This window comes from Erinaceus europaeus, chromosome 13, assembly GCF_950295315.1.
Source record: "Erinaceus europaeus chromosome 13, mEriEur2.1, whole genome shotgun sequence".
In the NCBI taxonomy this organism is placed as follows: domain Eukaryota; kingdom Metazoa; phylum Chordata; class Mammalia; order Eulipotyphla; family Erinaceidae; genus Erinaceus; species Erinaceus europaeus.
The window spans coordinates 58,599,343-58,670,688 of NC_080174.1; the positions used below are offsets into that span (position 1 = coordinate 58,599,343).

General features: G+C 46.4%; 3 protein-coding genes and 1 non-coding gene across 4 annotated transcripts; 1 reads left to right on the forward strand and 3 right to left on the reverse strand.

Annotated features, from left to right (window-relative positions):
* Window positions 1-26,330: 26,330 nt before the first annotated feature.
* On the reverse strand, window positions 26,331-29,341 carry FOXD2 (forkhead box D2). Its single transcript, XM_060205939.1, has one exon. It carries the CDS (start codon window positions 28,948-28,950, stop codon window positions 27,484-27,486), a length of 1,467 nt encoding a protein of 488 aa, XP_060061922.1. The 5' UTR covers window positions 28,951-29,341; the 3' UTR covers window positions 26,331-27,483.
* On the forward strand, window positions 28,949-49,180 carry LOC132542378 (uncharacterized). Its single transcript, XM_060204951.1, has 6 exons — window positions 28,949-29,021; window positions 29,348-29,776; window positions 32,181-32,360; window positions 41,591-41,709; window positions 42,590-42,671; window positions 48,789-49,180. Exons 1-4 carry the CDS (start codon window positions 28,949-28,951, stop codon window positions 41,608-41,610), a joined length of 702 nt encoding a protein of 233 aa, XP_060060934.1. The 3' UTR covers window positions 41,611-41,709; window positions 42,590-42,671; window positions 48,789-49,180.
* A 1,922-nt stretch (window positions 49,181-51,102) lies between these two features.
* FOXE3 (forkhead box E3) lies at window positions 51,103-54,036 on the reverse strand. Its single transcript, XM_060205075.1, has 2 exons — window positions 51,316-54,036; window positions 51,103-51,227 (listed from the first exon to the last, which is right to left on the reverse strand). Exon 1 carries the CDS (start codon window positions 53,863-53,865, stop codon window positions 52,801-52,803), a length of 1,065 nt encoding a protein of 354 aa, XP_060061058.1. The 5' UTR covers window positions 53,866-54,036; the 3' UTR covers window positions 51,103-51,227; window positions 51,316-52,800.
* A 15,120-nt stretch (window positions 54,037-69,156) lies between these two features.
* Window positions 69,157-69,285, reverse strand: LOC132532590 (small nucleolar RNA ACA64). The gene has a single exon (XR_009544526.1). It is a non-coding gene; the product is annotated as a small nucleolar RNA ACA64 (small nucleolar RNA).
* Window positions 69,286-71,346: the final 2,061 nt, after the last annotated feature.

The window sequence follows — 71,346 nt, forward strand, 5'->3', positions numbered from 1 at the left end:
AAGAGATTCTGAAAACAACAACAGAGTCCTATGGGATGACTTCAAAAGAAACAATATACACATTATTGGCTTACCAGAGGAAGAAAGAGAGGGAGAAGAAGAAAGCATTCTTCAGGCCATAATAGCTGAAAACTTCTCTAGTCAAGACAACATCAAAGACATAAAGATTCATGAAGCCCAGGTCCCAAACAGAATTAACCCAGACCTAAAGATACCAAGACACATCATATTTAGAATGGAAAGGAATAAGGATAAAGAAAGGATCCTGAAGGCTGCAAGAGAAAAACAAAGACTCATCTACAGAGGAAAACCCATAAGATTAGCAGCAGACTTCTCCACACAAACACTACAGGCCAGAAGAGAATGGCAAGATATCTATCCAGTGCTCAATGAGAAAGGCTTTCAACCAAGAATACTATATCCTGCTAGACTGTCATTCAGACTACATGGAGGCATCAAAACCTTCTCAGACAAGCAACAGTTGAAGGAATCAACTATTACCAAACCTGCCCTGAAAGAAGTTCTGAATGGTCTTCTATAAACAGTCAGACCATCATAAATAGGACATATATCAGAACAGTCTAAAACTCTACAAGAATGGCATTAAAATATCTTCAATCTTTGATATCAATAAATGTCAATGGCCTGAATTCACCTATTAAAAGACACAGAGTAGGAAGATGGATCAGAAAACACAACCCAACAATATTCTATCAACAGGAAACCCACCTAACTCAACAAGACAAACACAGACTCAAAGTGAAAGGATGGAAAACTATCATACAAGCCAATGGCCCACACAAAAGGACAGGAACAGCTATTCTCATATATGACATGATAGACTTTAAAACAGATAAGATTTAAAAAGATAGGAATGGACACTACTTAATGCTCAGAGGATCAGTCAATCAAGAGGACTTAACAATTATTAACATCTATGCACCCAATGAGAAGCCATCTAAATACATCAAACATCTACTGAAAGAGCTACAGCAATATATTAACAGCAACACAGTCATAGTAGGGGACTTCAACACCCCACTCTCTCAACTTGACAGATCATCCAGGCAGAAAAATCAATAAAGACATAAGGGAGCTAAATGAAGAGATAGATAAACTAGAACTATTGGACATTTTCAGAGTCATTCATCCCAAGAAACTAGAATACATATTTTACTCAAATCCACATGGGTCATTCTCCTGTGAGAATGTCACACATCATAAAAGGTAACAGCAGCAAATTCTGGAGAGGGTGTGGGGTCAAAGGAACCCTCCTACACTGCTGATGGGAATGTCAATTGGTCCAACCTCTGTGGAGAACAGTCTGGAGAACTCTCAGAAGGCTAGAAATGGACCTACCCTATGATCCTGCAGTTCCTCTCCTGGGGATATATCTTAAAGAACCCAACATATCCATCCAAAAAGATCTATGTACACATATGTTCTTGTCAGCACAATTTGTAATAGCCAAAACCTGGAAGCAACCCAGGTGTCCAACAAGAGATGAGTGGCTGAGCAAGTTGTGGTCTATATACACAATGGAATACTACTCAGCTGTAAAAAATGGTGACTTCACCGTTTTCAGCCAATCTTGGATGGACCTTGAAAAAATCATGTTGAGTGAAATAAGTCAGAAACAGAAGGATGAATATGGGATTCTGTCACTCTCAGGCAGAAGTTGAAAAACAAGATCAGAAAGAAAACACAAGTAGAACCTTAAATGGAATTGGCATATCGCACTAAAGTAAAAGACTCTTGGGTGGGTCGGTGGGGAAAATACAGGTCCAATAAGGATTCAGAGGACCTAGTGGGGGTTGTATTGTTAAATGGGAAACTGGGGAATGTTATGCATGTACAAACTATTGTACTTACTGTTGAATGTAAAAGATTAATTCCCCAATAAAAAAAAAATCAGGAAAAAAAAAAGGAAAATAAAGAGAGACAGAAAGATAGACATTTTTAGATCTGCTTCACCACTGGTGAAGTGCCCCACACCACCCTACAGGCAGGGAGCAGGGGCTCGAACCTGGGTCTTTGCAAATAGCAATGTGTACTTAACCGAGTGTCATTCTGCCTGGCCCCTGTAGGTATTATTATTACTAATACCCTCATTGATTATGGATTTTTACTCTGTTTTTGTTGGAAAATTGTGCAGATGTGGTTGAGTTAGGCAGGGCCCACAAACCACCCTATGCTAGTATGGCCAGTCCCTTTATCTACATACCAATCTTCTGCTTTGTCTTATAAATGACTAAAGGTCTCCTCCCCACCAGTTATCCCCTCAGGGTATTGCTAATTCCCACAAGCTAAAACCATAGCAGCGGTAGCTAAGGAAGTTCCCAGCATGCCTTTTTCTTTTCTCCATCCCCTTTCCTAGCTATCTCTGTTCCCAACTTGCCACTTTGGTTTTATCCCGTAAAACCCACTTCTGTTCCTGGTTTCGCTCTCTTCTTCTTCTCTCTCTTTTCTCTCTGGCATCCCAACCTGGAGAAGGGCTGGTGTGCAGAGTGGGAGGCGGCCATTGTGGTTTGGCACCATATGGCTTAACCTGCTGTGCTCACACCCAACTCTGGAGCGTCCGCACAAATAAAGATTTGTATTGCTACTGCCACGAACTTGGTTCCTAGCCTCTCTCCCACCCACGACGCAAGCCCGGCATGTTTTCAGATGAAAAAACACAAAACTAGGGAAGACTATGTAATTTGCCCAAAGACGACCAGTAAAAATCTTTTCTTCTCCCAGTCTAGTGGTCTTTATGCTATAGAACAACACACTTTTTGTACAACATCTACTTGATGTCAACTGAACTTATATTCAATTGTAATTATTATGTGTTTCCATCATCACATATATAAATATATATTCAATGCAATTGTAGTTATTTAGGAACTTTGATTAATTCCAGATACCTGAGCATTTCGGGTAATTATAAACTTAAGCATCAACAATTAAATTAAATCTTACGGGTCTTAGAAATTGTGAGTTAAAAACTCAACTCTTCTTTGAATGTCTCAAACCTTTTATATCACATACTGAGTCTTTTTAATACATAGGCTGATTCTTTGATACGTTGACTCTCTTAAAAGCTTAGAGCAGGGAGTCGGGCAGTAGCGCAGTGGGTTAAGCGCACATGGCGCAAAGCACAAGGACCAGTGTAAGGATCCCAGTTCGAGCCCCTGGCTCCCCACCTGCAGGAGAGTCACTTCACAGGCGGTGAAGCAGGTCTGCAGGTGTCTATCTCTCCCCCTCTCTGTCTTCCCCTTCTCTCTCCATTTCTCTCTGTCCTATCCAACAACGATGACATCGATAATAACTACAACAATAAAACAACAAGGACAACAAAAGAGAATAAATAAATAAATAAATATTAAAAAAAAGTTTAGACCAGGGAGAACAGAAGCAACCGGTGGCACAGCTATGTGCAAGTAATGTCAAAGCACATAAATTATGGTGATGTTATGTATGATACAGCAAATCCTAACAAAGGGACATTTAAAAGTTAACCCAAATGCCAAATAATGTGATTATAGCAATAACTATCTATTGTCTTCTTAAACCCTAAGACAGCAGGAACCTCCTACTTCCTCTTTAGAGCCTATATTTTCCCCAGTCTTGGAACCTCTAGGGTGGGGCTCACTTTCCTGCATACTTCTCTCAATTCATACCAAATGATACTGCATCTGCCAACCCCAACCTAATCAATGCAATGAGTACCACCTCAGCATGTTTCACTTCAGACTGTGTCCAGAGGTGCCAGGCATGGAATGTCAACCCTTCGCCCTCATTACTTGGGTGAGACCTTTCCTTTCACAGTATTCTCAAATTCTATTCCAGAAGATTCACTTCCTAACAAAATCCCAAAACCTAGATATAGACCAGGTCCCGTAAGATAGAGCATATTTTCACATGTATTCATAAATTAGGGCAAAATATATACCTGAAAGTAAAAATACACAATAGTCTATAGTGAGTCAGTATCAAGTTCACAATGAAATAGTGTCTACTTAGACTTAGACACCCTCCTCACTTACTTCCTATTACAATTCTCTCACTCACTTTAATTTAAAAAAAAAAAAATCCAACTATTCCCAGACTTCCTAGTCAGGATATGAAAAATAATTCAATTTCTTTAAATAACTAAAAGCAGCCATTCTAATCCTAGCTCCACCTTAATGTATATAACATTATCTTGTCTTTTCTCCTCTGATCTGCATATTTTCAATAATAATAACTGTTTTTTCCCCATCATCACCAGGGCTTCACTGTTCTGAATGAATTTATTCAGACAGAAAGGAAGAGAAGGGGGCAAGTTGCAGAGGTTGGGGCAGGATATGCTGCAGCACCAGATTTCCCAGTGTGTGGGACTGGGCTAAAACCTGGATCACATTAATGGCAAAGCAGGCACCCTCCCAAGCCACCTAGCTTGTCAACCTGACTAATTTTTATTTGCGTCATTTGCACTTCTGTATCAATTGATGTGATTGTCCTAATGTGGGGAGGTGGGTGCTATTATTCCTGTTTTACCAAGAAATAAGGAAGCAAGAGTCCAAGCTGGTGGGACATGGGTTTGAACCCAGTCAGAGTGGCTCCAGTGCTCCCAACTCTAGCACCTAGGATGTCATCCTCCAAGTCCAAAGAGATGTTTGATGGGCACAGATGCCTCCCCCACTGCAGCGAAGGTGCTGGAGAGAGCGTCTCCCCCGTTTCCCCACAGTTCCACAGGCCTTCTCCGCAGAGGCTTCACGGAAATTCCTCTTTCCACAGCTCTTGTTTTCTCCAGTTCCCAACTGTTGCTACAGCTTATGAAAACTCAAAGATCCTCAACCTTTCTTCTGTCAGCCCTCCAGCCCTGCTAGTTTTGAACTTTAAACCTTCAGATTTTTTTCTGGCTCTTGACAAATGGAAAAAAAAAAAATCCTTTTCAGGATTGGTGTGTGTGTGTGTGTGTGTGTGTGTGTGTGTGTGTGTGTGTGTGTGCGCGCGCGCGCGCGCGCACGCACCCATACAAGGGGGGAATGACACTTTTGGCCCTTCCCTCAACTCCTGGTTGCATAACTCCGGAAGAATGAGGGGCTGAACAGCAGTGGAAGGAGGTGGCCATAGCTTCTTGCCTACGCACCCCCATCCCACCACGGGCCACACAGCAAACTCCTCTGCCTGCCCAGTCCTTTCCCCTTCCCTTCTGCAGGGGATTACTGTTGTGGCCTCAAACCCAACCTGGAAAATATAGCATTCCTGCCCACCTTCCAACCTCATCGCCCACAACTCCCTGGCACAAACCCTTTTTTCCAGACAGACCAGGCTCCTCATTGACCTCAACACATGTTTCATGCTTTCCTACCCCGGTGCCTTTGCCCACACTACTTCCCCTCCAGGAATGCTCTCCTTTCTCTTTCTCTTTCTCTGTCCAAATCCACTGTCCCTCAAGGTTCTGCTGAAGACAAGCACCTGACCACCACCTAATCTGTGCTGTGATGCTGAGCATACAGTGACAAATAAGGCAGTAGGGACTGCTGCCTATTCAGGTAGTCATTAAATAAATGGTTAAATCCAGGACTGGGGAGACAGCATAATAGTTATGCAAGAGACTTCGAAGTCTGAGGCTTCTGGGTTCCAGATTCAATCCCCAGCACTACCATAAGCCAGAAATGAGCAGCATTCTAGTCTGTCTCTCCCCCTCCCCATATTTAAGTAAAACATTTTTATAAGTTAAGTCCACTGTAACAAATGGGAAGAAAAAAAAAAAACTTCCCTATGTGCTCTGGGAGGTGGAGCAGTGGCTAAGGCACTAGACTCTCAAACATGAGGTCCTGAGTTCAATACCCGGCAGCACATGTACCACCATGATGTCTGGTTCTTTCTCTCTCTCTCCTATCTTTCTCATTAATAAATAAATTTAAAATATTTTTTAAAAAACTTCACTATACTTATATTCCCTCTGCCTGGGGTACTCTCACCAGTACCTGGAAGTGCTCAGTAATAATGTCAATCGGTCTCACTTACGGAGATATTCATAAATCTTTTTATTTTTTTCAGCATGGGGTCCCATATATGTGCAATTCCACTGCTCCTGGGACACCTCTTTCCTCCTTTTTATCTCAGTTCTAAGCATGGAAAAAGATGCCTACCAAAATATTATCCCACCCTCCTCAGAGTTTCCCCTGTGCCACGATGCTCCTATGGGGCCATGATTCAAATCCGTGGCCCCATTCAAGGTAGTGATACCACTCTACCAAGAAAGGTATCACTGCCTATAAATCATTAATCCCTTCATCCAAAGCCCACTTCCTCCAGGGAAATTTCTAGAACCCTGTTGTCCAAGTGCAATCACCCCCTCTTCTGGACTTTGCCCTGCTGACCCCTCTCTGCGGGTGAATCTCATCACTAATCTTACACAGTGTGTGTGTGTGTGTGTATGAGAGAGAGAGAGAGAGAGAGAGATTGAGAGAAGAAAACATCCTTTGTAACCACAACTCCAGGACCTCTAACCACAGTGTCCTTCCACTTACTCCCATGTGCCATCCAAAGATTATGTTTGGGCCAGGCAGTAATGCACCTGGTTAAGTGCACAATAGTACAAAATACAAGGACATCCGGGTTTAAGACCCTTAGTCCCCCAACTGCAGGGGGGACACTTCACAAGCAGTGAAGCAGGTCTGCAGATGTCTGTCTTTTCTCTTGCCCTCTCCACCTCCCCCTCCTCTCTCAATTTCTCTGTCCTATCCAGTAAAATGGGGGGGGGGGGGGATGGTCACCAGGAGCAATGGATTCATAGTGCTGTCACCAAGCCCCAGCAATAACCCTGAAGACAAAAAAAAAAAAAAGATTATGATCTTTTTTATGTTTTATGTGTGCCCTGCCATGGCAACATTTGAACCATGTCAGTGAAGTGCCATGGTATCTAGAGTGCCTGTATAACAATCAAGTTTTAAATTTATTTATTTTTTTGCCAGCTCATGTCATTTTATTGGGGTAGGGGAGATAATAGTTACCAGTACAATTGTTGGAAGTTGGAGAGTTAACATAATGGTTATCCAAAAAGACTTTTGTGCCTGAGGTTCCAATGTCCCAGGTTCAGTCCTCAGCACCACCATCAGTCAGAGCCCTTATCTTAAAAAAGTAATAATACAGTTTTCAACACTTGAGTACAATGTCTCATCTCCCTGTGGTAGGTGTCTGCAAAACACTTTCAACCACAACTCATGTCCTTTACTACCATCAAGCACTAGAAGCTTCATACTTCCTGATGCTAATTATATAGATGTAGAAGTGTTCATTGTGAAAAAAAAAAGGGGGGGGGGAGAAGCTTATTCAAACTCTGTGATTATAGAACTCCCCAAGGTAGAGACCATATCTCACAAAATAATGAAGATATAGTCCAAGATGCAAGCAAATGTGTCTCAATACCCTTGGAAAAACTGTCCAGTTTTCCTGGGACATTAACTCCTCAAGGGAGGATACTGCTGGCACTGGTTAAAACAGGACGGATGAGTATCTAAGCTGGTGGGAAGGAGGGGAGGCTTTGCTGCTTGAGTGAAGTGGTGGTATAGTGTTGCTGCCAGCCTACATTACTCTCCTACATGGATCCCACGAGATGACCACCCAGGCAGCTGCAAGCAGCCATCTGCCATACAGAAGATGATCTGCTCTAGTCAGCCAATTGCTTTAAAAACCACTTCCCAGGTGGTAAATCACTGCATGCCACATCAGAAGGATAACTCTCCCATCCTAAGGTTCACCTCCTTCCATAGACTTCTACTTGGAACCTCCCACATCCATAGCTACAGAAAGTGTTCTAGACTTGGCTAATAGACCTGCCACCCATCCAGATGTCATGAAACTGCAGGACATCCAGAAGCTAAGCCTTGCTCTCAGGTGGGAGAAATCTCTCCTGCTGCTTCCATCCAAGCAGCTGCCCCCCTGGCCCCATCACCACAAGCAGGGCTTTTACAGGTGAGGTCAGTACACAAGAATCAATAACTGATAGTAGTGCAGGACCATCCACCAAAAGCAACAAGAAGGAGGTCCATGTAGAGAGAAAACTGCAGAGATTATAGTTACCATGATTACTATTTTCACAATCATTATCTGGAGGAGGAGGAACAGACAAATACACTACTTCCTTCTATCAGAAGGAAGTAAGTATCCTCCTCATGACCATTAAGTTATTTGGGTCACAGGGAATGATGATGCTGGAAAACATGGAAACCTCCTTCTTCAAGGGTCTGGTCAAGAAACATTTAACATGATGCAAGAAGAAACCAACAGTGAAAGCAAGGCAATCACATGACGGAGAAGGATCATTTAATAGCTTTTATAAATATGTAAGAAGATACTTGATGACTATATGTGATAACATAGGAAGTTTCCTGAATAAAAACAAAATCCTCCAAATATACCTGTTGCTCACTGGGTGATCATAATATCTCTACAGATGTTTTAACAACCCCTCTCTGCAAAAATTAAAACACAGGGACAGGCAGTGGCATACCTGGATAAGCACACATATCACCAAGTGCAAGAGTCTGGATTCAAGCCCCTGACTCCCCACCCAAAGGGGGGGTCCACTTCACAAGTGGTGAAGCACATCTGTAGGTGTCTATCTTTCTCTCTCACTCTCTATCTCCCTATACTCACTCAATTACTCTTTGTCCTATCTAAAAAAAAAAAAAATGGCCACCAGGAGCAGTGGATTTGTAGTGCCAGCACTGAGCCCCAATGATAACCCTAGTGGCAATTAAAAAAAAAAATTAGGGCAGAGGGTAGATAGCATAATGGTTATGCAAACAGACTCTTGTGCCTGAGGCTCCAAAGTCCCAGGTTCAATCCCCTGCACCACCATAAGTCAGAGTTGAACAGTATTCTGGTTAAAAAAAAAAGAAGAAGAAAAAAAAATTAAAACAGGACTTCAAAAAAAAGTAAAGGATAGAGGAAACAAAAGCATGATAATTACTGGCACTAAGTGGTGAGCATAAGGGGGATTCATTATACTGTTCTCTCTGCTTCCGCTGATGTTTGAAAATGTTCACAAGAAAATGTCTAACATATGATTTTAAAAGTCAAAGACTTTTCACAGCCACTATTCTGATTTTTTAAACACTGTTGAAGTTGTTGCAGTTTATTGATCACATTCCGCTTAAGAGTATAGAGATTCTACTCCCTGCCAGCTTCTATGAAGCCAACATCACCCTGATACCAAAAGCAGACAGGGACACAACCAAAAAAAGAAAACTACAGACCAATATCTCTGATGAACATAGATGCGAAAATACTGAACAAAATTCTAGCTAACCGGATACAGCAGTATATCAAAAAGATTGTCCATCATGACCAAGTGGGGTTTATCCCAGACATGCAAGGTTGGTTTAATATACGTAAATCAATCAATGTGATCCACCACATCAACAAAAACAAAACCACAAACCACATGGTCATATCAATAGATGCAGAGAAAGCCTTTGACAAAATAAAACATCGCTTTATGATCAAAACACTACAAAAAGTGGGAATAGATGGAAAATTCCTGAAGATAGTGGAGTCTATATATAGCAAACCTACAGCCAACATCATACTCAATGGTGAAAAACTGGAAGCATTTCCACTCAGATCAGGTACTAGACAGGGCTGCCCACTATCACCATTACCATTCAACTAGTGTAAGTTCTTGCCATAGCAATCAGGCAGGAGCAAGGAATTAAAGGCATACAGATTGGAAGAGAAGAAGTCAAACTCTCCTTATTTGCAGATGACATGATAGTATACATGGAAAAACCTAAGGAATCCAGCAAGAAGCTTTTGGAAATCATCAGGCAATACAGTAAGGTGCCAGGCTACAAAATTAACATTCAAAAGTCAGTGGCATTCCTCTATGCAAACACTAAGTTAGAAGAAATTGAAATCCAGAAACCAATTCCTTTTACTATAGCAACAAAAACAATAAAATATCTAGGAGTAAATCTAACCAAGGAAGTGAAAGACTTGTATACTGAAAATTATGAGTCACTACTCAAAGAAATTGAAAAAGACACAAAGAAGTGGAAAGATATTCCATGTTCATGGGTTGGAAGAATTAACATCATCAAAATGAATATATTACCCAGAGCCATCTACAAATTTAATGCTATCCCCATCAAGATCCCAAGCACATTTTTTAGGAGAATAGAACAAATGCTACCAATGTTTATCTGGAACCAGAAAAGACCTAGAATTGCCAAAACAATCTTGAGAAAAAAGAACAGAACCGGAGGCATCACACTCCCAGATCTCATATTATAGGGCCATTGTCATCAAAACTGCTTGGTACTGGAACATGAATAGACACACTGACCAGTGGAATAGAATTGAGAGTCCAGAAATGAGCCCCCACACCTATGGGCATCTAATCTTTGACAAAGGGGCCCAGACTATTACATGGGGAAAGCAGAGTCTCTTCAACAAATGGTGTTGGAAACAATGGGTTGAAACATGCAGAAGAATGAAACCGAACCACTGTATTTCACCAAATACAAAAGTAAATTCCAAGTGGATCAAGGACTTGGATGTTAGACCACAAACTATCAAATACTTAGAGGAAAATATTGGCAGAACTCTTTTCCGCATAAATTTTAAAGACATTTTCAATGAAACGAATCCAATTACAAAGAAGACTAAAGCAAGTATAAACCTATGGGACTACATCAAATTAAAAAGCTTCTTCACAGCAAAAGAAACCACTACCCAAACCAAGAGACCCCTCACAGAATGGGAGAAATTCTTTATATGCCATACATTAGACAAGAGTTTAATAATCAACATATATAAAGAGCTTGCCAGACTCAACAACAAGAAAACAAATAACCCCATCCAAAAATGGGGGGAGGACTTGGACAGAATATTCACCACAGAAGAGATCCAAAAGGCCGAGAAACACATGAAAAAATGCTCCAAGTCTCTGATTGTCAGAGAAATACAAATAAAGACAACAATGAGATATCACTTCACTCCTGTGAGAATGTCATACATCAGAAAAGGTAACAGCAGCAAATGCTGGAGAGGTTGTGGAGTCAAAGGAACCCTCCTACACTGCTGGTAGGAATGTAAATGGGTCCAGCCTCTGTGGAGAACAGTCTGGAGAACTCTCAGAAGGCTAGAAATGGACCTACCCTATGACCCTGCAATTCCTCTCCTGGGGATATATCCTAAGGAACCCAACACATCCATCCAAAAAGATCTGTGTACACATATGTTCTTGGCAGCACAATTTGTAATAGCCAAAACCTGGAAGCAACCCAAGTGCCCAACAACAGATGAGTGGCTGAGCAAGTTGTGGTATATATACACAATGGAATACTACTCAGCTGTAAAAAATGGTGACTTCACCGTTTTCAGCCAATCTTGGATGGACCTTGAAAAAATCATTTTGAGTGAAATAAGTCAGAAACAGAAGGATGAACATGGGATGATCTCACTCTCAGGCAGAAGTTGAAAAACAAGATCAGAAAAGAAAACACAAGTAGAACCTGAAATGGAATTGGTGTATTGCACCAAAGTAAAAGACTCTTGGGTGGGTGGGTGGGGAGAATACAGGTCCATGAAGGATGATAAATGACATTGTGGGGGTTGTATTGTTATATGGGAAACTGGGGAATGTTATGCATGTACAAACTATTGTATTTACTGTTGAATGTAAAACATTAATTCCTCAATAAATAATTTTTTAAAAAGAGTATAGAGATTCTTGTGTGACTGCAGAAGAGAGAGAGAGAGGGAGGGAGAGGGAGAGAGAGAGAAGAAGAAGAAGAAGGAGAAGGAGGAGGAGGAGGAGTAATGGGGAGGAATGAAGGAGGCAGAGGTCAGGCAAAGCAAAAGAGGGTAAGTCAGAAAGAACATTAGCACCTATGTGTCAGCAATGCTCTGTAAACCATCATTCTCCCAATAAAATAGAAATAAAAGAAGAAATAACATTGCTTTTCATGTGATCCAAGTTCCCATTACAGCTTCATCAGGCTCTAGTTGTATAAGAGAAGCTATGTACATGGTATTATCTGCACACCTGTTTCTTCTGGAAAATTAGAATACTGTCTCACACACACACACACACACACACACACACAGACACACACACACTTGTTGTGAGGCTGTAATTAAGTAATATATGCTGGCTACTTAGCACATAGTAGACACTCAAGAAATCCTCGTTAGTACTATTTTATAAATATATAACTTCATAAACATTTTTAAAAATCCAAAATAGACACATTTAAGAGACTTCATGCTTTACAAAAGAATTCACCACAGGGTCCTTTTAAGCCTCTCAACCCTGTTAGTGCATTTTAAATGGGATTGAGTTTGCAGAAATCCATTTACATATGACTTTTCAAGAACACAGCAGCCAGGCACTAATGAAGGCAGGTCTACAGAGAGCTTCCCTGGGCAGACTCTCTCAGATCCTATCCAGCAGGATTCTCTGAAAAACTGGAAGCTGAAAAACATCTTCTCTGAAAACCCACAAAGAGCTCCTGGCTGCCCTCTGGGAAGCCTTTTTTCCATGCATATTTGGAAGGGCTGTGGTATCTCCAGCTAGTGGTCCAGACTGAGAAAGACAATAGCAACAGGCTAACAACTTCAGCTAATGTTTATTGAGGGCTTTCCATACGAGAGGCACTGTGCTAATTCCTGTGCATTATCCCACAGAAGGTAATAAAAGCTAATGTCTGTATAGCCACAAGTGCTTTCAGATGAAAGAAGTCCCTCTAAATCCTCATAAAGATCTCACAGGGTAGTCTGTTCTCTGTTAGCTGGGTCTTTTTTTTTTTTTTTTTAACAAGGAGATGCACAGAGTAGGTGAGATATTTGCCCAAAGTTACCAGCAAGATGTGATGGATTATAAGAGCCAGACTAAATCTGAAGCCTACTCCATTGTAGGCCCACTGCTCCTCTCCCCACCAGCCCCTCACCAGTTCCAGATCCAGCAGAGACAGAACTATAAGGCAGAGGGTCCCTGTGGGAGGCACCACCCCTCCCCATCTCACTTAGCCCTCCACAAGCTGTTGTCAATTGCATTGAAGTATTTACAGCAACCAGAAACCGCTGACACCTCTGTCCACGTGGGCTATATAATTTGATGCTCAAGTTGTTAAACAGCCGCTTTCGAGCACTAAGCTCTTCATACACAAGTGTCTTTCCCAAGAGCCAGGCTGGCTGCTTCTCGATCACTCCTGCTGCTTGCACACCTCCTCTGTCAGCCCCTGGTATGCACACAATGTATCCCCATGCCAAAGACACCATCACACACAGGCACCTCCTCACACACACTCACCCTCACAAATTGACCACAGTTTGCTATGCAGGACACATGCACCAGCCCATCCGCAGTCAACAACACATAAGGCACTACACAGATAACAGCTGTGGATATTTGTGTAAAACAAAGAACACCAGTGAGTGACTTCTAGTAATGGCCATCTCATGTACAGTCACAGGAAGTGTGCTCACCTCACACACTTATTTACCAGAACATTAGCTGCACCCTCAAATCTGCATTAATACAACCAAAAAACTAAATAGACTTATTCATTTGTGTGCAGTAAATTCAACCATCCCTTGAATTTGTCTGTATCTGAGCAACTGTTTTTTATCTATCAATTGGTGCTCAATGTTTAAGGAGTTCATTGACCTCTTCTCTCCACTTCAGCATATGCTTGGAGATGTTCACCCCAGCAGGCACTGACACCCTGATTCTACATCTGTGCCAGTGTCTGTGTGTGTTACTTTGGCGGGGGGGGGGGGGGCTGGGGGTCTACAGGCATTTACTCATCAGCACTAAGTGTCTGCTTGTACACAGCAGGCCCAGGACTCTAAGTTCTGTTGCTGCCTTCTCCGCCAGGGAGTCTGCTGAGAAGGGCTGCCCTCAGCATAATTCTCCAATAGCAAATACTTAAGAAACCAGCTCCCCAACACTGTCTCTCTCTTTCTCTCTCTCTCTCTCTCTCTCTCTCCCCCCCCCCCTTTCTCTTCTCTTTTCTCTTCCCTTCCCTTCCCTTCTCCTTCCTCTCTCTCTCTCTCTCTCTCTCTCTCTCTCTCTCTCCCCATTAATATAGCAATGGTGAGGGGGGAAGGGAGCCTGAAACACATGAGAGAAGGTGAGGTCCACGAAGGGAGAGAAAGAAATGGAGGTCCGGCTGTAGTGCAGCAGGTTAAGTGCACATGGAATGAAACTCGAGGACCAGTGTAAGGATCCTGGTCCGAGCCCCCAGCTCCCCACCTGCAGGGGGGTTGCTTCATAAGCGGTGAAGCTTACATGTCCTATTTGATTCTGCAATTGATTTGAGTTAGTTGAAAGGGAAGTCAATGACCATCCAAATGAGGGACAGATAGATGAACAGAGGAATGAAGAAAGGGGAAATAAAAAGGCAAAAACGTCCAGGGAAAGCTCACTCAACTAGATCTTCAATTCAACAGTTATTTACTAGAGATGAAAAACAACTACCAGATGGTTTCACTCATAGGTGGAAACTAGAGATCCGATACACCTGACCTTGGGCAAAAAAAAAAAAAAAGCAAGAAGCAAGAAAACTGTTCCCAAAACTTGTGAGAACTATGGTGTTTATTTTGGGGAGGTGGAATGATGGAGATGCAAAACTTTGGCAGCAGGTGTTCGTGGAAACAACCACTGTAATCTTACAATCTTGTAACCTACTATTAGTCACAAATGAAAACAAAAATTATTTACTAATTATCTACTACTCTTGGTTTCTTGATTTCCTCTGCACTTTCCAACTAAGACTCTCACCTGGGTTTTTATAACACTTCTGGGCCACAGAAGATTCCAGGAGCAGGCCTGGCAAAAATCATATTGTATGTTCACTAAATCACACTCCTCCTCCTAATCATATGGCTAAATGATATTTCCAAGTCTCCCCTGCAGTTAGGTAGAGCCTTATAAATGAGTGCTGGCCAAGAAAAGTGGTCAGAAGTACATGTGCCAACCTACAGGCAGAGCCCTTTTAAAACAATGCCCAGAATGCTCTGTTCTCTCTGTTATTCTACTGTGTTCAGAAGATTCACTGGAGGATGCCAAAAGTGTAGATCTAGGACCCACTATCCTCATGACGACATGATAAAATTTATTAGGTGGGAAGAGCCCATATATTTGGATAGAATATTTTTTTAACTATAGTTCAGCTCTAAATTATGATGGTGCCAGGGAGTGAACCTGGGACCTCAGAGCCTCAGACATAAAAGTCTTTTTTTGTCCAATCATTATGCCAACTCCCCAGCAGATATTTTTTTTTCTAATTTTTATTTCACAAAACTCTAAACTGAAATTCACTATCTTATTCAAGTATGGAGATAACAAACCACTATACTTATTATTTTGCCACACACAGAAAACACAGGGTTTGTTTGTTTGTTTGTTTGTTTGCCTCCAGGGTTATCGCTGGGGCTCAGTGTCAGTGTGACAATACACAGCTCCTGGCAGTCATTTTTTTTTCTATTTTATTTGATAGGACAGAAAGAAATTAAGAGGAAAGTGGGGGAGAGAGAGAAAGACACCTGCACACCTGCTTCCCTGCTTGTGAAGTGTCCTCCTGCAGATGGGGAGTGGGGCTCAAATCCAACTCTTTATTTGGGTTCTTGTACTTTATACTGTGTGCTCTTAACCAAGTGTACCACTGCCCAGCTCCCACACAGGAATTTTTGTATGTGATGTTAAGTTGTAGCATAAATATCCAAAGGTTACTTATGTTGAATACATTTTAAAGTTATATGGTTATTCCTGTTGCTAATTTTTTTTTTTGCCTCCAGGGTTATTGCTGGGGCTCAGTGCCTGCACTAGGAATCCACTGCTCCTGGAGGCCATTTTGCCCATTTAACCCACTACACTACCTCCCCACCCCCTGACACATCTTATTTTTAATCCTTTCCTGACAAAGGTGGTTGAGCATCTTTGGATTAGATGCATTACAGGGGTGGGCTAGATGCATTACAGGGTGACAAACAAGCTGGGAGTGAACCAGGCAGAATGGGAGAATGAGTTATTACATGAATCATTGAGTCTTGTGTTCATCAATAGATTCCTAGAATCATTTTTATAATGGAGTTATCCTGCCATATACCATTCTGGGTAAAGATTTCTCTTATAGGGGTGTCAATTGGGGGATAGGAAGGGAGTTTAACTCACATATTCTGGGGAAGCTCACATTCTGATGTTGCTAGGTCTAGTGCTTTGTATTAGGGCATGACACTCTGTGAGGTGGGAGGATCATAAAGAGAATTCCTGGAGGAAGTGGCATTGAACTAAGCTTTGGAGATTTAGGATTTGTACAAGAGAAGGTCCTGTGTTATGGGAGGGCATCCAGGATATTCTATCCTTTATGAGTAAGGGCATTTAAGAGAGCAAATGGCAGATCCAAAGTTAAGGCAGAGACCAAGCACAAAAAAAGGCAATAACAGATTTGTTGTAATGTACTGAGTGGTGGGTGGCTATGGAAGGATATTCTGACCAATAAGAAGTAGTCAGGTGATATGCTCATCTAATTTTACAGAGACAGCAACTTGGAGAATGGGGGTCCAGGAAGGTAAAGTTCCAATGGGAAAGAGGGAGAGGTGCAGCCAGACATGTCACTGGGGGCTCAAGAGCACTGAAACAGAAAGACATTCATAGCCCTGACCCCAAGAGACTTTTAGAAGCCCACCTCCCCACCCTCAACCACCTTCTTAACCAAGAAAATTTGTGATCCTGAATTGCAAGGCTCAACCAGTCTTCTCTCCAAGCACAGTAGCTGGTTTTTAGGACTAAAGGAAAGAGGGATGGAGCATCAACCACTGTGGGGGTGGGGTGAGGTCCGAGCAGGGGGACCACCAAGGAGCAGGTAGCCTGGGCAGCTCAACAAGTATGACTTGAGCCTGCCAGCACAGAGCCAACAGGTGAGTCCACACACACCTACAAGCATGAGCCCCTTTTGGGGTGGTTTAGGGTCATGCTAGTTAGTGCAAAGTCAACCCATGCTAGGAAGCAGTTCGTCCTGGTTTACAGAGGCAGACTTTAACAGAGGGTCTGAGCCACACTGGAAGGGGAGGGTTGAACTCCTTTAGCACAGGCTGAGTTCTAGGAACTTTGATGACAGTGGCGCCCTCAGGTGGCTCAGCCCCCAAGAACCTGCACTCGGGATGCAGGTAGGAGAGGGTTACCCCAATGTCTCTTCCTCACACTAGGGCAGACTCTTGCCAACTCAAATGTCTCATCTCTTCTTTCAGCAATTGTTTCTGCTTTGAAATAATCTTTGCACCTATCTTTGGAGCCTGGTCTGCTCACAGAATACAACTCAAGAAGAAGTGTGCACCTAAGAGCAAGAATACTGGATTCCTTTGGAAAGAAGACAAGTCACAGGGAAGCTTCTGCCCCAGGCCTAGTGAAAGGGATATTCCAACCATGTACCACCCCACCAGCCCTTCCCCATTCCAAGTGGGTCTCTGTCACACTCTGAGCCACCCTAACCCTGTGCCAGGACAGCCACACAGTAGTAGATCTGTGAACATTGCAGACTTCCAGCTGGTAACTCACCTTCACACTCAGCCACATCCCCCATCCACACAGAGAGGGATAGTCCCTGGCTCCATGTAGAACCCAGGGACCAAAGCATCCAGCAACACTTGGCCTCCCCTCTATAGCCCTACCAAGAGAGCAGAAATTCCAACATCAATGGTGGATACTCCTTGGCTGGAAAATGGAGAGGGCATGCTCCCTTCCTTCCTTCCCCCTGAAGTGGGGACCCTAAGTGTGCCACCAGGGCCTCAACCCCTGTCCTGCAGAGGATGAGTAGAGTCTTCAGCAGACTAGAGGGCAGAGCTGAATGAAGTCACTAGCCCCAGACCTGGAAGGCAAGTCCAAGTTGACATATGTCAGTTCTGTTGTTCAGAGAAATTAAAGTCCAGAGAGTGCAGGAATCACAGGTCCAAAATCACAGTTGTCGGGACCAGGCGGTGGCGACCTGGTTAAATGCACATACTACAGTGCTCAAGGACCTGGGTTCAAGCCCCTGGTCCCCACCTGCAGGGGGAAAGCTTCAAGAGTGGTGAAGCAGGGCTGCAGGTGTCTCTCTATCTCTCTCCATCTCTACCTCCCCTCCCCCTCAATTTCACTCTGTCTCTATCTAATAAAAAATAAAGTTAAAAAAAAAATCACAGTTGTTCCTCACTAGATTCAGGAATCCTCTCTTTCCCTACCCACCCACTCCCCAATATTAAACTATTGTACTCAGTGTAGGTGCCAAAATAAAAACATAGACAGTGAGAGGTACTAAATTTAGTACCTTCCTGAGAGTAAATATAACTCATTTTCCCTGTGTTGCAAGCTGATCACATACACACACACACACACACACACACACACACACACACACACCTGTACCTCACCACTCCAACTCCCTCCCTAAAGCCTATCTGATCTAGGAAAGTAAGGTTCCAACCAGAATAGACACACTGGGAGTGAGATTTTGAGTATCCAAGTGGGTAAGGTAGCTCACAGATTCTCAACAAGCTCATAGAAGAATGGAAAAAGAGATGCCTGACTGAGGGAAAGAAACTATTTATTCAAATGCTGATTCTCCCCCCACACTTCCCGGAAACTAAGTTTGTCCCCAACCTTCTACATGGCTTGAGCCGAAGGAAGGATTCCCCAGCTGGGGAAGCAGAGCAGAGTATAGCAGAAGAGGTTACTGCCCACCCACACTCCCTCTAACTGCTGCCAAACCTTCCTCCCCCTCAGGGTGACTATCACACTCCTGCCTCAGCAAAGGCAAGGAGATTCAAAAGTATTCACAGTACAGGCAACAATGGAGAGATGCTGGACTTTCCTTTCCTCAGATGAACTAACCCAGTGCTTTGATTATTAGTGTTGGTGCATTAAGTCTGCTGGGCCCAACATTCAGCATCCTACTGAGCAAGTTAGAGCTAACTCCACTCCTATCCTTCCTCTAATTTCCTCCCCAGAGTCATTCTGTGTTAGCCTTGAATATTTCTTAAGCAAGCCCTGGTGCTTCTGACTCTACAAACTGAACTCAGCCCGGGATGTAGAAGGATCCTTTCCTGGTAATGAAAGGGAAGGAAATTAAGTCACTATGACTCCCAACTAAATGGTTCTGTGCAACCTAGAGGGGAGGAGGCTCAAGCACTTGGCAGGTGAGCAGGTCAGAGATCATTCCATGGAGTCTGGCTCCTATTAAACAGCCTAGATCCATCCTGAACCCAAGGCAGGCTAACAGGGGCTGGCCACCAACAGGTAAGGGGCAGAAGCAGGAGCTGGGGAGGGGAAAACAATCCAGTCTGCTCCACAATTGGCCAAATCAAATCAATATACCTCTCAGCTGGGTGAATAACTAGGGGCTTCTAGTTCCCAGCATTGTCTGCAGTTGGGGGGGGGGGGGTGGAAGGTAGAATCAGAAGAAGGTATAGATTTTCCTATATAAATCAAGGAAGAAGTTTAGAACTTGGGCATGGGACATAGGAGATAGGATAATAATTATACAAAAGGACTTTTATGTCTGAAGCTCTGAGGTCTCGAATTCAATCCCTAGCTCCATCTTAAACTTGAGCTGAGCAGTACTCTGAAAAAAAGAAAAAAAAATCCCAGAACTCAGGCATCCTTCTTCTTTACCCCTACACAGAACCATTCCTAATCCTTCCACCCCCATCTTCCACACCCATATGCATTGTCCAAGGAGGCGTGGCCACACTCAAACTCACACAGATACAGTCACAATTCTACATGTTAGTAGACAGAGTTACTCACAAATACTCACCCCTAAGCAGTCATCCATGCACATGGCTGCATACTTGCCCTTCTCACACATAAACTGATACAGACACAGATGCCCAAAATCACAGATACACCTGTGGGCTGGGATACCTGGGACCATCATCATAAAATGGAAATGTGTATCTATTACCCCCTTAGAACAGCAAAGATGGGGCCAGGACGGCAGCGCAGTGGGTTAAGCACACTTGGAGCAAAGCGCAAAGACCTGTATAAGGATCCTGGTTCGAGCATCTGGCTCCCCATCTGCAGGGGGGTTGCTTCACAAGTGGTGAAGCAGGTCTGCAGGTGTCTGTCTTTCTCTCCACCTCTCTGTCTTCCCCTCCTATCTGTCCTATCTAACAATGACAGCAACAAGAACAATAATAATAACAACAATAACGATAAACAAGGGCAACAAAAATGGAAAAAAATAGCCTCCAGGAGCAGTGGATTCATAGTGCAGGCACTGAGCCCCAGTGATAACCCTGGAGGGGGAAAAAAAAAAACAGCAAACTATGTTCTTTTTGGGTGGGTGTGTGTGCGTTACTTCAAATGTGATGATAACCACTTGTTCTGTCTTTCCTTCCATTCTCAACTACTGGAATTAGACTGCTTATAATCAATCACACTACTTGTACCTCCAATAGACAGTGTGTGCTTGATAATGTTTTCGGAAGAAAGGAGATAAAGAGGAAAGAGATCTCTGCAGCTGGAAGCAAATTAACTTGTTTGATCCTTAGCAGGTGACTCCTCAGCTGGGAAGACTGTTGGACACAGACTGAGCCCTGGCATCAGCTTTAAACTTTAGATACCTTCAGTCTGGTCCTATATACAGTGAGGCATTGTAGTCATCCATGTTGCATGTTGCTCCTCCTGTGGTCATCTAAGGCACAAGGTGCAAGCCGTATAGATCAAAGGCCAGAGTGATTGCCTACGGGCACATCAGAAAGCAAAAGCAGTCTGGCATGCAGTCAACTGGCATTTTTATCCTGGAAACCATGGATTTGCAAAAGAACAATTAAAATTGCCCTCAATCTCCCCAGCTGCCTGGAGTTCCACAGCTTGTGGATGGCTGAGGTGCTAGCATGCCCAGAACTGGATGCAAAGCCCACCCAATGATGTATAGATCTGACTCCCTATGCCCAGAGTCCAAGCACTGGGGTCCACTTCCTGCCTACAAATCTGACCTATTGTGTGTCCTTGCCCTGCTACCCTCCTCTCCAAAAGAGAAAGTGGAGTCCTCTGGTCTTTGGGACTGTCTAACTTATGATTAGTTTATGATTCAAAACTGATTTAAGCAATTGCATCACTAGCTGCCCTCTGTGAAAGCGGCTACTCTGGGGCAAGCAAGAGCTATGCCCAAAAGATAAGACACTTTACTTAACTCATAGTTGAGCTCTGAGCCCAAAAGGCCTAGAAGAAGAGAGCAGAGGGCTTGACCAGGTTGGTGGTTGAGAGGCTGCCTCCCCCACACCACACCCACACCCCGCCAGGAGAGGACCGGGCACATCTGCATCTGAATGGGATGGGCCTTGGCATCTAACAGCTAACAGAGCCGGCACCTGCTGGGGTTGGGGGTGAGGGGATGCGAAACAAAGACCTCTCTCAGTAAGCGGCAGGAATTAACTTAGACAATTAGCCCCACTCCTGGCCTCTCAGTCCTCATACACACACACACACACACACACACACACACACACACACACACACACACGGGGGGGGGGGGCAGTATCTATGCATACCTTTAGGAATATGTTTTTTCAGTGATTTTTTTTATAGCAATGAAAGGGACAGGCTTAAATGTTTTGTTCTCCCCCACCCCGCAATAATTCGTCCTTTCCAATTCTAAAACCCGTGCAACCGCAGTTCCAAAGATACTCTTTCCTACGTAGACAGTAATGTCCGGAGGAGAGAACAATACGAGAGTTTTTCAGCATCGGGGAAGAGGACTGACCTCTGGGATCCGGGCTGCATTGGGCACAGCCTATGGGACCCCGGTCCCCCACTCTCTGCATCCCGCGTGCTGGCCCAGATGTACCCCACCTGGGGTGGGGTGGGGGCAACTACGCGTCTCGGAAGAGCCAGGTGCGCGGTGAATTGTAGACTGGGGGTCCTACCGAGGCCCTCCCATAGGAAAGTATTGGGGTGCGAAGGTTGGAGCAAGCCGGAAGGAGGGGGCCCGGCACACACCCCACCCTCTCGAGAAAAGGAAAGTCAAGGCCCACGAGCGACTACCGCACGGAGTCCGTGTGGAGCGAAAGGAGCGCGCAGAGCGGATGCCCGGGACTCCGAGCCCGGGCATCGGAAACCATTCCAAGGGCGGTGGTGCCCAAGCCCGCTGGGCGCAGGCACCCGAGGACACCGCCTTCCTTCCGCCGCAGCCACAAGCCTCGGACTCCCTGGCGGCGCCCGTCGTCTTCAGCAGCGCTAACTCAGTCATGAAAGGAAGCGGTGCCCACCCAAAACTGCGCTGCGCCGCGCCCGCCAGCTCTTCCCCAAAGTCAGAGCTGGGCACCTCTACCTGCCCCGCAACTATCTGTGTCGATGTGTCATGCCAACCTTTAAAAAATAATTTTTAAGCACAGAAATAATCCTGCTCAAAAGCGTTTTCAAACACCCAAGCAGAGGAAAGTTTAAGAGGTTGGCTTCTTGCATTTGGCCGGCCTCTGCCCAGCGTTAGCTGTCTTTCAGCATGTCTCCAGAAACATCAGCACACCGGGCCCACCCGCGGGTGTCAGCCTGAGCTCATCCTGCAGGTTGGTCTTTCACCCTGCACGCGACTCCAGACCCCAACCTCAACAACCTCGTGAACCGCGTATCGGAATAATTGGGGCGCCACCTCCCCCCAAACTCTCTTCACTTCTCTTTCCGGGAAAGCGCGGGGTTCGCGTTAGACCCCAAATCTGGTGGGTAAAGACCCTGTGCGCGATGCCTCCTCCCACCGCCCCCTGAGCACGAAATCTTGGGAGGCACGCTCCGCACTCAAAACCTTTTCTCTTTCTCTTGCAAGGTCCCTCTTTTCAATGCCTCGTCGGTGCCTTTATTCGCCTGACCCTGTGCGAAGGGAAAACCCGCCTGATCAGTCATTGTCTGATCCGCCACCGCCCCCCAACTCCCGCCCCAATCAGTGTCACAAAACGCCCCTTTCAACAGATTCCAAACCCTCTTCACCCGGGCTCACCGAGCCTTCAACTTCATTAAGTGCACGCTACGGCGGCGCTGGAGGAGGCGAAGTTTAAATAAACCAGAAGGGAGAGGGAGGGCTTCTAGTTGAAGGCGGGAATGAGAGAGAGAGAGAGGTGTCTTTGAAAAGGGGAAAAAAGTTTTTGGGGGGGAAGCCCTTTGTCACCACGAAGACGCGCCCGCTGTGGCGAGAACAAATTGGATCTGGAGGGAAGTGTCTGTCCCTCACCTCAACTCCGGCTCCTGGGTGGTCCCGGGAGCCCCCCGGATAAAGAAAGATGGAGAGGAATCGGAGGTTGTGGCAAAAAGAATTAACCACTTTAATTGGACTGAGAGAAATAAAGTGGGAAGAGACTCACCGGTGTGCCGTGATCACCCACACCAAATACCTCTCACAAAATAAAATAAAAGGTTTACTCTGAGATGAGGCATTTGTCAAAGTTTTGAGAATCAAGGCTGTTCTTCTCAACCATCGAAAGTAAATTCACAAGATGGGGAGGAATTCTGTCCGGAAAGACCCTCCCTCCCTCCCTCTCCTTGTGGCCTGGGGCCTCTAGGCGCTGGATGAAAAGGAATGAAATTGAACGAAATTGAACGAAATGAAGTGAAATTGACCAGTGCAATTCTCCAATTTTCTTCCCCTTTAAACTGCCCACTCTCAGCAGCCCTCTCTGAACTCCAAGCCGATTGTGTGTGTGTGTGTGTGTGTGTGTGTGTGTGTGTGTGTGTGTGTGTGTGTTTTCCTCTCTCACCTCAAAAGATGAAGGTGTGCCCTGGATATTTTCTTATTATTGCCACCGATTGTTGAGGGCAGAGACTCAATTGTTTCCACCAGATATGAGAGATCCCACGGGAGTAGTTTTAGCTGGGGTGGGCTATTTCTCCTGCAAGGATATTGGCCTCCTTAAACTGATTTTTCACTCTATGTGCCCACAAGGTGGGGTTAAGACACCTACTAACTCCAATTCCCTCTGGGGAAGAAAACAGAGTACAAAAAAAAGAAGAAGAAGAAGAAGAAAAGAAAAGAAAGAAAGAAAACAGAGTACCACACAAAACTGCAATGCCCTCATTTTTCTCGTTGTCCCTCCCTACAGTCAGGGGCCCTGGTAGATTCTTGCCACATCCTGCTGAATAGATTTCTGGCTCCTGGAACTGAAGAGCTCAGCATTCTCAACATCTTCCTTTCTCCCCTGCTTTCAACTGCAAAGTTCTCTCAAACCACTCTTTTTCTGTGTATTTTCCTCAGTAACACCTTTCTGACCCTCTCCCCCCCCCCCCAACTTCAGTCATAATTTTGTCTGACTCATATCTTGACCTACTGGGAAACTGGGGTATGGATCCTAGGGGCCACTGAACTTTCTAGAAGTCCTTGGAAGGGAACATCTCACATTTCTCCAGTCCATTTATTTCTGCTTTCTCCTTATACTGACTTCGACCCAGACATCAAGCAGTATTTTCAGAAATACCCCCACCCATCCACACAAAGACACACTGAGGAGTCTATAGAAGAATTTGTTCTTCCTCCTGGAAGTGCCAGTTGTATAGTATCTTGTATACTACCCACCATCAGATATGAGTTCTGCATAGTAATTATCTTCCATAAAGGAAAAGCTAACTGGTAAGTATTTTACTCAAAGCCCCAACTTAATATCCAGAAGTGACCATCTTCCCGATAAATAAGATTACATAAATTACAAAAGGCTTTATTGGGGGGGGGGGCAAGCACACACAAGATCATGTTCAACCTTTCCTACAAGGAAGAAAAATTTTAAAAAGCTCAGCAACGGAAATCAACTAAGCAGCTATCCAGTAACTATTACCCCAAGAACAGCAGTCTTTTTTTTTTTTTCTTCCTCTTGACTCTAACCTTACTTCTCTTAGCCAGCTGACAAGATTATGGGAAGGTGGCCACTGCATACAACCCCTCTCCACTACCAGTCTTTCAGCAAGATGCAGAAGACAGTGCCTCAACTTTGGTATAGGGGCTGCATTTACCATGTGCACGTATTACCTCCATATGCATCGTGTATTCCCTCCATCTGGGAAAGAGCTGAGAAGCTCAGAAGTCCCAACCACTTTTCCTCAGCTGTGGTGTATTTTTTTTTCCCCACACTGAGTCTGACCCTCTTCCCTTAGGGCACTCTGTTCTCCACCTCCTCCACCACTCCTCCTCCTACCCAAGAATCTGACAAAAGAGACCTGTATGGCTTCTCTCTGCCTGTCACTCTCAAGTTCTCAACATCTGGTTCCCTAAATTCACACACCACCACCCTTGCTTTTCTCCCAGTGCTCATCCTCTTCATGTGCCTATTCTCTGTGAAGTCTGAAATGCTTCTTTCTGTACCTTCACATTTCCTACTTTTCTTCTATGATCTCAATTGAATGTACAGAGGAAAATGCCTAGTAATGAATTTTGTTGTTGTTTTCACTGAAAGCATCACTTCTATCCCATTTTGGGGGGAAAAATTGCAAATCTGGCCACTGGAAGTCCCAGGTACAGGCAGCAAAATGGGAGGCTCAGCGGGCTGGTGGAGGACTTCACAATCAAGCAATAGGTCTTGGATATGAGCATGGCTAGAGAACTGGGGGGGGGGGGGGCGGTAAGTGTAAAGTGGCAATGACTCTTTCCTTTTCTCATAGTAACTTCCAGCCCTCTCAGTGGAAGAGAGAAAGAGGTTCCACCACTCCCAACTCAGTTTTGTTACCACTATCCAAAAGGACAGTGAATTCCAATGAAGGTCTTGCAGTGGCCAAAGAGGAATCTCACTCCTCATAAAGAGACAGTGGCACAAACTCACAGATGTATCACAAAGGCATGCATTCATGGACACACGTAGAAATAAAAACACAGATATCCTGAAATACAACTCACCATCTTCAATAAAGAACAAAAAAGTGAGGATAATGAGGATGCAGAGGCAGGCACAGATACAAATCATAAGCTCCACAAAAAGCCACACCACACAAAGACAGGCATACTGAACATCTTTAGAAGGACATTCACCTTGGATGATATCTCATGGGTAGTGTCTGTGGGGACTGGGCACCCAGTTCCACCCAGGTCAAGTTAAAGCCTAAAAGAGACAGACCTAAGAATCGCCAGGTGCATAAGAAACTAAACCTCTGTGCAGCACCCCACACAGACTTTTGCAGGACCAGAGTGAAAATGAAAGTGCTGGAAGGGGTCACAAGCTTCCCAGAATCCCTCCCTGTTAGCAGCTGAGGTCAGTGCCTCAGTGTCCGCAGTACCAGTTAAACCCAAACCCCCCTCTGCCTGCATAGACTCCCCAGGGTCCTTCTTCAGTCTACCTCTGCCTGGGAGCTGGGGTTCTTCTGTGAAGCTCCCACTGGTGAAAGGGAAAGGGATGTGCAGGCGAGCCGACAGAGCTCACACACATTTATTACTGCTGGAATTCACATACATTTATTCGATTGACACCATTGGGGACTGGGAATGCGGGGTGGGGGTGGGGGACAGATTTGTCTTTTCTTCCACACAAACCATCAGACAATTTCATGGTCTCCCCAAAGTGAAGTCTAAATCGACGCACACCCAGTGGACAGAGAACTCAGATAGCAGCCCGCTGTACAGATATTTACACGTAATTACAGGACTCCTGCCACAGGATGTGCCCTGACCCACCCACCAGCACTTCTCCAGACCCAGACCCTCCTCTCCCACCCCAACCTCATTGCCTTTCACTACAATAAATACCCCAGGGCTTAGGACTAAGAGGACTGATAGGGACAGTCCACTGGCCCTGAGTGGCTGGACCCAGCCGGCCATAAGTAAGGGGGCGGGGAGTTCCTTCAAAAGCACCCAGCAGCATCACCATCAAACCAACAACCATAAAAAAATGTTTTAAAGGAAGAATTTTCCTCAGTGGAGTGGTAACTGGGGGTGGGGGTGGGTGGAAGGGGGAGTTGTTAGGGATTGTGGAGACTCTTTTCAGCCTGCTGTTGACACGGCTTTAGGCTATCAAGAGAAGGACTCCTTGGAGAAGGACAAGGGGCACAGAGTTGAATTTTCCTTTTTAAGCACAAGGCGGATAGATAATAGGTGTCTTTAAATTATAATAGTGAATACGCAGGAGCCTCAAGGTTGGGGGAGGAATTAGAGAGAGGCCAGGAGGGAGCCCTCTTGGTGCAACCCGTTTGGGGTTGGATCCTCTGGAGCTGGGTAGGCATCTCTCTTGGGTGGGCAGGCTTTTCTTCACTCGCGGGCTGCTCAGAAGCACAGGGGCTGGGAAGCAGGCACACTCCCCTCTCCCCTTTGACTGCTCAAACTGGTCCGGGCTGCCAGCTTGCAGCTGGTCGCGTCGACCCGGGCCTGTCCCTGAGCGCGGGAGCCCGCTTCGTCCCAACTCCGTCGGGGAGGTTCTGAGCGTGGCGCCTGCGGTACCCAGTCCCACGCCGGCCCGCGGGCTGGAGACTCTGGATAAATAGACTCCCTGAGTTCCGCTGGGGCGGCGGGAGCTCCCGGGAGACGCTGAGGGGCCTCGCTGGCTCCCAGCCCGATGCGATTAGAAGTGGCAACCACTGAGACTGGCGACTTTGCCGGCAAATGAGGGGCCCGAGGACAGCAGTGCGTCCCCCGGGTGCGAGAGGCGGATGTGGCTGGCCACGGGGGCCAGAGCCGGGGCAGTCAGCATGGCCAAGACCTGGGCCTGACCTCCAGGGCCCGCAGCCGCGAAGGGCGATCCCGGGGAGCCCTCGCCCGCGCCCGGGGGTGCTGCCCCGCCGCCGCCGTGGCCCATGATGTGGTCTATAGAGAAGGAAGGCCGCTGCCCGGGCCCCGAGCCCCCGCCGCCCGCACCGCCGCCCGCGTCCGTCTTGAGGCCCTGGCGCAGGAGTGCGGAGGACAGACCGGCCGCGGTGCCGGCTGCGGGAGGGCTCAGAGAAGCGGGGTAGAAGGCTTTGGCACAGCCCAGCTCGGCGCCCAGGAAGGCGGGTAGGCCTGCCGGGCCTGGGCCCGACCCTGTGCCGGGGGCAGGCGCAGAAGCCGGGGCGGAGGCCGCCCCCGCGAACACCGAGGCCGTCGGAGGTCCGGGCGGGGGCGCAGCAGCTCGGCCCGGGGGCATCGACAGCTGGCAGGGCGCGGCCGCGGCGAAGGCGAAGGCGTGAGGGTGCGGATGCGGGTGCGGGGCCGGGCCCGGCGGGGGCGCGCCGTAGGCCGGGAGCGCTAGCCCGTAGCCATAGCCGTAGGCGCCGTAGGCGGCGAAGCCGGGCAGGAAGGCGCCGGGGTCCCCGGCTGCCGCCGCCCCGCCGCGCAGCAGCAGCTCCGGGTGCGGGTGCGGGTGCGGCGGCGGCAGCGGCTGCCGCTTGAAGCGCTTGCGGCGCCGCAGAAAGCTGCCGTTGTCGAACATGTCGGCCGACTCCGGGTCGAGCGTCCAGTAGTTGCCTTTGCCCGGGTTGCCCGGCTCGCGGGGGATTTTGACGAAGCAGTCGTTAAGCGAGAGGTTGTGGCGGATGCTGTTCTGCCAGGCGGGGAACTTCTCCCGGTAGTAGGGGAAGCGGCCGCTGATGAACTCGCAGATCTCGCTCAGCGTCAGGCGCTTCTTGGGGCTCTGCAGGATGGCCATGGTGATGAGCGCGATGTACGAGTAGGGCGGCTTCACCAGCGGGCTCCGCGTCGCCGCGCCCCCCGACGGCGGCCCCGACCCGGGCCCCGCAGCCCCGCGGGCCGCCGCCCCCGGCCCCGGGCTCCCCGCTGCGGCCGCCACCCCCCGGGGCGCTAGGGCGCGGGGCTCGCCGTCCGAGCAGCCGCCTGACTCTTCGTCCTCGGCCGCGTCCGCCTCGGCTTCCTCCCGGGGAGGCTCGGGGCCGTGGGGGAGCAGGTCCCGGGGGGCGCGGGGCCCGGAGCGGGCAGGGAGCTCCCCCCCGCCGCCGCCGCCGCCGCCCACCACGTCTATGTCTGCGTCGGTCTCGGACAGCGCGGCCGGGGAGCTCTCGGCGGACATGATCTCGCAGCAGCAGCTGCCCAGGGTCATGGTGCCGCCACCGCCGCCGTGCTCCGGCTCCGCTCCGGCCGCGGCTAGGGCTCAGCCGTGCAGCCTCTGGGGCGAGTGTGTTTTGCGCGCGGGCAGGGAGGGGGCGGGGGGCTGAGGCCGGCAGGGAGGGGTGTCCCCCGGCTCCGCAGCGCCCCCTGGCGGCCCGACCCAGTCGCTCTCACCTCTGGGTGAGCACCCAACTGGAGGCACTCAGCAGCCCCGGGAAGCCGGAGCCGGGACCGGCGCCCGGGGTGCGGGCGGAAGAAGCGGAGACTTCCCCCAGCCCTAGCGGGTCTCGGTCCCCAGGCCTCCGGACCGGGCGGTGGGGGGGCTCGGAGGGGTTGTCCCTCCCGCCTAGCGGCCGCCTAAGGCGGAAGAGCGTGAGGTCGGGGCGGAGCTCCCAGAGCGGGGTGGGGCGGGGCGGACGGAGAGGCCGGGCGGTGGGCCCCGGCGGGAACAAACAGCCGTAGCAGCGGGAGTCGGGCTCCTCGGGTGGCGGGAGGCGGGTCCTCCTCTTCCCTGCAGACGCCGCACCCCCGCCCCCGGCTCCCCGGAGCGGCTGCCCTGCACGCACTTGGCCTCTGGAAGTTGCGGTTCAAGAGGACGCGCGTCCTAGCCGAGCGCAGCGGCGACAGCCCACACGGGTCCTCTACTCCCGAGACGGCGCCCAGGCCGGCGGAGCTGCAGCCCGGCGAGAGCGGGGGCAGCGGCGGGAGACGCGGGACCCTGGCTCCGGGCCCCATTGGCTTCCGGACCCCAAGGGAGACGCGAACTGTAGTCACCGCCAGGAGAAAACTTGGTGCTGCGGGCCTCTGTCCTCGGAGAGGTGAGAGATTCCCGCGGCGCCTCTGCCTGCCCAGGCCCGGAGGCCGCCACGCACGCCCTGGGCGCAGGGGGAGTGAGCGCCTAGACTCCTCTGTCGCCTGCCCCGGGTCCCCCACTCCCCAACTTTCCTTCCGCGCCAGTCTGATTTCCGGAGCGTCTACCGGTCCCGCGCCCCGAGTTTGCCTTTTACTCCCACCTAGGCTTGTCCCGGTGTTCTTTGATCTCAGGCTCTGCGACTCTGTCTCTCTCGTTCTCAGTGGATGTCTCTGCTCCCTGTGGAAACATCTGTTTGGGTGTCTGCTCTTTGGGTCTGGGAATTACCCCCCTTTGGTTTCCCTCTCACCCCTACCCCGTTCCCGTTCCCATTCCTATTACATGGCAGCCTCCCTCCGCGCGCCCCCCTTCCCTCCAGCAACACACACACACACATCACTTAGTGGGCCCAGATCTCAGGCCCAGCCAGTACTACTTTCCTCTCTCAGGGTCGTTAGCACACAGATTGGTCCTGTGACTTTTTGTTGTCTGTTTTCCCCTCTCGCTAGCTGGGTTCCTAACTACTCCACTAGACTGCCTTCTACCTCACCACCCCAACCCCCATCCCTCATCCCCCACCTCCGCACCCGACTCCTCTCCAGGAACCCAGCAACGGGTATTTTCATTCACACTGGGCCCATCCCGTGCTCAGAGTGCAGTGCACGGGGAGATGGACACTGGACGCCGGCACATACAGAGCTGATGGGTTGCTTCCCGAACAGCGCCACGCAGTGGTCATAGCTCGGACATGCTTAGACCGAGACCCAGCTGCGCCCCGGTTCCTGAGGCTTACTTTCCCTTCCCAGTGCTTGCAAAGGAGTTAAGAACAGGAACCCTGGGTTGTTGGGACTGCAATCCTGGCTTTCTTAGTAGACGGCTTTCTTAGTCTCTTTGTGCCTCTAAAAACCCCTACCTCAGTACTAATACATATAAGGTAACTACTTACATAGGCTATTTAAGGAGAGTGTACTGGGAGCTCTTTGCAGGCTCTTGGGACCTGAGCATTGAGGAAAAAGGACCGCGGGTGGTGTAGTCAGTCTCCCGCCTGGGTTATCAATCCCTGGTTTACCCCTCCCCCTACAGAATTCCCATAGCCATCTGATCCTCTCCAGTCTAGGTGCTGAAGGTGGTCCCCTGTAGGTAAGCTCTGGGTGTAGGGTGGGAGGGCGCCTGCTGTCCTTGCAGGCTGTATGCATTTCAGCAGGTCCAATAAGGGTGGATTAATTCTTCCATTCATCTAACATTAGCCTCCAATTCAGTCTATGGACTAACCAAGTGCAAATCTAATTCTGCCATTCCATAGGTGGGGTAGCAGAGTGCCAGAAAGGGGGAAGGGACTTTGTCACCTAGAGCTGCTTGGGGCAACACTTACAATGAAATCTTTACGAGGAGGGTAGGAGGTAGGTCTGACAGTTCATACACTGTGAGATCAAATCCTATCCAGCTTCCCTCTAGGGTGAGAGGCCAAGGAGATCCGTAAGTAAACTGTCCTTGGGGGAAAAAAGAGAAAACGGTCTCATTTTCAAAGTGCAAATAGGAAATTGGTCAAGAATTTCCTAGCTGATAGAGCTCCAGGGATTAAGAGGAAAAGGACTTGGAAACTCCTTGCATGAGAACAGATAAACTCATGAACCTAAGGATACAGTGCTAGCACTTTATTTAATCTGGCAACCCTACACATACTCCAAGCTCGCTCTTTACTACAGGAAAATCTCATTCATATACTCATAAACATGCCACACTATCCACACCAATTCCAACCCTGCTTATCTCTCTTAATATGTAAGTAAATTGAGAAAAGAAAAAATAAACATTGGCACCATTCTATTCCATCTTACCATTGACATGTCCTCATTTCTAAAGTGGAAAATGTGACCCAGTAGCTTCCTTCTTGATAGAGTTCTACTGCTCCCCCCCCATCCAGCTTCAGGAGAAGACTAAGACATTCCAGCCCAAATATCCTGGCTCCAGACCTGCCTCTGTCTGACCCCCATTGCTGGTGAAACTCAAGATGGGAAAACAGAATCATGACAGCCACTCACTCTGATTGACCCCCCCCCCCCCCGTGCTGCAAGGTGGGAGAAGAACTTGATCTAAAGGAATTATTCAGATCCTTCAAACACACACTTTGGGTGGAAACTTAGGTCTAGGAGATCATGTGACTTACTGAGTTTTTTGTAGAGCAAGGAGTTGAGTTGGATCAGGTATCAGGAATTTCAGCTCAGAGCCAGACAACCCCACTTAGCTTTTCATCCCTCTCCAGACTGGAGATCAATTTGTTTTTGAACAATGCTAAGAGTGAGTGCACTGTGGAGGCTGGGAGAAGGGTAACTTCACATCCCAGATTCCTTTCATTTTCTCCCCTTCTCCAGTGGCTTCAAACTACAGCCAACCCAGCCTCTTAGAAAATCTTGGGATTGCATTTGTGACACCACAGGAACTTGCCAGTGCCTTGGCTAACCTGAGCTTCTACTTCCTGAGATGGCATCCATGCCTGCAACCTTCAGGAAACAGGAGGCTTCAGGCTTACAGGATTGGTAACACTCTCACTGGTGGGTACCACCTCTTCCTTCAACCTCATCATTTGGCCACCTCCCCATGGCAACATAAAAATGAATGGAAGAAAGCATTTTTTTAAAGATTTTTTTTACATTTGTTTATTTTCCCTTTCGTTGCCCTTGTTGTTTTTACTGTTGTTGTAATTATTGTTGTTGTTATTGATGTCATTGTTAGATAGGACAGAGAGAAATGGAGAGAGGAGGGGAAGACAGAGGGGAGAGAAAGATAGACACCTGCAGACCTGCTTCACTGCCTGTGAAGCGATTCCCCTGCTGGTGGGGAGCCAGAGGCTCGAACAGCTTACGCTGGTCCTTGCGCTTTGCGCCACGCCAAATGCGTGCGCTTAACCTGCTGTGCTGCTGCCCAACTCCCGAGAATTCTTAATTAAGGTATACACATGTTTTTGACAGAATGCACACTTAATAGACTATAGTCTAAGCACAGCTTCGTGTGCATGGGATGTGTTGTGATAGTCTTCTACAGTCACTTAGGTTGGGGGTGAGAGCACTTTGTAGACACCTATCACAGTGAGATGAGAAATTGTACCCATGTGTCAGCAACTGTTTTTTTATATTTATTTATTTATTCCCTTTTGTTGCCCTTGTTGTTTTATTGATGTAGTTATTATTGTTGTAACTGTTGTTGTTGTTGTTGGACAGGACAGAGAGAAATGGAGAGAGGAGGGGAAGACAGAGAGGAGAGAAAGACAGACACCTGCAGACCTGCTTCACCTCCTGTGAAGCGACTCCCCTGCAGGTGGGGAGCTGGGGGCTCAAACCAGGATTCTTATGCCAGTCTGTGTACTTCGAGCCACGTGTGTGCCCTTAACCTGCTGCACTACTGCCCGGCTCCCACGGAAGAAAGCATTTGAGAGGGTGTATGTACTAGGCAGCAATTTCTTCCCGTATATCAAAATGTTCTGATATACGGGAAGAAATTGTTGCATATTAATTGCTGTGCCTTCACTGAAGTCTCCCTTCTCCCTTCTCTTCTTACAGCCCCTTCCTTCCCTTAAGATTCCTGTAAACATGCTGTTCTCTGCTGGGGTGAGGGGGGGGGGTGAGATCTTTCAGATGATTCTTTAAAAAAAAAAGTCCTGAGGCAGTGCTGCAAGGAGGTAGATACTGGGACTGTGAGATGAGCGATTACAGGTGGCCTTCCCCGGCTTATAGTTGCGAGAGAGCGCTGATTTCCATTGCTCTGAGTTGCCCACCCAGCCACAAAGTGCTATGAGAGTTGGGCAGGGATACATCACATCAGCACAAGTTACTAAATTTTATTCACAAATCTAGCCAGCGTTGGGAAAGCACTGAGACCTCTTACCGCCCCCCTCCCCACCCCATACACATATATACACCAGGGGCCATAACCAAAAGCCGCAGTTTAGCTGGAGTAGGTCCATCTCCAGACCCCTTTCACCACCAGATCTCTGCCTACTCCAGATAATAGACTCCTTGTACCTGGTAGGAGGCAGGAGGCTCCAGATCATGTAGAGGCTCCAGATCATGTAACCTGCAGGGGTATCTCCATCTGCAGGACACTGGACTAGAGTTTAGTGCTACAACAGGACCCTCAGGACCCTCTGGAAGCACAGAAATAATAGCGCCTCCAGAGGGCTGCACTTTCTCCCCTGCAGCCCACCCCCTGGCACCAGCTCAGGGGCAGGGCACTCCCTCTGCTCATCCTCGTCAGCGAATCCACCTCTGCTTAGAGAAAACTTTCATCTTTCCTTTCTTTCCCAGGACTGGCCAGTCCCTTTCCTAGCCTCACCTATTCCAGGGATTACTACATAGTTATCTGAGCACACCCCTGGCACTGTGTGGAGACCCAGCAAAAGCCACCTCTGGAACCTGCCTGCTGTAGTTGGTTTGTGCGAAGAGGGATTCAGGAGAGGGTGGAAACAGCATGGCTCCCCAGCCCGCTGACCCTGGTGCTTGCTTCACAGTTGTGGAGTGGGCTGGCCCCCCCCCCCCACACACACACACACACAGTGAGCAGATGTGTGTGGGGAGGAATAGGAGGTGCTTCCAGGCGTGTTGGAGCATGAGCCTCGGGTCTAAGTTCCTCTACTATCTAAGAGTCCTAAGGGTTTCAAAGTCCTGACAAGTGAGTCTCAGGCTCTTCTGGCAACCGTGACTCTCTTCAGGACTCCCCCACGTCCCCAGGAACCAGAGCCTGTCCTTAGTCCTCCACTCCTGATAGCATGTTCTGAGCTAGAGCTCACTGTCCTCATCACCCCAAAGCCTGAAGTGGCCTTGGGATGCAAACCTGCTACAGGAGGGCAGGGCACATTATGTGCGGTTTTGTGCTTAGGTAGGGATTAGGAGAATCCGGAAGACTGCGGTCACAGCCACCTTCTGGCCAATCACAACTCCCGATCTTAACAGCAAGACAGCTTCCCCACCCCTGAATTGGGGCAGAGCAATCCCCACTCCCACCCACCCACCCACCCACCAGCAGTGTGGCCTTAAGTGCCCGAGGGACAGAGGTGCCTGAACCCAGTGGAGAGATGCAGGGGAGGTGTAAAAGCCACTTCTGGAGAGAGAACTCCTGATGCGAGCACTGAGGGATTCCAAGGAAACAGCGACCCCTGGAGGAGCCGAAAATCCTCACAGGAACTAAAAGGAGGGCTGGGACCAAGGTGCCTCTTCCCCACTTCACCCCTTCAGCAAAATAGTGCACTCATGACCTCCCAACTCCTCTTGGTGCCTACTTGCTTCCTTTCCTTTTCCCGGCTTGCACTCCTGCTTCAAATCCTGTTTACTCCAATAAGTTTTCTTTTTCTGCCTCCACGGTTATTGCTGGGGCTCCGTGCCTGCACTACAAATCAAATCCACTGCTCCTGGAGGCTGTTTTCTCCACTTTGTTGCCCTTGTTGTTATTGGATAGGAGAGAGCAATGGAGAGAGCAGGGGAAGACGGGGGGGGGGGGGGGGAAGTATACACCTGCAGACCTGCTTCACTGTGAAGCAACCCCTCTGCAGGTGGGGAGCCGAGGGCTCCAACCCAAATTATGCCTGTCCCTGTGCTTGTGCTATGTGTGCTTAACCTGCTGCACTACCACCAGACCCCCAGTAAGAAGCTTTCTAGGGAGTCTTAACATCTCTTGATGCTCTCAGCTCCTCAAATCAAAAGCATCTTCAACTCTAGTGCTTGTTTATTGTAAGACACTGCGGACCAGGCTCCTGCAGTCACCTCCTCCAAAGACAGTAACTCCAGCCACTCACTCAGCTTTTGCACTGCAGTTGAGCATGCAATCTCCCTTCACTCTAATAATTAAAGGCTAATATAATTTATCCCAAGATTGATTGTAGGCTTTTAAAGTATTTTAGTTTTATTTTTTTAATCTCTATTGGATAAAAACAACCAGAAATCAAGGTGGAAGGGAGAACAGAGAGAGAGAGAGAGAGAGAAGAGAGACACCTGCAGCACTGCTTCACCACTTGCAAAGCTTTCCTCCTGCAAATGGGGATCGGTGGCTCTTGCACATTGTAACGTGCACTCAGCCAGGTGCACCACCACCCAGCCTGCTTTAGTTTTATTTTAATTAGAGGGAGACACACAGAGAAAGAGAAAAAGACCAGATTATTACTAAGCTATGGCTTATGGTGGTGCTGCGGAGTGAACCTGAGACCTCAGAGCCTTGGGTATGAAAGTTGTTTTTTTTTTTTTTTTTCCTCCAGGGTTATTGCTGGGCTCGGTGCCTGCACCATGAATCCACCGCTCCTGGAGGCCATTTTTCCACCCTTTTGTTGCCCTTGTTGTTGTAGCCTCGTTGTGGTTATTATTATTGCCATTGTTGATGTTGTTCATTGTTGGATAGGACAGAGAGAAATGGAGAGAGGAGGGGAAGACAGAGGAGGAGAGAAAGATAGACACCTGCAGACCTGCTTCACCACCTGTGAAGCGACTCCCCTGCAGGTGGGGAGCCGGGGGCTCGAACCGGGATTCTTATGCCAGTCCTTGCACTTTGCGCCACATGCACTTAACCCACTGCGCCACCGCCCGACCCCCGGTATGAACGTTTTTTGCTTAACCATTTATTATGCTGTCTCCCCAGCAAGTATCTTTTTTTTTATTTAAAAATCTTTTATTTATTTTTTAAATTAATTTCTTTATTGGGGAATTAATGTTTTACATTCAACAGTAAATACAATAGTTTGTACATGGATAACATTCCCTAGTTTCCCATTTAACAATACAACCCCCACTATGTCATTCTTCTTCTTCTAGCGTTTGCCCTTCTTCCGTAGCCAGTCAGCAGCGTCAGGTTGAGCCTGATGTAAAGTTTCGAGCCCTCCTTTGAATCTGGAGAGGTGGCAGTTGTTGACTATGTGGGTCATGGTCTGTCTGTAGCCGCAGGGGCAGTTCGGGTCGTCTCTGGCTCCCCAGCGATGGAACATAACGGCGCACTGGCCATGGCCTGTTCAATAGCGATTGAGGAGGGCCCAATCATAACGTGCTAGGTCAAAGCCGGGTTGACGCTTGCAGGGGTCTGTGATGAGGTGTTTGTTCCTTACCTCAGCTGACTGCCAACTCTGTTTCCAAGAGTCTGGAACAGAGAAGTTCAGTGTAGGCATAGGGGACCAGATTGGATGACGAGACGTCAAGCGTTGGACAGGGTAGGCGAAGATATCCGCGTATATTGGCAGGTCCGGTCGAGCGTAGATGTGGGAAATGAACTTAGATGATGCCGCATCCCGACGAATATCTGGCAGGGCAATGTTGCTAAGAACTGGCAGCCATGGAACCGGGGTGGATCGGATGGTTCCAGAAATTATCCTCATGGAGGAATATAATTTGGAATCGACCAAGTGGACATGGGGGCTACAGAACCATACTGGGGCACAGTATTCTACAGTGGAATAGCATAATGCCAGAGATGATGATCGTACTGTGGAAGTGCTCGCGCCCCATGAGGAGCTGGCCAGTCTTGCAATGATGTTATTCCTCGTGCCCACCTTTGCTGCAGTTTATATGAGATGTTCGTGAAATGACAGGGTGCGATCAAGAGTAACGCCAAGATAGACTGGCTGGGCTTCATGCCGGATTCTCGTATCGTCAAGCTGCACATTAAGCTCACGCAAGGCCGAGGCATGGTGTAGATGGAAAACAGATGATACCGTTTTTGCAGTGCTAGAGATTAGTCGCCATTTTTTACAGTAATCAGATATCAGAGACACTATGTCATTTATCATCCTTCATGGATCTGTATTCTCCCCACCCACCCACCCCAGAGTCTTTTACTTTGGTGCGATATGCCAATTACATTTCAGGTTCTACTTGTGTTTTCGTTTCTGATCTTGTTTTTCAACTTCTGCCTGAGAGTGAGATCATCCCATATTCAGCCTTCTGTTTCTGACATATTTCACTCAACATGATTTTTTCAAGATCCATCCAAGATCGGCTGAATATGGTGAAGTCACCATTTTTTACAGCTGAGCAGTATTCCATTGTGTATATATACCACAACTTGCTCAGCCACTCATCTGCAACTACCAGTTTTTGAAGCTTGTTTGCTGGATAGAGAAACTGGGACCCAGAAAGTGGACTAATTTTCCCAAGGTTGGAAAACTAAACAGATTCTTAGTTTCCTGTTTCCCAGAGCACAGTCTTCTCTATCTCATCTGAATGAGGAGAAGGTAAGGTTAAAGAGGACTTGTTCTGATGAGGGAGGCCTGGGTAAAGATATTTGGGCATATAGGAGAAGAAGTGCAGACTCTGCTACAGGATGGGCAAAACTGGGCCAGAATATCAGATTCTTTCTCCTCTAACCCCAGCCCAAATAAAGTGACTGGAAGGAAGGATGCCAAACTTCAGGCCTAGCCTGAGTGTCTCACACTCAAATGCAATCGAGGTTGGATGATGGGAGCAGCCTCAGTACAGGCGACTATCACCCTCTCTCTCTGTATGTCTTAGGAAAGGAGAGAGGGGCTCAGAAAACTTTGTTCTTACATGTTTTTAGAAGGTGCTACTGAGACCAGATCATTAGGAAAAGGACTTCTAGTGCCTGTAGTGAGAGCTAAAGCAGGAGTGGGGAAGCTGATTTGCTACCTGCCCAGCAGCCTAAGGCCTTCTCAAAGATGTTTTATTTTCTTGATATCAAGTATCAGGGATACAGGCTATCTGACAAGTGGGCCCCTGCCTGCTTCCTCAGCTTCAAGCTCTGCACTGCACTGCACCCGACTTGTTCTTATTCACCTCTTCACCTTTGCAAAGGCTCACTTCTGAGCCAAAGCACCACCCTGGCGTATGTGCTGCTGGGGGCTAAACACAGGATTTCATACTTGAAGGTCCAACACTTAATCCACTGCATTATCTCCTGGGCTGCAAAGCTCTCTCAAATGTCAGACTTTATGAGGAAATTCCCCTGGCCAGTACCCCATATTTCCTACACTATGAGAGGTTTCTACCTCTGTACTCCTCAAGAACTTAATTCCCTCTGTATCCATTATTAGCCTTTTATTCTGTTGCCCCTAGTAGACTAAGAATATCTTGAGAATAGGCATTATATTGCCCCTCTCCTCATCTTTCCTCCTGTACAAAATGGGGGTAATAATTGTAACTATCTCCTTGAGTTGTAAGGATTAGATGAAATGATACATATAAAATCCTTTGGTCATGACTAAAACTCTGAAAGAACTCAATAAATGTTTCTCACCAATCACTGTACCTTCTGCCAGGCACAAAACCCAACACACAGTTGATGTCCAATTAATGCCAGGTATGTGTATACATGAATGCATGAGTGAAAAGTGTGACAATCTCTCCTGGTCTGAGACACCCCAGAAAACTAGCTGACATACTCAATAGAAACACATGCTCTCCATGATGGTGGAGGAGAACCTAGGCAGGAGGTTACAATGTTATGAGGAAAACTGAGAAATGTTACACATATTTGCCAACTACTGTATTTTACTATCAACTGTAAACCATTAATCCCCCCAGTAAAGAAAAAGAAAGAAATACATATTCTCAGGAGTCGGGTGGTAGCACACGTGGTAGCAGGTTAAGCACACGTGGCGCAAAGCACAAGGACCAGCATAAGGATCCTGGTTCGAGCCCCCAGCTCCCCACCTGCAGGGGAGTTGCTTCACAGGCGGTGAAGCAGGTCTGCAGGTGTCTATCTTTCTCTCCCTCTCTCTGTCTTCCCCTCCTCTCTCCATTTCTCTGTCCTGTCTAACAACGACGACATCAGTAACAACAACAATAACTACAACAACAATAAGAAAACAACAAGGCAACAAAAGGGAAAATAAATAAATAAATATTCTTTTAAAAACTTATAAAAATTTTTTAAAAAGAAATATATTCTCCAGGGGCAGGCATTCCCTCCCCCACATTTGTCCCACTCCCAGTGGGGGAACATGTCCCCCTATCAGAAAAAAAAAAATTTTTTTCCATGGTCCCTGGTCCCAAAAGTCACTGAATTTCTTTCTCAGTCATGTTCTCTGCCTCAGATTTTCAGAAACTGATTGTGACAAATCAACCAAAATTCTGCCAAAATCCTCCAGGGCTCTCTACTGCTTATAAGATAAAATTCACTCTCCGTAGGGCCAGAGTAAGCTGAACATGTTAACAGTTTGGATGTTCAGCCTCTTTGTTGGGTAAAACCTACCCTCCCATATCTAATGGAGCTGTCCAATCTACTCCTTACAATACTCCCCTCGGGCAGACAGGCAACCAGGCTGGATCAAACTAGCACTGCAAGCTCAACACCCAGTGATTGATTCAGGCAGAAGTGACCTAAGCTGAGCCAATGATCTCCACTACAAGAGGTAACGATGGCACTACAGCAAGGTAAGAACTGCAGGACTTGAGAAAGGGTACTTCTCTCCCTTGAGATCAGGGGATAAGCACATAGACGGAGCTGCCAGCAATCACTGCTCCTACCATGTGGAGAATACTGTTTGACCTTGAAGCCCACCAAAGTCCCAAGAAAGACAGTTTAATAACAGTGTTAAGTCCCTGGACACAACTCTGCAAAAAAAAAAAAAAAAAACCCTTAGGCATTGCAAGTATCTGAAACAAACTCCCCTCTTTCCTTAAGGTAGGTTGAACTGAATTGTTGTTAGTTTTAGGACAAATAACAGGCTTGCAATAGAGAGAGAGAGAGAGTGTGTGTAATTAAAACAATTAAAAAAATAAAAGAGGGGGCTGGGCGGTAGCACAGCAGGTTAAATACACATGGCGCGAAGCACAAGGATCGGAGCTAGGACCCTGGTTCCAGCCCCCGGCTCTCTACCTGTAAGAGGATCACTTCGCAAGTGGTGAAGCAGGTCTGCAGGTGTCTATCTTTCTCTTCCCCTCTTCCTTGTTTTCTCTCTGTCCTATCCAACAACACTAGTGGCAACAATAACAGTAATAACAACAGGGGCAACAAAATGGGAACAAATGCCCTCCAGGAGCAGTAGATTCATAGTACTGTCACAGAGCCCCAGCGATAAATAACCCTGGAGGCAAAAAATAAAAAACAAATAATTGGGGCTGGGTGGTGGCGCCACCTGGTTAAGTGCACGTTACAATGCACAAGGACCCTGGTTCCAGTCCCCAGATCCCACCTGCAGGGGGAAGCTTCAGGAGTGATGAAACAGTGTTGCAGGTGTCTCTCTGTCTCTCTTCCTATCACCACCTTCCTTCTCAAATTCTGGCTATCTCTATTCAATAATAAAGATAATTTTTTTAAAAATGAAAAAATTTGGCCTGGGAGCAGTGCAATCACATGCACAAGGCCCCAGAGCTGTGATAGGGAAATAATAAATATATAATGCATCCAAATTGGAGGGTTGGGGGCTTAAGACTAAGGAGATGTTCTGTCGCTTACCTCACAGGAACTCCTGAAACCTCTTCTCAGAGCCACCTGTGGGTCTCAGTGCTTCTGAGGCTCCTCTTCTTTTTTTTCAAGCAACAGCTTTTGAAGTGACTTTGGTTTACAAGACTAAATGTTTTAGAAGTAGTTTCTCACTTCCTCAAAATGTGATGCCACACCTCACCCCCCACCAAAGCACCAATATCCCTCTGCCTTCTGTCCTTACATCCCACTGCTACACACCCTGTCCCTTGATAACCATAGTTGAGAGGTTCGAGACCAAAGATTGCATTTGACTTTATTAGTTCTCCTGCTTTATTTACTTAGGACGAGAGGGTCTCTCTCTTCTCTCTAATCTTGACATTTTGGAGGAGGTCTGCCCTAACCTGTCAGGAAAATATACCCCCCACCCCAGTTTGTTCAGGGGCCAGATGATGTGTGCACTCATATTACCATGCACTAGGACCTGGGTTCTAGCTCCAAGTTCCCACCCACAGTAGAGGAATCTTCATGTGCACTGGAGCAGTGCTGCAGGTATCTCCCTCTCTGCCTCTCTCTCACTGTCTCTGTCTTATTCTTCCTCTCTATTTCTCTATCTCTCAACCTCTATCAAAAAGGAAAGGGAAAGCATTAAATGGCCACTTGAAGTGGTGGAGCTATATAGGCATGAAATTCCAGGGATAACCCTAGTGGGGGGGGGATCACAGTGGAGACTGAATGGAGAGGCCTGGTCCACTCCCAGTCCGTTCCTGCCTTCCTATGTAACCTCACATAAACCTCTTCCCCTCCCAGTCCCCAGTTTCTTCATCTGACACTTGAGAAATACATTTCCTATCCTAGGCAGTCTGGTTCCAGATTCAGTACCCTCAACTGCCTGTGATTCTTAGTGTAAGCAACTGCTGTTTCGCAGCAATGATAACAATCACGTTTCTGCACAGCCTTGCCCTGCCCAGCAACCTCAGGATCTGCCAGAACAGGCTCCTCCTCTTCCTGGCCTCCCTCAACCTAAATGGTGCCATCTGCTACTTGAGCTGACAGTCCAGGACTGGGCCAACCCAGAGGTTCCCAGTTTGCTGAGGGCTTTATTTCTAGCCATGGGGTTGGTTCTCCATTAATCACATGGCACCTCACAAAGGAGTTCTGCTTGATCTCCCCTTAGCCACTTCCCTCCTACAAAGATGTGGCCACTCTGATGTTAGGGATTAGAGGCAAGGAAATGGGAAATACAAGGCCAGACATAAATGGATTTTAGGACATAATCCTGTGGTAAGAAGAAAGGAGTGGGAGGGCAGGGAAAGGAGGAGGAAAGCATTTGGCAGGAGACCCAAAGACCTGATTGGTGGCAGTCCTAATTTTCACTAATGTTCAGTTTTTGGTACTAGAAAAGAAAGGAACTGTTTGTTTTCTTGAACAGAGTGAAGACCAGGATACAGAACAGACACAGGATGGAAGTGACAAGTGCCTAGGTTTCCCAGATCCAGAGGTCAAAACATCTGGTAAGAGACTAATGGAAAGATTCCAAGGAAAGAGGGCAGTGTAGTTTGAAGAGGTAAAATTCTAACTGTGGTCCCTAGAGGTCCCTTTGAGAAATAAAAGAAGCTGCCAGAAGAACCACTGTAGCAGTTCCATATCCCTGAGTTCAGTCCCTGGTACTCTATCTGCCAGAGTGGTGCTATGGTCCCTCTCTCCTCCTCTCTGTCTCTCTCTCCCTCCCTCCCTCTGAGAAATCATGAAATACACACACACACACACATACATACACACACACACACACACACACACACACACACACACACACACACACATATTTGATTGGTGTATTGCACCAAAGTAATAAAAGACTCTGGAGTGGGTGGGTGAGGGGAGAATACAGGTCCTAGAAAAGGATGACAGAGGACCTAGTGGGGTTGTATTGTTATGTAGAAAACTGAGAAGTGTTCTGCATGTACAAACTATTGTATTTACTGTCGAATGTAAAACATTAATTCCCCAGTAAAGGAAAAAATAATTCACTAGAGATAAATAATACTAGAAATCCAAACATTTAATGTGTGTCTACTAAATAAAAGGCACTGAACATACTAAAAATAATAATAATAATAATAATAATAATAATGGAATCGGATGGTAGCACAGAGGGTTAAGGGCACGTGGCGCAAAGCACAAGGACTGGAATAAGGATCCTGGTTCGAGCCCCTGGCTCCCCACCTGCAGAGGAGTCACTTCAAAAGTGGTGAAGTAGGTCTGCAGGTGTCTAGCTTTCTCTCCCCCTCTCTAGCTCCCTTCCTGTCTCCATTTCTCTCTGTCCTATCCAACACTGAGGATATCAAAAACAACAATAATAACTACAACAATAAAAACAACAAGGGCAACAAAAGGGAAAATAAATAAATTAGTTAAATTTAAAAACTTAAAGAAATTAATAATAAATATTTTTAAGTTAGTGTAACCACGCAAATAAATATTTAAAAAAGAAAAGAAATATAGATGGCCCAAAGACATGAGACACTCGCTATCACTCGTTGTTAGAGAAATGCACATTAAAACCACAATGAGGAGTGGGGAAATGCATAATAGTTATGCAAACTACTTTAATGCCTGGGGCTCTGAGGTCCATGTTTAGTCCAAGGCACCACCATAAGTCAGAGCTGAGCGCCTCTGCTGTTAAGTAAATAAAGTCACAATATACTACCACTTCACACCTGTGAGAATGGCCTAATGTGGACAAGGGTATAGATAAAAAGGATCCTGGATACACTGTTAGTGCCCTCACAGAAAAGAGTAATTCACCAAACTTAAATAAAAATGGAAATACCATTTCCAGTCACATATTAAAAAAACATAAAAACACGAATTCAAGAGAATATATTCACTTCTAATGTTCATAGCTGCATTAATCACAATGGCCAAAATATAGAAATAGCCTAAGTGCCCATCAACAGATGAATGGATAAAGAAATTATGGCACACATATTCAATGGAGCACTATTCTTTATTTCAAAAATATTAATTGTCTGAATCAAGAGGGATCAGACTGTAGGTAATTATGCTAAGTGAAATAAAAGTTGAAAGACAACTGCTGGATGGTTTCACCTATATGTGGAATACAGATAACTAAAGAAAATTAACTTGTAAATAACAGTAACTAAACTATCTCTTAGACTCTGTGAGAACTATGGTGGTTGGGGTGGTAGGGTGGTGGTGAGGGGCTCAGAACTTTAGTGACAGGTTCAGTCACACACACACACACACATGCGGGTGTGAAACTGTAAGCCTGAAATCTTATAATTTTGTAAACCACTATTAAGTCATTACTAATAAAAATTATTCCAAAAGTGGAAAAATAATGTATTCGGGAAAGGGGGGGATGAGATGGAGGAAGACAACAGATCTAGGTGGCAGAAGATCTATATGAGACAGAACACCAGTTGGGTTCTCCATACAAGTACATTCAGTCACCAGAATTCAACTCCAACACAAAATAGCATTCAAAAGGATCCTTCCTGTCCACTGACTCTGTTCAAGTTAGGTATATATGATATGACCAATAGGTGGCGCTTCTGTCTCCACAAAATTGATGGGGTGAACCTGAGGAAAACCTACAAGATAAAGGAGAAAGAAGGAAACAGAAGGCAGGATGGGAGTGGAAAGCAGAAAGAAAAAGGAACCTAAAACTAGTCACCTGCCCTAGAAAGGTACTTTGCAAGATCAGTCTGTAGGTGTGAATGGTTGTGGTACTGTGTATGGGGGGGAGGTGACTACAGAACTTGTAGGATGAACAGAACAGAAAAGTTTTTTTGGTGCCCAAGCCTCAATCCAAGATTATACTTGCCTCTTTTTCAGAAGAAAGAAAATGACTGGAATCAGGCAAGCTAGGACTCGAGTCCTGAACCAGTTGATTTGCAACTAGACCCAGATTCATCACTTTTTGAGTCCTAATTAATGTTTTAAATCTAAATCGCAATTTTTTAAAACTTCAGTACCCCTTTATTGAAGAAATGTTGGGTCACAGGATCATTGTCATCAGTCCCAATTTAATCATTTGCCAAGATAATTGAGTAGACAGAATTGGGCTGACTTCTATCTCTTCTGTATTCTAAAGCAATGTACATAACTAGAAAAACAGATTATTTAATGCTTTGGCAGAATTCGTGGGTTAAACCAGATATATCCTGAGCACGGGACGGGGGGGGGGGGAACAATAAAGACTAGTTTCTGACCATGTTATTTGTTTCTTCTGTGCTGATAGTTTACTGTTAGTGTAATATAGTTATTTACTATTAGTTATTCCCTAAACCAGTCAAGCTAGACTAAGAGTGTCTACTACCCATGCTTTCAGGGTCTGGGTTGGAGTGAAGTTATGATTAAATGACAAAGTATAGGGGGTCGGCCGGTAGTGCAACGGGTTAAGCACACATGGCATGAAATGTAAGTACTGGCGTAAGGATCCAGGTTCGAGCCCTTGCTCCCCACAAGCGGTGATGCAGGTCTGCAGGTGTCTTTCTTTCCCCCTCTCTGTCCTCCCTTCCTCTCTCAATTTCTCTCTGTCCTATAACAACAACAGCAGCAATAACAACAAGGGCAACAAAAGGGAAAAATGGCCTCCAGGAGCAGTGGATTTGAGTGCAGGCATTGAGCCTTAGAAATAACCCGGGAGGGGGTCGGCCGGTGGCGCAGTGGGTTAAGCGCATGTGGCGCAAAGCGCAGGGACCCGGTAAGAATCCCGGTTCAAACACCGGCTCCCCACCAGCAAGGGAGTCGCTTCACAGGCGCTGAAGCAGGTCTGCAGGTGTCTTTCTCTCCCCCTCTGTCTTCCCCTCCTCTCTCTATTTCTCTCTGTCCTATCCAACAACGAACAACATCAACAATGGCAATAATAATAATCACAACGAGGCTACAACAAAAAGGGGGAGAAAATGGCCTCCAGGAGTGGTGGATTCATGGTGTAGGCACCAAGCCCAGCAATAACCCTGGAGGGGAAAAAGAAAAAAAAAAAAAGAAAGAACGAACCCTGGAGGCAACAAAAGAAAAAAGAAAAGGTCTCTGTGGGGCAGGAGGGTTTTTGCCAGTAGTTGATTGGGGGGGGGTCTCATTTTTATTAATATTTTAATACTGGTTTATAAGATCTTGCAGCTGATTGTTCCTGTGCCTTTATATATCAGCCTATCTCCTTCACCACCACTACTTCCAACTCCACAATCCTTTCCTGTCTGGATACTGTAGTCCATGTGTTCTAACTGGACCACACCCTTCCACCCCAGATGTCCTCTAGTGGCATATTTGGGGCTATGAAACTTCCTCTGAGCACAAGTTTAACTGCACCCTGTGAATTTTGGTACCTACTGTGCTTACCTTTATTAATTGATCATTTAAATTTTCCTCTATCCTAAGAGATTTTTAAATAAACATTTTAAGATTATCAGGCACTTCAGGGGGCCGGGCAGTAGTGTAGAGGGTTAAGCGCACATGGCACGAAGCACAAGGACCTCTGTATGGATCCTTGTTCCAGCCCTGGCTCCCCACCTGCAGGGGGTTTGCTTCACAGGTGGTGAAGCAGGTCTACAGATGTCTTTCTTTCCCGTCTTCCCTTCCTCTCTCGATTTCTCTCTGTCCTATCCAACAACAACAACAGCAATAACAACAACAAGGGCAACAAAAATGGGGGAAAAACAGCCTCCAGGAGCAGTGGCTTCATAGTGCAGGCACCAGCGATAACCCTGGAGGCAAAAAAAAAAAAAAAAATTCAGGCACTTCACAATGTGATCAAAAACGTAGGCCTATATATGTGGGAATTCATAAATTTAGGGCTATTGTATTTTGTTGCAATGATAATCTTAGAACATTTGTATAAACATAATGTGGACCCCTTAGATATTCTAGTATCGTAAATATCAGAGACCTGGCATTTCAAGTCTTCATTTGCATTTAAGTACTCTTTTAATCTGCAGCTAAGGCAGAAAACAGCATAAGACTTTACAAATAAACACTGCATCAGGGGTAGTTGGTGCCATGGCCTGCTATATGAAGGAATTAAATTCGTTCAAAAGAAAAAAAAAAGGTGGATTAATTTAGTCAACACATGGCTCAAGGCACACAAATCCCACAAGATCTCAGATGGAGCAGTCAAGGCCACATCATTATGCAAGTGATTTGGTATCATCAGAATACTCTCATTAGGGCCAGAAAGATAGCTCAGTGACACAAGTTTAGAATGTGCATGCACAATGCTTCAGGTTCAATCCCCAGACTGTGCTGCCAAAGTACTACTGCAACTTCTCAGTCTGTCTCTCCATATATGTATGTACGTCTGTCTTTTAAAATAATCACATTTTCTTTTATATTTAACAATGAATTTCTATTTTGTAGCTCTGTTTTCTTTTAAAATTTCTTTTACAGTTGCATAAGAGCCATATGTTTATGGATTTTTTTTTTTTTTGCCTGCACATGAGGGTCCACAAAAAAAATTTTTTTTTTTTGCACTACTCAGCTACTAAGATTAATGAATTCACCTTCTTCACTTCATCTTAGCTGAAGCTTGAAGGAATCATGTTAGGGGAGATAAGCCAGAAAGAAAAGGATGATTTCATTCATGGACAGAAGAAATAAAAACTTGGACTAGGTTTGGTGTACTGCACCAAAGTAAAGGACTCTAGTGAGGGATCTTTTGGGTCCTGTTGCATGATGGTGGAGGTGACGTACATGGGGGGTTACAGTGTTTTGCAGAAAATTGAGAAATTTTACACATATATCAAAAACTGTATTTACTGTAAACCATTAATCCCCCCCACACACACACACACATTTTTTTCCCCCTGCCTTTAGAAAGAGGCCACTTTAGTCTCCTTCATCTTGTAAAATCTTTCCCCACAGGGCAGGGTGGTGGTGCACCAAGTTGAGCATACATGTTACTATGTGTAAGGAGCCAGGTTCAGTCCCCCAGTCTCCACCTGCAGGGGAAAAGCTTCATGAATGGTGAAACAGTGCTGCAAGTGTCTCTCTCCCTCTCTATCTCTCCATTCCCTCTTGATTTCTGACTGTCTATCCAAAATATTGGTAAAGATGATTGAAAAATGTTTTTAAAAAATCTACCTCATACTTCTGGGATGTCTGAAAGAGGTAGTGGGTTAATAATAGAGGGCTCACCATATTGTACATTTTTCCTTTTGTCTTCCAAGTTGATATTCGAGTTCTGAAAACTTCTTGAAGAAATCTTTTGGTTGTTATACTTGCCAGTATCATTGGAAGGATGTCAATTTTCTGTGCACTCAGTGTTTCATGAGCCAGGTCAGGCAGGCCCTCTAAACAGCTCAGCACCCAAACTCACTGTTTAGTACTCTTTCCAAGTCTTCAGAAGTCAATAAGCCAAGTCCTCCACTCTTGTTCCTTTAAGGAACTCCAAACCATTTCCCTGCCTCCCACCAAAACATGTCTCCCTCATATCTAGTACATCTGAGCACTGTCCCAGCTTCTGAGAACGTAGTATATTCTAAACCCAGAAAACAATCTCCCGGTCTCCTCTTCCATAACCTCCTCCCAAAAAACAGCTTTGACTTAGCCATCTCATTGTTAAGTGCATCTTGAGTTCTCATACTAAAATCATCACCTCCTTTCAGATGTGCAAAACTTCCCTCAACTGAAACAAGGAAGCAAGCAAACTAAACGATGTGGAATCTACAAAGCAGAGAATCCAACAGAATAGAGATGGAGGGAATTCGAAAGGATTCAGCGAAGGGAGATTGCAGACTCACTTCTGTGCAGCAGACATGGAAAGCAATCAGAGTTTGTGTTTTAAAAATGTCAAATTTTCTTTTATTTGGTAGCATCATAAGTACTGCCGACTGTGTGCTGGATTCTGCACCGCACTTTTGAGATCATTACAGATGCAAATATAAGATGGGTTTTGCCCTCACAGGTCTCACTGTCTGGAAAGCTTTGTTGTAGAGTGCCATAAGAATGTTAACACTTAGGTAGATGTTGAAGAAATAAAACAAAAGACCTATTCCAACTACGTCTTTCCCTGCCTCTGTCTTAAAATCTGTAAAGTGGGAGGGGACACACATTGAACTAATTTTAGAAGCAAAAGTCCTTTTTGAAATGGAAGTATATGTGACAGGCAGTGTTTTTCTTAACACTTACTTATTTTATTATACACACACACATATATATACTTTTTTTTTTTTTTTATACCAGAGCTCTGTTCAGCTCTGGTTTATGGTGGTACGGGGGATTGAGACTTTGGAGCCTCAGGCATGTGACTCTTTTTGCATAACCATTATGGTATCTACCCTCTGCCCTACTTATTTTATTTATTTTTTCAGGTCACTTAAACTTTTATTAGAAAACATGTTAGGGCATGCAGGGGTGGGAAGAGAGAAAGCAAATATGAGATGGACTTCTGAATTGCTCACATGGTAGTCCCAGAAAGAGAGCTCCCCTTATTTTAATGAGAAAGAGAGACCAAAACACTGCTCAGCTGTGGCTTATGATGGTGCTGGGGATTGAACCTGAGGCTTCAGAGCCTCAGACATGAAACATTTTTTTATGATTGTCTACCCAGCCCAGGGGTGTCTTTCTAACGGGGCTGCATAGTGTGGGTGAGCTCCAGTCTGTGAGTTTAGAGCAAAATTGACTGTGTTCTCAATGCAAGTTTCCACTGATTAGAAAAACACAAATGCCAAGTATTTTATGTCCAGAAGTGAGATTCAATACTATTCTTTTCTTTCTGGAGAAAAAATTATTGAGTCAAACCTTCAAAATGTTCAATAAATATCCTCCCCTTTCATTCCTACAGGAAACTAAAATTTATCTTCAATCTTAAGGCATATGTAAACACTTTTAGTTTTTATTAAATTGAAATAAACTTATAGCAAGTCAAATAACAGTAAAGGCCTTTTAAAGTATTTTGCCCCACATTCAGGACACTTTTGTTGTTTTCAGGATCTTTTTTCTTTTTTTAGGAAGTATCTACTTTCTTTTTTTAAAAAAAAAATTTATTTATTTATTCCCTTTTATTGCCCTTAGGAAGTATCTACTTTCAATCTACATTTGTCTCTTCTGGAATATACTTACTTCCATATCTATACATTTACACTTTTCTCCTTTTGAAACAGTAATTAGTAACTGCTTATGATAATCATTTGCTTCAAAAATTTCTATCTTTTCATATCCCTACCCAAATTACTGTTTTTTTTGCTTAGTGTTTAACATTTACATTATTGCTGTATAAATATAGTGCTATAATTTACTAATGTACTATAACTACAATTCCTTTCTTCTTGTGCTATGTTTATTTTCCCCTTAAGTCAGTGCTTTATTTTTTCATTTTCTTAGCTTTCTCTTTTTTTTTTTTCTTTCAGATTTACTTCTGTGCTAATTAATGAGAGAGAAATACAGAGAGGAAAAAAACAGAGCATCACTCTGGCAAACACAGTGCTGGAACTGAGCTCAGGGCCACATGCTTGAGAGTCCAAAGCCCTATCTACTTACACCACCTCCTGGATTGTGCTTAAGCTTTCTTTAGATCTAAGACCCACTCTCCCCATGCATTCTAATAGCTCTGTGGTCAAACTTAACAGCAAATCTACCATTGCTTTTGGTTTGTCTTTCCTTTCATGGAGACATCTCTCTGAGAGCCCTATATCCTGTAGCTAATTTGGTTTTGATGGCTGACTGCTCTGGAATCAAAGCAACTAGTTTTGCGTTGAAAGGCCTGAGAGATAAAATTCAACAGTAAAACATAGGACTTGTATTTATGAGATCTCAGGTTGAATCACCCACACTGCACATGCCAGAACTGAATGATGCTCTGTTCTCTTTCATAAAAATAAATGAATTAAACTTGCATCTAAGAGGGGTGTATCAGGTGCATCCAACATACCAAGACATGCTACACACACACACACACACACACACACACACACACACACCCTTTCCCCATACCTAATTCAGGTCCTAATGGATGGAGTTAGGAATGTGAGAGTGTTGGGGGCTTGGAAGGCCTGATGTTTAGCCTCTGGGTCAGCATCAGAAAGTAAGACATGATCAAAGGCCAACTTCCTGACAAGGCAGCCTCTGAGTCCTCTGAACACTGCCCTGTCCTTGGAGCTGGGACAGTTATGAATCAGCGTAGGTCTCTGCCACTCCAGATCCGATTTCAGTTGATGAGATAAAATAGGGGACATAGTTGAAATGCTAAGTCCAGTTCCAGAAGTGTGGAGAGGGGTTTGTCTGGTCTCACTCCTTAAAACAGGGAATATTAGCCTTTTAGACAGCCCCCATCCTTGACCAAATGCTTTTCCTTCAGAGTACTGTGGATACTAATCACCTAGGGATTTTGTTAAAATGCAGTGAGGCTGAGACTTTGCTTTTCTAACAAGCTCCCTGGTGAAGTGGAAGATAAGTGGACCCAACTTGAATGCAAGTCTCTTAAGTATTCATTCCATATCTCCAAGGGCTTTTTTTTTTTTTCTGAGTAATGTCTTTTTCCTACTGGTCCATAAGTCCTACATGGCAGGATCGTTCTCATTTGCTTGTAGATCAGTTCCCCGTACCTAGAACAGTGCTTGGCATAGTCCAGTACTTGCTGGAGGAGTGACCTATTCTCCTTTATCCATGAGAGCTAGGAATAGTCCCACATAGGCAGCAAACTGCCTGAATACACTCACTGGAGCACGTATACAGACACACACCCCTTCTCATCTACCCCAACCTCTGGGATGCACACCTGGTCCCTCACAAGGCATGTGTGACAACCTAAGATGCTGAACAAAACTCACCCTCTAGCTCCCAGACTACTTCTCCCCCTCCCTAAGTCACAGCCATCACAATGAGCCCACAGCAAAGGTTCTTCTTTCTTTTTAATTAAAACATTTTTTGTTTTAAAAAATACTAACAACCTAGTAAGTCCTAAGTTTCCAGATCGTGGAGCAGCTCACTTTCAGTTAGGATCCCCTTACCCCCACCCTGCCCCCCACTGCTGCTTGTCTAAGAAATCTTGAATTATCCTGGCACCTGGAACAGCTTCAGGTGTACTTTTGAGGGAAGGGAGCTGTCTCCCAGTAAGAAACTTAGGAGGGGGGAGGGGTGGGATAGATAGCATAATGGTTATGCAAAGACAATCTCATGCCTGAGGATCCAAAGTCCCAGGTTCAATCCCCCCACACCACCATAAGCCAGAGCTGAGCAGTGCTGTGGTTAAAAAGTAATAATAAACCAAAGAAGAAATTTAGGACTAACTAAGTGTAGGGCGGTGGACAATGTAGTGAAGAAATGTGGCACGGCCAAGGAATTTTAAACCCGAGCTTGAGCACTGCTGTGCTGTAAAAACATGGAGCAGAAAGGAATACGAGAAGGCTGCTTGAGATTGAAGGTCTGGGGGCTCATAGTTCTCGGACAGGGTGGAGAGCACAGCCGAGGGCTCACAACGTAAGGACAAATCAAGGACTCACAATAGACGGGGTTCAGTCCAGTGGGGTGGGGGCACAGAAAGGCGCAACAAGTGCTCTCAGTCCAGGAGAAGGAGGCGGCAAGTTCAGCGACGCGCCCAGAGCTACGCGGGGCGGAGACGTGACCTCGGCGGGCGGCCCCCGCCCGCGGCCGCCCGGGGCTTCCCGCCTCCGCCAAGGCTCACAGGTAGCGCTCCAGCCCCGGCGCGTAGCCCGGCTGCCTCAGGTAGGCCTCCCCGGGGCTGAGCGGGCCGAGCGCGGCGGCCGGCCCCGCCAAAGCCAGGAGCGGCTCGGCGGGAAGCGGGCCCGGGCCGGCGGGGCGCGTGGCGGGCAGCCCCAAGCGCTCGGGCGCGTAGAGCGGCGGGGAGGCGGCGGCCGGGCAGGGCTGGAAGGCGGCGTCGGGCGGGGCGCAGCAGGGCGGCTCCGGGGCGCCCACCCCCGCCAGCTCCGGGGACAGGCTCACCAGGCTATCGACGCTGAAGAGGCGCGCGGGCGGCGCGGGCCCGGGGGCGGCGGGGGGCGGTGCGAGCAGCGCGGGGCCGGACGCGTAGGGCGCGTAGGGGAAGGGCAGCGCGCCGCCAGCGGGCGCGGGGGGCGCGGCGGGCAGCGCGGGCACCTCGGCGCGCTTGAAGCGCTTGCGGCGCCGCAGGAAGCTGCCGTTGTCGAACATGTCGGCGGCCGCCGGGTCGAGCGTCCAGTAGTTGCCTTTGCCCGGGTTGCCCGGCTCGCGGGGCACCTTGACGAAGCAGTCGTTGAGCGTGAGGTTGTGGCGGATGCTGTTCTGCCACTTGCGCGGGCTGTCGCGGTAGAAGGCGAAGCGCTCGGTGATGAAGCGGTAGATGGCGGCCAGCGTGAGGCGGCGGCCCGGGGCGTGCGCCAGCGCCATGGCGATGAGCGCGATGTACGAATAGGGCGGCTTCCCGCGCTGAAGCGGCCGCCGTCGCCGCCGCCCCGGGCCGGGAACGGGCTCCTGCTCCCCGCGACTCGCGGCCGCCCCCTCGGGCTCTGGCCCCGGCGACGGCGGCCGCCCCGACGGCGCGACTGAGGGCAGGGCCGGGAAACCCGAGAAGGCGGCGGGCGGCTCCATGTCTCTGCGCCTGGTGGCTGGGGTGCGGCAGCACCTGCCCGTGCGGCTCCGGCTCCGGGAGAGCAGAGGCCACCGACCCAATTTATATGGACGCCTCTTGCCTCTTCTCGGCCCGGCCCCCGCTCGGACATTCCCAGGTGGCCAGCGCCTCCCCCTCATTTGTTTTCCCAATCCCGGACTGGGCTCAAGGCCCCCTTCCCCTCCCACTGGTCTTAGCCCCTTGGGTCAGTCAGTTCCGGACCCAGCCTCATTCCCCGCCACTCCTGAGGTCGGCCCTGGCCCCAGCCCCAACCCTCTTTAACCACCCCCCCCAAAACTTCTTCCCCATTGAGCGAATAGCCTTCACAAACCCACCTACTGCACACTCTAGGCCTCTTCTGATGACTCCCCTCTCCTCCATCCTCCTCTACAGGCATCTTCCAGCAGCAGCAGCAGGGGCAGAGATGAGAGCTCCCCAGGGACTTCTTGCCAGCCTTCAGTGTGCTGACACTGTGCAGGGCCGGGAAAGTAGCAGGCCCACCCATGGGTGGACATTAGGCAGCAGAGAAGGGGAAAGAGAGGGCAGAGCAAGGACAGTGGTTTGGTCTTGCGGGGAGATGTTTGTAGGTCCAGAGTCACCATCTTCTCTGTCTACTATCTCTCACTTTTCCCATTCCAGCTGGTGAACATACTTAAAAAAAATAATAAGGGGCCGGGTGGTGGTGCACCTGGTTGAGTGCACATGTTGCCATATGCAAGGACCCCCTTCAAGCGCTACTCTCCACTTGTTGGGGGGGGGGTTTCATAAGCAGAGAAGCAGGTCTGCAGGTGTCTGTTTTCTCTCTCCCTATCTCCACCTCCCATCTCAATTTTTGTCTTTTCAAGTAAAACAGAAAGAAAAAGGAGAGGGGTGGCCGCTGGGAGCAGTGGATTCATAGTGCAGCACTCAGCCACAGTGATAATCCCAGTGGTTAAATAATTTAGTAATAAATCTTGGAGTTAGGGAGATAGCATAATGGTTATGCAAAACACTTGCATGCCTGAAACTTGGGTTCCCAGGTTCAATTCCTTATACCACTGTAAGTCAGAGATGAGCAATGTTCTGATTAAAAGAGAGAAAAAGAAATCATTAAAAGTGGCTCAATTTGCATCAAAGTAAAAAACTCTGGGGGTGGGGGGCTTCAGGTCCTGAAACATGATGGCAGAGGAGGACCTAGTGGGGGTTGTATTGTTATGTGGAAATGTTATGCATGTGCAAACTATTGTATTTTACTGTTGACTGTAAACCATTAATCCCCCAATAACTTTTTTTTTTTTAAGTGGCTCAGTGTGATCCAGGAGGTGGCACAGTAGATAAAGCATTGGACTCTAAAGCATGAGGTCCTGAGTTCCATTCCCAGCAGCACATGTCCCAGAATGATGTCTGGTTCTTTCTCTCCTATCTTTCTCATTAATAAAAAATTTAAAAAAAAACTCGAGCTTCACAAAACAAAGAACCAATTGCTTTAATTTAAGGACCCCCAAAAATTCTTAACTTGGAGACGACCTTTCTGTGCCCCTGCCATTCTAGGATAATGACTGGCTGGCTCCCTTTCTCACACACAACATGCACATAGGGAAGATACACATACCACACACCTGCATAGGCTCAAGTTCCAAGGGTCACAGAGAGGTCCCTCAAGAGCTTCCATAGGCTGGAGGTCTGAGAGGAGAGGGGAGCAGGTTGTAACAGGGGTGGTTTATTTGTTTAATATACTTTGGGAGACACCAACCACTGAAGCCTTCTAGAGGCAATAGCACTCCCAAACTTCTTCAGGAAATCTCTGGCTTGGGAGGTCCTACAATGGATAATGTGTTGGGGGGTCAGGGGTGGGCCATAGATAACATAATAGTCATGCAAAGCCACAAGCCTGAGTCTGGCTCAGTTCCCAATACTACCATAAGCCAGAGCTGAACAGCCCTCTGTAAATAAATAAATAAATAAAACCAGATAGTGTGTTAGACTCGGGAGCTTAAGGTCCTGAGTTTGATCTCTGGAACTGCATCATATGCTTAGGAAACTGCTCTGGTGTCTCTCTCACCCATACCCCCACCCCATTCTACCTATTACTTGTGAAATGAATAATAAATAAAATAAAGACAGTGACACTTGGAGAGTCAGCCCTGCCTTGGAGGAAACCAAAAGGTGGAAGATCTTACTTTCAAATTTGTCTAGTCATGAAGATGATATAGCAGTAGAGTACAGGACTTCAAGGAGCAAGGTTCTGAGTTCTGTCCTGAGCACTGCATATGCCAGCCAGAGTGATGCTTTGGTTCTTTCTCACAAATAAAAATATCTTAAAGAGGCTTGTCTTAGGCACAGGTAAGATTAGGGAGTGGGCCTGGAGATAGATGAGGCAAGTGGAGTCCTTGAGGCCTAAATTTATGGAGACTCCCTTGAGATGGTACATAGCAGTCAGGCTAGTTAGTGCAAAGGCAGGAATAACACTTGAGTGCTTGGGCATCCTTGAATTTGGGGCCCTAGGTGCATCGCTTGCCTCTGATCTGGGGCCTGATATGGGAGGGTTCTTGAGTACAGAGGACAAAGTTAGCTACTGCCAACCTGTGACTGGATTTATTCACAAAATTCAAGGGGCCCATTTTCCCAGCTCCAGCCTCGATGGTGGTGGCACTGCCGTTACAACCACTGCACATTATATGGAAGACACTTGATACTCCTTACCTCCCTAGAGAGTGAACACCTTGTGAGGTCAGCACTGTGACTACTGCTGTTTTCCAGATGAGAAAACTTTGCACCTATGATGTGAATAACTTAACCAGCCTCATGCAGCAAGTATCAGAGCTGAAGATAAGTGTTCAGAGCACTGCCACCAGGACTCTTCTAAGAAGGCTGGAGTTTAAAGCCTTACCTTTCGCAAACCATTTACTCAAGAGTTCCTCAAGCTCTCATAACTATGGCTGCAGAATTGATGCCCAACTTCCCTCTTGGCCTCCAGGTCAGCAGATTCAAACATCTACTGGATGTCACCCTCAACCAAGTGCTCTGGTCGAACTCAACCTGCCCTTTTCCTGCATTCTAGAGTGTATCAAATCAACCCCTCACCCTCCACCAACTGCATCCAAAATAGTTTTGGCCTCCTTCATCCCCTCCACCCCCTCACTGTCCACATTCAGACAGTCCCCAATTCTGTTAGTTCTATGTGAACTGCAAGTCTGCTCCTCCAGTTCTCTTACCTCAACTCAGCCTTCACTCACCAGTAGCACCTCTGTATTCCAGACCCTTTGTCAGCACTCACGTATATGATTTTCCAGACCATGTGGAGAGCCCAGGACAGTGGATTCACAGGATATGTTTTACAGTCCGGTGGAGAGATGGGCATATGGACAACTGCAGCTATGAGAAGGGTGGACAGCAGAAGCCATAGGAGTAGAGCGGATAGAGAAGATGGAACTCAGAGATCTAGAAGCCACCTCCCAACAGTCAGTCTGGTATATATGCCAACAGGTCCCATCCTAGTGCCTTCTCCCCACCAGTTTTTCTAGAGTGTGAGCACACACCATACAGAACACAGAACAGTGCAGTTACACTGGGCAGCCGACCAAGGAGGAAGGCAAGGCAATAGCTGCAGCACACTGGGAAGTGACTCAGTGGATAAAGTGTACTGAATCATGAGATCTCAAGTTCAATCCCCAACATCACAGAGTAATGCTCTGGTTCTTGCTCTGATTTTCCCCCCGATTTTATTGGATAGGGCAGAGAAGTTGAGAGAGATGGGGGAAATAGAGAGGGAGAGAGGGCTGGGTAGTGGCAGTGCACCTGGATGAGTGCATATGTCCCCAGTCCCACCTGTAGGAGGAAAGCTTCATTGAGTGGTAAAGCAGGTATGTAGGTATCTCTCTGTTGTTCATCCTCTCTATCTCCCTCTTCCCTCTAGATATCTGGCTGTCTCTATCAAATAAATAAAATATATTAAAAAGGGGGGACTGGGAAGTAGCACACCAGGTTAAGCACAAGGACGGAGCAAAGATGCCATTTCAAGCTCCCAGCTCCCTACCTGAAGGAGGGTCACTTCACAAGTGGTGAAGCAAGTCTGCAGGTGTCTGTCTTTCTCTAGTCCTCTCTACGTCCCCCTCCTCTCTCAATTTCTCTCTGTCCTATCCAACAACAGCAGCAGCAACAACAACAATGGGAAAAAATGGCCTCCAGGAGCAGAGGATTCATGGTGCAAGCACTGAGCCCCAGCAATAACTCTGGAGGCAAAAGAAAAAAAAGATAAAAAGAGAGAGAGAGAAGAAGATAAGACACCTACAGACCTGCTTCACCACTCATGAAGCATCCCCCTGAAGGTGAGGAGCAGGCATTCAAACCCAGCTCACTGTGCATGGTAATAAGTGTGCTTAACTGGATGCACCATCGCCCACTCCCTTAATTATTTATATATTTTTTAAAGAACAGAAGCTGCAACAGAGTAGCTATCTAGCTCCATGATCTGAGTGACCTAGGGCCAGTTACTCAGTGGAGCCTCAATTTCCTCACCTGCACCTGTCAGTGGGACAATAATGAATCTTCTCTTGGTTGTTAGGAGATTTGAATGAGATATGGATAAAAGTACTTGGCCCATGTTGGCACTGATAATAGTGGAGGAAAATGGAGCTGACTGGCACAAGGAGAAAAAAAAGTTGTTTTTTTTTTCAATGACAAAATTGGCTTTTCCAGTGTTAAACTAGAAAAGGGAAGAAACAGTCAGAGAAGTGATTTCAGAGTCTGCAAGTTTTGAACTTGGTGCAACCCAAACCTGAAGTTCACCTCAGCGCGGAAGCAGTCAGCATCTTGCTCACTCTTCCTCAGGGCTGAAACTCCCTCTTAAGTTGTTATCAGAGCCCCTGCTTCCAGATGGGAGATGAGAAGTGGCTTTTTCTTAGACCTCTCATAGCTGACTACAGTTTTCTTGTCCTTTGAGTTTCTTAGTTCTTGTGCAGACCCCAGGATATAGTATACTTCAGTAAATTGTACTACGTGTGCCATTGACTGCTAATCCTAGGGCCAGTAGGGGTTGGCCCAAGAGGTGAGAACCCAGACTTTTCTAGTTCTCTTTGCCTGCCTGACCCCTTCCATTGGGCCTGCTTCCTGAAGCAGAGCAGCCCAGTGTCAGAGGGTGGCCCAAGGGCTAATCCATGTTTTCAGCGTGGCTGGGCCCTCTTTTCACAGGCCCTGGGCCGGACGGGATGTGGCTGAGCATCCGGGCATAAGATGGCCAGTGAAGGCGGCCCCTTTCTCATGGGCCTGGATTCCAGGCGGCCCAGCGTCTGAGTGGAGCCCCTGGGGCGGGAAGAACACAGTGGCTGGGCTGGGCAGTCCTTTGTCTGACCATGCTGGGTGGATATTCAGGCTGGCAGGAGGGATTAATAGCCAGGGATTGGCCCTGAGGCCGGCCTTCCCACTGCCCTTTGGAGGCCAAAGGCCCAGGTCAGGGCACATAGAAGTTGATGGCTCCCTAGATAGTGGAAATTCCCACCCTGTCCAAAACTGTTAGTGTTAAACCCCCCAAGGCTCCCTGTCCTCAACTCCACCTCCACAACAGCAACAGGAGTCAAGACAGGTTTGAAGGCAAGGAGTAGAGAGGGTGGGGCCTAGACTCTCCAAGCCACTCTGCATGAGAAAGGGAGCTGGAGCTGAGAATCTTTTCAGGTCCTTGTCACAAGATTCCCAGCCCGTAGGAGTGCCTTTCTAGAGCTCTGGAGAGAAAAAACTATTTAACCCAGTGAGGGCCTCAGGGGCTAGCGTGAGCTGTCACTGGAATCCTAAAAGTTTCCTGAAATATTCTTCAAACTCCTTTAGTTTGAGATAACTACAGAGTCATCTATCCCTCTTTTTTTTTAACCTTTACTTTTGTATATTCTTTTATTTTAGAAAAGTAAAATATCGACACATACACTCAGGAAACGGAGATGACAGGGGAATATAAGAAATGTATGCTGGTGAAGCAAAAAGCAGAAAAGACAATGTTGCATGTCAGTGTTTCCAGAGTCAGTTATTCCTAAATCACTACTACCGCTACACTGTCCATGGATTCCATAACCCAGAGATTGCAGACCAAGCTCAGAAATCAAAGAAACTGTTAGACCCCCTTCCCCACACCCCATCACCTCCTGCCAACCAGGATTCCTGAGAGCTGTTGAAAGGCCTTCTTCTAGCTATCCATATTCACCACCCACACAAATCAAGTCAAAGCTGTCCCTTTCTCGGGAACCTGGGGTGAACTCTTCCATCCTAACTTAGCTGAGGGGCATCCTGGGACACTATTCATGTATGGCCTTTTCTAGCCAGTCTCTTCCTGAAGGAGGAATAAAAGTAATAGCCACAGCCTCCCTTCCCTATTGGGCCTGACCCTTGTGGGGTTCCCTCTACATTGAGGTGCCTGCACCAGGCTCAGGAAAGGAGATGAACCTAGGTCTGACTCTGGAGAGCATCAGGAAACAACCCAGGAGAGAGAGGCCCCTCTTTGTGATTCTTCCTTCTTCAAGCACTTCAACTCAGGACATCCTAAGACACCGTGTCCATGTTGCTCTGCTCTTCTCTGCCTTCACCATGTTCCTGATAGGCAGCTACTTAGAACACCCCCATTCAAAGTGGTCAACATGTATCGCGGTCAAAAAATTGTGGATGGAGAACACAGAAGAGATACCTCACCCAGCTTGGCACAATTAGGAAGGCTTAGGGGAGGGGAAACTAGCTGGCTGGGAATACCAGGTCCCAGGCTGTCTCTCTTCCTTCACTTTCATTATTGACTCTTTGTGTGCCTCTCCCCTGAATTTGAGTGTGAGTGTGTGTGTGTGTGTGTGTGTGTGTGTGTGTGTGTGTGTGTGTGTGTGTGAATCATTTTTGGATCCCCAGCACTCGGGATATCCTCAGAACAAGTTGACAGATAATAAGTATATATCATATGATTTCAAAAAAAGTAGGGGTGGGGGAGATAGCAAAATGTTTATGCAAAGAGACCTTCATGCCTGAAGCTTCAAAATTACAGATTCAATCCCTCACCCCACCATAAGCCATATCTGAGCAGTGCTCTGGTTAAAGAAAAAAAAAAAAGTGGGTAGTGCTGTGGCATAAAATTAAGACTTTTGCCAGCCTAACAAGAGCAATAGCTCAGAGGTAGGCCAGTGAAAGCCCCAGATTTAAGACATTTACAAGTGCAAAACTAGCAGTCAGCTTCTAGTAATTCTGATATCAAAAGCTAAGGCCTCCACACCTGGCAATTGAATAGGACAGAGATCTGATCCTGACACCAGGGCCAGGGTGGCTACTGACATATTCCTTTACCCTGTTTCCCACAGAACCCAATTTTCAGTTGAAATGTATTTAGCCCATGCACTCCTCCCAGCAGCAGGTAGCTGGCCCTCACCTTGCTGCCATGCCTCCCTCTGTCTCAGGTTTGAGGCAAATTTCTCCTTTTTACTGTCCACTCCTCTCTTGGTGACGATTTCTTAATTTGTTTATTCCTTTTTTTAGTGAAACAATCTCTTAGAATTTTTTAAAACGATTAATTAATTTATTATTAGATCAAGACAGAGAAACTGAGGAGGGAGGAGGGATAGAGAGGGAAAAAGACAGAGAGAGGGAGAGAGAGGAGGAGAAGCCAATGTCCTCAGAAGTCTTCTATCATACACCTGCAGCCCTACTTCACCACTTGTGAAGCTTTCTGCCTGCAGGTGGGGACCAGAGTTTTGAGCTCGGGTCCTTGCACACTATAATGTGTGCACTTAATCAAGTTAACCACCACCTGGGCCCTTAACTTATTTATTCCACTGAACTCCCTATAACCTTTGTTGCACTTCTGTCCCTATCCCCTGTGCATCACTGACCAGAATAAGGACAAATATGTGTTCAGATATTAGATTAAAAAAAAAAAAAAAAACTACAGATACAAAGATCTGATGGCAACAGGATCTGGTTCCTTCTTGGAAGTGGCAAACTCTGGGTGTTTTTCTGCTAAGAGAGACATGCACCAATATATGGGAAGTTCTTAGGACACTGCCTGGCACATATATATATGTTATTTTCGTTACTATTACTATCCATGGTGGTGAGTTTGGAACATAAGGGACCAAGACAAAGAAGGGAGATGGGGTCACACTGTAGATGACTTTTTGTGCCAGGCTAAGGAGCTCAGTTGTTGTTGCTGTTTGCAGAGACAACAGGGAGACTTTGGAAAAGAATTCAGCAGGAGTGTGATCTAATAAGATTCCTACCTCAGATAAGTCAACAGACTAGAGAGAGAAGAGGGTGGCAGCTGAGAGTTCTTGGAGTTCAGGCATGCAATGATATGGACCAGGGATCTGCCTCTGGGGAGCATTAGACCCTTAACCCGATTTCACTCCACACCAGGACACAGAGAGGCCCTCCAGCCCTCCATATCTGTGACTTAGACACTGACTTTGTCTCATAGTCCAGGAGCCAGCCATTATCATCTCCTTTCTCTCCATCAATGAAACCTGTCAGTTCTCATTATTTCATTTCAGGTGCTTTCTCTTCTCTTTTTCCCTGTTCTAGTCAGTATTTAAAAACAAAAAAATAGAAGAGAGGGGGCTGGGCAGTGGCACACCCACTTAAGCACACAAAGAGCAAGGACCCGCACAAGGATTCAGGTTCAAGCCCTGGTTCCCCACCTGCAAAGGGGATGCTTCATCAGTGGTGAAGCAGGTCTGCAGGTGTCTTCTCTCTGTTTAATCCCTTCTCAATGTCTATCTGTCCTACCCAATAAAATAGAAAAAGTGACTACCAGGAGCAGTGAATTTGTAGTGTTGGCACTGAGCCCCAGAACTAACCCTGGAGGGGAAAAAAAAAAAGAAAGAAAAAAGGAAGGAAAAAAATAAAAGAGAAAGAATTTGAGATAACATATTGGTTCTCACACTAACAACTTTAGTAGCCCTCTGGCTTCTCTCCCCACCTCCTCCCTCTCTGATTCCTTTTCTTGGAGACCCATAAATCCATCTCTCAGGGCCAGGTGGTACCTGGTTGAGAGCATATGTTTAATGTGTAAGGACCCGGGTTCAAGCACCCTGGTCCCCACCTGCAGGGGGAAAGCTTCACAAGTGGTGAAGCAGGGCTGCAGGTGTCTCTCTGTCTCTCTCCCTCTCTATCTCCCCCTTCCCACTCAGTTTCTGGCCATCTCTACTACCCAATAAGCAAATAAAGATAATTTAAAAAAAAAAATCCAGCTCTCAGCTATGATTTCTGCTTAAGCACCTTCAGTAAACCTCCACCACCTCAGGAGTCAGCCCAAATCATAAACAGACTGGCAGGTGCCCTATGACCTGAGCTTTAGGCACTACTGCCCCATTTCTCACAAGTGCCCACAGGCCCTGCTTCCCCTCCCCCCTACCACAATGAATTCTGGTTAGAATGTCAGATCCTTGCTTACTCTGAACCTTTGCAGATCAAAATGAGCCCAACCCACTTGGCCAGCTGTAGATGCAAATAGAACCTCACTTATTTTTCCAATCAACCTCTCCATCTCCTAAGACCATTTTAAAAACTGAGATGTTTAATTCCTTTAAAAAAAAAAAAAAAAAAAAGCATGATGCTCTGGGTACAGAACATGTTAGAAACTGCAAAGACCCAGGTTCAAGCTCCCAGTCCCTACCTGAGTAAACCTCTGTTCTAAGCCTCTACCCCTCTTAAGACCTTCTTTAAAGATAAGTCTGATCTGTTCTTCTGAATGTTGGCATCTCTACATTGTCTAACAACTGACAAACAAGAAATCCAGACCTAGAGAGCAGAGCAGAGGGAGTTAAATTTGCCACTTCTTGCACTGGCCCCTCTACCAGGAGGAGCCTGACTTGCTTGACTTGCCTGATATATATATATATATATATATATATATATATATATATATATATATATATATATATATATATTCCTTTTTGTCCTTTGAGCATTGTACACAGAAGGTCCTTTAGAAAGCAACCATTCTCACAGGCTGGGGGTATGGGTTGACCTGCCAACACACATGTCCAGTGGAGAAGCAATTAAGGAAGCCAGCATTCCCACCTTCTGCACCCCATAAAGAATTTTGGTCCAAAGGGCCAGACAGTGGCCCATCTGGTTAACTGCACCTAGTCCTAAGTGCAAGGACCTATGTATGGGTCCTCTAGGGGGGACACTTCACAAGCTGCAAAGCAGGTCTACAGGTGTCTTTTTTCTCTCTCCCTCTCTTCCCCTCCCTTTTCAATTTCTCTCTGTCCTGTTGAATAAAAAGGGAAAAATGACTGCCAGGAGCAGTGGATTTGTAGTACAGGCACCAAACCTCACCAATAACTCTGGAGGGAAAAAAATTGGTCCATATTCCCAGTGGGGGAGAGATGACAGGGAGAAGATGACGAGCGGTAACTGTAATTCCATTAGGACCCAGGAAGAGAAGAGGAAAGAGGAAGGACATTTGGAAGTAGTAGTAAGTGTAAGTGTGACTTGAAAAGGAAGAGAAGACAAGACCATTGGAAAAAGAATGGCCAAATATATACAAATATAGACAGATAGTTGTAGAAATAATAGTTAACTCTTATCTGCAACCTTGGGAGAACTGCTGTAGTTTCCAGTGGAAGGAATGGGGATACAAAACTCTGGTGGTGGGGATGGTGTGGAATTATAACCCTGTCAGCTTATAATTTTGTAAATCAATATTGTCACTAACAAAATTAAAAAGCAATAAGGATACTAATTTGCAAATTTTGAGATAGTTTATGGAAAGAAAGAAAGGAAGGAAGGAAGGAAGGAAGGAAGGAAGGAAGGAAGGAAGGAAGAACTACCATTCTCAGGCTGGGGATACAGCATAATGGTTATGCAAAAAACTTTTATGCCTAAGGCTCCAAGGCTTCAGGTCCAATCCCCAGCTCCACCTTAAACCTGAGCTGAGCAGTGCTCTGGTCTCTCTGTACCTTTCTCTGTATCTCTCTCTCTCATTGAAAAAATAAAATTAAATAAATAAATAATATTTTAAAAGAAGTAAGGAAGAGAGAAAGAAAATAAAGGAAGAGAGAGAGAGAGAGAGAGAAAGAAAGAAAGAAAGAAAGAAAGAAAGAAAGAAAGAAAGAAAGAAAAAGAAAGCATTCTCCTGCCCCAGGACAATGTCTGCTGGCACTTCTGGCCCAGAGAGACTTTAGTACATGCCCCATGTCTCCCTTCCTCTGGACCCAATTCATTCTGATCCTGTGCCAAACTGCAGAGCTGCACAGCTCAGTGAGCACTGGTAAAATGACTGGCATACTGTTGGTATGCTTCTAAATTTTGCTTCTAAGACCCCTTCTGTTACATTGCTTGACATTGTAGTTTATTTACATAATCATTGTTTTCACTGGTTTAATCCCCACTGGTTCATGCACTATTTTCCTTCTCCCCACCCCCTATCCTACGCACTTCCTCTTCCTGACACTTCCGCCTCAGGAAATATAAAAGACAGGGCTTTCTAATGAAGAGAGATTTAGATTAGATTAGCTATATCGAACTACATCCCCTATCTTCAATAAAGATTGAACTGCGTCCAGCTCAGCCATGAGTCCCTGGTCGTCTGTCTCCCACCCACGAAGCTAGCCCGGCCCGGCAGCATACCACCTTGCCAAATGAATGAATGGAGAAATGGAGGAGTAAGTGAATGAGTAATAGATGAACAAACAAATGGCCACACATGTCTGGGAAAGGAAAAGGCCCTTGCATCAGATTTCCAGCTAGGAATCTACCTCCTATCCTCTCTGCTTCTCCCCTCAGCTCTATAGCCTTGGGCAAAGACCCCCCACATGGTCTTTTTTTTGCCTCTGCAGGGTCCAGACTCTGCTCAGGCTCAGACTCAGACAATGTTGGCTAAGCCCCGAGGGTGTAATTCCAGCCGCTCCTAAACCACACATTCGGCATCTGAAGTATGTTCCGTGTCATTTGGGCCTGTCAGCATCCTGCCATCTACCTCGCCCCTGTACCCTAGGCAATCTCAGCTCTCTCAGACTTCCCTGTTTCTCATTTCCAGGGAAGCTGAGAGGGAATGTTGCTGTCAGCCTGACTGGCTGAGCCAAGGGACTCCAGGCTGGAGAAGACTGAGACTGAATCCAGCACTCAGATGTGCCATGAGCAAGCTGCACAATCTGGTGGCTCTTGTTAAAAACATGAACCTGAAGAACTCAGACATGATTGAGGCCAGTGGCTTCCAATCTCAAGGTCCCCTTGCAAAGCATCTGGAAACCACGTGGCACACTATGGAGGCCCTGAAGTGGATGCACAGTCCAACACACACATACATACACACACACACACACACACACACACACGAATGTTTTTTCAAATGGAGGTTGATGCTGCTGTGGCTGACAAATAGTATTTAAAAGCCTTGCAGTTGTTTTTTATTTTTCATCTATCAACAGGTACTAAATATACAATTACTATCTTATGGAGTAGCTACAAGGTATTTTTGTAATGCTTTTTTTTCTTCATTGGTTAGTGGTTTACAATATAGTTGTTAACACACAGGTATAATTTCTTGTCTTCTTGTGATATGTATCTGCAAAATTCATTCACTCCCCCCTCCCAGCTTAGGTCCTTTTCCACCATCATGTACCAGGACCACAGAGCCTCTCCATCCCTTCCCTTCCCCAGAATCCTTTGCTTTGCTGCAATACAAATAATTGCTTTAGGGGGCCATGTGGTAGTGCACCGTTTGAGCACACATGTAACAATATGTAAGGACCCAGGTTCGAGCCCTCGGTCCCCACCTGCAGGAGGAAAGCTTTGCAAGTGGTGAAGCAGGTGCTGCAGATCTCTCTCTCTCTTTCTACCTCCCCTTCCCCTCTCAGTTTCTGACTGTCTTTATCCAATAGATAAATAAAAGTAATTTAATTTTTTAAATTATTCTAGTCCAATATGCCTTCTATACAATTTTGGCTATTGAGGTCCAGAAATGGAGACATCTGTTCAAAGTCTCAAAGCAAGTCAGTGCAAAGTCAAAAATGGAGTCTCCTTCTCTGAGTTTATTCAACAGTGCTTATGAAATACTTGTCTTGTAGAAGACTCTATGCTAGGCACCAGGGAGCCAGTGGTAATGGAAGAATTTTCTGTAGGGAGAGGAGATATTGAACACAGATTTTATTCTAATCACCTAAGATTGCCATACGATATACTATTTCTCATGTTGTAACTATTTCATTTGCAATACGGATTATGAATCAAAAGGACTTTTATTATTATGATGTTTTTCAACTATAAGCAATTCAAAAGCCGTTTAGACTGTGGAAAAAATATATTTTCTTCCTAACCAGGTCAGAGGCAGGGTGCAATGAAGACTCTGGCAGCCCTTCTTTGTAACTCTCCTAACGCCTCGGGGCATTGGCTTTATCTTCGGGATGGTGACAATATAATTACAGTATCTGGGAGAAGAGAGGTTGTCTTTTTCCAGGCCAATTACAGTTACTTAGGAGAAGCAAGTTTCCTACGTCAAAACAAAGATCTCTTAGACTTTCGTTAGAGAATTGGGTCATGCCCACAGTCATAAGCCAGTCAGTGACTAGAAAGTGTGAATGCTCGGCTTGACTGGTGCTAGTGGAGCCTTCCTATTCCTTGAACTACAGATAGGTTACATCCAGTTCCTCTGAAGCTCAGGGGAGGATGGGGAGGGGACGGGAGTGGGGTGGGGAGAGGGAGGATGTGGAGAGGGAGGAGGAAAAAGGTGGGGGGGGTTCTTTAAGGAAGAGGAAAGAGGAAAAAAGGCGGGAGCGGTTCCTTTAGGAAGAGGAAAGAGGGGAGTCTGGCTGTAGAGCAGCGGGTTAAGCGCAGGTGGCGCAAAGCACAAGGACCGGCATAAGGATACCGGTTCAAACCTTGGCTCCCCACCTGCAGGGGAGTCGCTTCACAGGCGGTGAAGCAGGTCTGCAGGTGTCTTTCTCTCCTCCTCTCTGTCTCCCCCTCCTCTCTCCATTTCTCTCTATCCTATCCAACAACTACAACAATAATAATAACTACAACAATAAAACAACAAGGGCAACAAAAGGGAATAAATAAATTAAATTTAATTTAAAAAAAAAAGGAAGAGGAAAGAGAACTCTGAACAATAATTGTGACAGAAAAGGATGAGCGGAGGCTAGGAGACCAAACCAGAGTTCATTGAACTGAGCAGCTTCCATAGTCCAACTATCTCTCTGCCTTTATTCCAAGTCATTCAGAGATCAGCTCACTGACAGCAAGGCTTATTCTTTTGTTGAGCCAAGCATGGAAGTCCCTGAAAAGGAAGAAGAATGGTTAGGAAAGGCAGAGTTGTTCCCCAGTGGGACACTGAGAAACAGGAGCCAGGGGATCATTCCTGAAAGATTATCTGGCTGAGTGACCTGGGCAATCACCTTGCTGTCCCTGAGCCTGGCTTTCTTCTATAGAGAATTTGGAGAATACACTTTCAGGGGGCCAGGTGGTGGCTCACCTTAACCTCATGCATTACAATGCACAAGAACCCAGGTTCAAGCTCCTGGCCCCCACCTGCAGGAGGAAAACTTCTTAACTGGTAAAGCAGGTCTGCAGGTGTCTCTCTGTCACTTTCCCTGACTGTCTCCCTCTCCCCTCTCAATTTCTGTCTATATCCAGTAATAAATAAATTAATTTAAAAAACATTAAAAGAGAGAGAGAGCACACTGTGCTAAGTGCACATAGCACAAAATGCAATGACTGGCACAAAGATCCCATTTTGAGTTCCTAGTTCCCCACCTGCAGGGGAGTCACTTTGCATTCGATGATGCAGGTCTGCAAGTGTCTATCTTTCTCTGCCCTTCTCTGTCTTTCCCTCTTCTCTCAGTTTCTCTCTGTCCTATCCAACAGCAATGACATCAATAACAATATTAATAGCCACAACAACAATAAAACAACAAGGACAACAAAAGGGAAAAAATAGCCTCTAGGAGCAGTGGATTTGTAGCACATTGATCCCCATCGATAACCCTGGAGGCACAAAAAAGAGTGATGCTCTGGTGTGCACACACACGTACATACACACACATACACAACCTATTCTTTTTTTAAAAAATGTTTTAATTATCTTTATTGAACAGCCAGAAATCAAGAGAGAAGGGGGTAATAGAGAGGGAGAGAGACAGAGACACACCTGGAACACTGCTCCATTACTTGTGAAGCTTTCCCACTGTAAGTGGAGAACAGGAGCTCAAACCCAGGCCCTTGTGCATTTTTTTTGATAGAACAGCAGCTTTATTTAGTTTATTATTAGAATCATAGAAGAGAAAGAACCAGACACTCTGGTACATGTGCTGCCAGGGATTGAACTTGGGACTTCATGTTCGAGTTCGATGCTCTATGCACTGTTCCACCTCCCGGACACTTCGACCAGCAGCTTCATTGAAGTGAGGCGGGACCCCCACACACACCTGTGGTTCCCATGGCTCAGGGCATCCGGGATCCTGCGGGCAGAGAGCGGGAGGAGGTTAGGCTCCGGGGCGTGTCAGGGCCTAGGTTTCACCTGCGTGCACTGCGGGCGGGCGGGCGGTGAGCTGAGGCCCCGCTGGCTTCATGCGCCGGATCTCACCCACGGCCACCATAGAGGCCGAAGGCGATTTTCTACAGACGCCATCATACACAACCTATTCTATGAGAATAATGATGTTCAGAGCAGACCGAGACCCTGGTAGCCTTGCAGACAGGATCTCTAGGGAGAGAGAGAGGAGGAGAAGCCAATGTCCTCTGAGGTCTTCTATCACACACTACGGAGCCAGGACAAGCCTTACATTGCTTTTCTGACACAGGGCACTATAAGTTAGGCTGACCTTCCCTCTTCATCCTCAGTTCTAATGACAGAGTTGTGCTTTTGTTGTTGTTTTTAACTCAACACTATCCCTATTAGGAGAGCATCTGGCAGGTGTGTGTGTGTGTGTGTGTGTGTGCAAGAATGTTTTACCAGTGTGTTATTTATTTTTAAGTATTTTACTTATTTGCTTCCAGGGTTATCGTTGGGGCTCAGTTCCTATACTACAAATCCACTGCTCCTAGAGACTACTTTTTCCCTTTTGTTGCCCTTGTTGTTTATCATTGTTATTATTATTGTTGTTATTGTTGTTGGTTAGGACAGAGAAAAATCAAGAGAGGATGGGAAGACAGAGAGGGGAAGAGATAGACACCTACAAACTTGCTTCACCGCTTGTGAAGTGACCCTCCTGCAGGTGGGGAGCTGGGGGCTGGAACTGGGATCCTTACGCTGGTCTTTGGGCTTTGTGCCATGTGTGCTTAACCTGCTGTGCTACCACCGCCCAACACCCACCAATATGTTATTTCTAAGGAAAAAATACTGAACCTGTTCTGCAGGATAGTTGGGTCCATTCCTAGAAATACTTGACAAACAAAGGAAAACTTTTAAGGATTTTTGCCTACTTGAGGAAATCTTCAGAACGCAATGTTACTGTACTGAAAACAGACTGCCTGGCTAGGGAGGTGGTTCAGTGGGTAAAGTGCATGACTTACATGTGTGAGGTCCTAGACCTGAACCCTGGGACCACATATGCCAGAGTGGAGTAGTGTTCTGGTCTCTTTACTCTTTCTCACTCTCATTAAAAAGACAGTCTTCTATATATGCATTAAACTATGTTAGAAGGAGATGATAATACGGTAGAGAGTGAGGTGTGCTGACACCTATCTTGGGAAGATGTGTAGCTGCATCTATGTAACAAAAGTCTTCTAAAAAGATTTTTTCAATAACTACAACAATAAAACAACAAGGGCAACAAAAGGGAATAAATAAATAAATAATAAATATTAAAAAAAAAGATTTCTTCAACAAAAATAAATTATTAAAATACCAAAATAATCAATAGTGTCTATAGAATTTAGAATCTGGGGAGTCGTGTGGTAGCGTAGTGGGTTAAGCGCAGGTGGTGCAAAGTGCAAGGACCAGCCTCAGCGTAAGGATCCCGGTTTGAGGCCCAGGCTCCCCACCTGCCAGGGAGTCACTTCACAAGAGGTGAAGCAGGTCTGCAGGTGTCTATCTTTCTCTCCCCCTCTGTCTTCCCCTCCTCTCTCCATTTCTCTCTTCCCTATCCAACAACGACGACATCATCAACAGCAACCATAATAACTACAACAATAAAGGGTAACAAAAGGGAAAAATAAATATAAAAAAACTAAAAAAAAAATTTAGAATCTGGATAGTAGTGTAATTTCCTATAACAGATAAATTTAACAAGTTGATCATTCAAGGTTGCAATTCTTACTATTATAAAAGGGTAACAAAAGGGAAAAATAAATATAAAAAAACTAAAAAAAAATTTAGAATCTGGATAGTAGTGTAATTTCCTATAACAGATAAATTTAACAAGTTGATCATTCAAGGTTGCAATTCTTACTATTATAAAAGGTCTGTGGTTCACAGGACTATTTGCTCCTTCAAAGTAGGCAACTGTTGAGTGCATATGTTACAATGTACAAGGACCTGGGTTCGAGCCCCTGGTCCCCACCTGCAGAGGGGAAAGCTTCACAAGTAGTAAAGCAGGTCTGCAGGTGGCTCTTTCTCTTGCTCCCTCTCACCCCTTTCTCTCTTAATTTCTGTCTCTCTCTAGCCAATAAATAATTAAAGATAAGAAAAAAATTCAAAGTAGGCAATGAAGAATCTCAAATTCATTCCAGTAAGAAACAGTGTA

Excerpts from the sequence above, each read along its gene's own strand:
- LOC132542378 (XM_060204951.1), top strand. The coding sequence starts at position 28,949 with ATGGTGCCGCCACCGCCGCCGTGCTCCGGCTCCGCTCCGGCCGCGGCT. Across the intron at positions 29,022-29,347 it reads TCAGCCGTGCAGCCTCTGGG|CTCCCAGAGCGGGGTGGGGC; the intron begins GCGAGTGTGTTT and ends GTCGGGGCGGAG. Across the intron at positions 29,777-32,180 it reads GGGCCTCTGTCCTCGGAGAG|TGGCTTCAAACTACAGCCAA; the intron begins GTGAGAGATTCC and ends CCCCTTCTCCAG.
- FOXD2 (XM_060205939.1), bottom strand. The coding sequence starts at position 28,950 with ATGACCCTGGGCAGCTGCTGCTGCGAGATCATGTCCGCCGAGAGCTCC.
- FOXE3 (XM_060205075.1), bottom strand. The coding sequence starts at position 53,865 with ATGAGGGGGAGGCGCTGGCCACCTGGGAATGTCCGAGCGGGGGCCGGG.